This window comes from Lepidothrix coronata, unplaced genomic scaffold, assembly GCF_001604755.1.
Source record: "Lepidothrix coronata isolate B3197 unplaced genomic scaffold, Lepidothrix_coronata-1.0 Scaffold8, whole genome shotgun sequence".
In the NCBI taxonomy this organism is placed as follows: Eukaryota; Metazoa; Chordata; class Aves; order Passeriformes; family Pipridae; genus Lepidothrix; species Lepidothrix coronata.
Window position 1 is genome coordinate 6271350 of NW_016690188.1, and position 70444 is coordinate 6341793.

The 70444-nt window shown below is 54.6% G+C and overlaps 2 protein-coding genes across 7 annotated transcripts in view; both read right to left on the minus strand.

Annotated features, from left to right (window-relative positions):
* Positions 1–1327: 1327 nt before the first annotated feature.
* Positions 1328–46653, minus strand: KCNIP2 (potassium voltage-gated channel interacting protein 2). 4 transcript variants are annotated; one of them, XM_017804157.1, is made up of 9 exons: positions 46534–46653; positions 7116–7211; positions 5862–5986; positions 5378–5447; positions 5213–5283; positions 4580–4687; positions 4088–4192; positions 3793–3855; positions 1328–3461 (listed from the first exon to the last, which is right to left on the minus strand). In XM_017804157.1, exons 1-9 carry the CDS (start codon positions 46604–46606, stop codon positions 3414–3416), a joined length of 759 nt encoding a protein of 252 aa, XP_017659646.1. In that variant the 5' UTR covers positions 46607–46653; the 3' UTR covers positions 1328–3413. The 4 variants fall into 4 exon arrangements, with proteins under 4 accessions (XP_017659646.1, XP_017659645.1, XP_017659649.1 ...); XM_017804156.1 differs by lacking the exon at positions 46534–46653 and adding an exon at positions 22092–22276; XM_017804160.1 differs by lacking the exon at positions 7116–7211.
* Positions 46654–54834: 8181 nt separating this feature from the next.
* Positions 54835–70444, minus strand: part of CUNH10orf76 (chromosome unknown C10orf76 homolog) — a 127134-nt gene continuing 111524 nt past the window's right edge. For all 3 annotated transcript variants that reach the window (XM_017804118.1, XM_017804119.1, XM_017804121.1), the window contains exons 25-26: positions 63107–63223; positions 54835–57174 (exon numbers count right to left, since the gene is read on the minus strand). In XM_017804118.1, the coding sequence (XP_017659607.1) occupies positions 57082–57174; positions 63107–63223 (210 nt within the window). In that variant the 3' untranslated portion in view covers positions 54835–57081. The remainder of the gene's footprint in view (positions 57175–63106; positions 63224–70444) is intronic.

Consider the following 70444-nt stretch of genomic DNA (forward strand, 5'->3'; position numbering starts at 1 on the left):
ATGCCAAACTGATCTTGCAGTAACAGTTCTCCCAGTGTTGGGATTTCATCCTTTTACAAAATGCCTGTGTTTCTAGGCAGTATTCAGGATGCTGGAGTGAATCACTGTGCCGGGCTGCATCAGCTGCCTCATCCAGTTGCTCAGCTGTTTTCCCACACAGATGCTATTAATTTTTTCCTCTGAAATCTGGGAAAAAGATGGCTGGAAACAACACAAGGCTGCCCTTTTCCAAGGACTCATCAGCTCTTATCTCTGTTCTTATCATAAACCCACTGATTTTGCTGTTACCCTTAAATGCCGCCTCCTCCTGACAAGGGACTTCCAAGCCCTGGCTCAGCCCTGGTCACCTCAGCCCCTTTTCTGCCCTTCACCCTGGGGAGAGGGACCCAAGGGATCCCATCAGTGGCTCACAGCATCCCTGTGCCATGAGAGGGCACACCCTTGGATATCATTGCCCAAAATAGCAACCAGCCAAACAGAGCTCAGGGGAGAGGATATACTGGGAAAAGTGGGTTAGAGGAGAAGATGCGCCCAGGCCCATTCATACTGCCATACACAGACCTGGGTGATGGGCAGCAACTCAGAAAGAGCCCTGGAGAGTGAGAGGCTTTAGAAAGAGCGGACTTGTCACTTTCCCAGTGCCACAGTGGTAATTCCCCCCATAGCCAGAGCCCATCCTTCTAAGATGTTTTGGTCTCCAGACAGCTCTTTGCATTGAGTTTCCAGTTCCTGGACCACAGACTGTATAAAAGCTGGAGCGTTTTGCTGTCCCACATCAGGTCCAGACCTTGTTGTTCTGCTGGTTTCTTTCTTCCATGTTTGTTTTTGCTTTGCTTTGCTTCATTTTTTCCCAGTTCTCAAGGCTGCACTTTTCCAATGACCAGTGATTGCCCATGAGTTCATGTCCCTAAGGTAAAGCCCTCCCCAGTCCATACCTACCTCTTCAAGGTGGTAGGTGACCATCTTCCTGTTAGCTCAGCCTTAAATGCCACATCCTAACAAGGGCCACCTGGTCCCAAGCTCAGGTTCACCCAACAGCATCTCACATACCTTACAGCTTCATTCCTGGGACCTGACATACTTGATGTAAGAGCTTTTTAGCCTAAATCCCTACGGCCTCTTAGCAGAGGAAAGTCTGTATTTACAGGACCATCAATGGCATGGCCAGGCTCAGTGCACACCTTGTCCCCTGTGCAACCTCTGCAGAGCACCCTGCAGCCACAGCACCCCAAAAAGGCTGCCACCCTCTGCAGAGACTCTCAGTCCTGCATTTCCCCTTCACCCCCACCCCAGACAGCTGACAGATGCAAAAACATAACAGTGGTGTGCATAGCGACTGTGGTTAGATTTTATTGGTTTGTTTGTTTGTTTGTTTGGGGTTTTTTTACCCATATAATTGTTATAATACAAAATATACAGACTGGAGATGCCAAGCGGGTTGTGGGTCACCATGCCCCGGGGCAGGGGGTCACTCCATGCGACCTACAGCGTGAGGGAGAAGGCGGCATCTGCTCCGTGTGGGAGGGGGATTGTGGGCACCCCAGAGAGCCTGGGAGGAGGGAGAACAGGGAGAAAGGGACGCAAGGGGTAAGGTTTGGGATACCTGCCCTCCCACCCTTGAGAGAATCCAAGTGGGAGCTCAGCCCCACAACAAACCTGGGAACAGGTCTGCAAGATGAAGGGTGTGTTGAATGAACCTAAAACCCCACGTCATTTCTGCGAGGTGAATAATGTGTTGAATGAACCTAAAAAACACATCATATCTACAAGGGATGGGATAAGGATGGTCCCACTGGGGAGTGGCCCCATAGCTTTGGCTCAGAGCCCCAGGGGGGAATTCTAATGTCTCCAACACCAGGGGCTCAGCCTGGGTCTGGGGCCCAGCCTGACGTGGGTGCTGGCCTTGCACTCCTTCCCAGTTGATACCAGACACTGCAGTTTAGGCCAACCCAAATCACCCTTGGCTGCTAAGGATGCAGATGCTAGAGCCGCAGTCAGGGACTGCCAAGGCTCTGTACATTCCCTATGCCTGTGGAGGGCCTCTGGCATTGGCATGGGATCATTAGCACATGGGCATCACTCAGCTACAACTTGAAGTGGTATGTGGGCAGGACAGGCTTGCCTGCACACACCCAGCTCCAAGGGGCTGATGGTGACAAGGATGTGGGGAGCACCAGGGTCCCCACGCAGGCTCTCACCTGGCCATGCTGGGAGATGGGGATGAGCCCCCCTGCCCCAAGGTGACCCTCCAGCCTGCCAGCAGCATGGCAATGACTTCTGGCTGTCCCCAGCCTCAGCTATCTCTCCCAGGAGCTGCCAGCTCAACCACATCCTCAGCACAGGGCTATACCTGTGGGGACACCTCTCTGTCCCATTGCTCATTCCCCAGCCCCTGGGCAGCAGGTGGGCCGGGGTGAGCCTGGGCCTGGGAGAAACAAACAATGCCAAGAGCATAGCTGTGAGTTCTAAGGGCCAGGACAGCCACTAGAGCCCAGCACATCTCCTTCTTTTATGTGTCCTCATACCCTGGCTTCCATGTCCTCAAGAAGGGTTGGAAAGGGTATCTCTTGATTGGAGCCTCAAAGTGGTTCCCTGAGGTCCATGTGTGCCAGCACCCTGAACTCAAGGGACAGGGGCTGAGGTTGCAGCCCTTCCAGCCTCGCATCCTTCATTCTGGGGGACCTGTGCCACAAGAAGTCACCTCGGGGTTCCTTTAGTCTCTCCTCTCCCCTTGTCAGGATGAGCCTCCTAGGTCTAACCAGGACCCTTGGGATCAGGGGATGCTCCCCACAGTTCATGCAGCAATGAGCCCCAGGTGCCCACGCGGCTGCCTTCTCCAGGCATGGTCCCTCTACCCACCCACTGGCCCAGTGTCTGGACAGGGAGGGTGGCTGGCACGCTGGACATGCTCCCCATGGCAGGACATGGCCAGGGCAGGGGAGGAAGCCAAGGCACTGGGGCCCTTTGCAAGACTTTAGTGGTTTCTAGACAGCATCACTGGAGGGTTTGGGCTGGAGCCAGGACTGGGGGCTCCTGGGGCTGGGGAGGATCAGGATTAGGGGAGCTGCACGGGGTGGTGTGCATGGGGAAAATCCTCTATTGCAGCCCAAGGCTGCAGCTTCTGCACCAGGAATGGGTGCAGGGAGGTCCATCCAGGTGAAATGCTCATTCTGTGCCAGCCATGCCCATGCTCCGATGTCTGGGAGCACCTGCTTGGGATCCCCCGAGGAAAGCAGAGCCGGCTCAGGGGAAAGGGAAGATCTCAGCGCTGACTGCATCTCCGGAAAGGGAGGTCCCTTCCTGCGGGGGTGTCTGTGCAGCCAGTGGAGGGGAGGCTCGAAGGAAAAGTCAAGAGAGAGAAGCAGGTTCTGGGCCCAGTGTCAGGAGTGCTGAGCTGGAGGCAGGTCCGGGAGCTAAATCACACTGTCGAAGAGCTGCATGGACCGCATGATGTTCTCGTCCTGTCGGGAGCAGGTGGGAAGTGGGCAAGTTGGGCACAGAACAGGAATCTGAGCAGCTCCCCCAAACTTTGCTTTACCCTTATGGCAACTCTGGCACATGAGTCAAGAGCCCCAGGGATTACAGGCAGTTTCCAAGCCCTGCTGGGATGCATGGCTCTTGTCATCCGTACAGGGATGACAGTATGGGTACACTTCCAAAAGCAGAGCTCCAGCCTTGCCCCTGGGAGCCCTGGCGTCATCCCCTCTCTGCCAGGAGGGAAGTGTGGGGGACAAAGGTCTCCAACAGACAGGGTGGTGACCCAGCCCAGAGAAGAGCTGCTGGTGGCTTTACCTTCTGGCAGGATTCCAGGAACTCCTCAATTGTCACCACACCGTCCTTGTTCCGGTCCATTTTCTGCAGACAAGCACATCACAGGGGTAATAGCAGGGACAGCCCCAGCCCAGGGAGAGCCCAGTACCCCCTGCCCAGGGTGGACACAGCACACCTCTGTGGCAGCCATCCCCAAGCACCCAGCAGGACCAGCAGAGCTCTGCTTCATCCCCAGTGTGGGGTGTTTTCTGCTGCACCCGCTGCAGTCACTGGCTCAGTGCTGGAGCTCTGCTTCCCCAGGATATGCTCAGCTCACCTGGAAGAAGTTCTCCACATGCTCCCGGGGCGCTTCCTCCCGCATGGCCGGGTAGGTATATTTGCCCATCATGTCGTAGATGGACTTCATGATGTCCAGCATTTCCTGATGGGAAGGGAAGCAGGGTTGCAGGGTCAACACAGGGCTCTGTCTCTACCCAGTCCCCAACCCACATCTTTTTCATGATGCTTCCAAAAGACCTGTGGGGTGCTCAGATGTGTTTCTGCTGGTTCTGTGCACAGTGTGGGCCATGTGTGTGCCTGCATGTGTGATAGAGCCCCAGAGCAGCACACCCCTCATCTACCCTCCATCCCAGAGACACACCAGTGCCAAGGAGCCAGGAGGGACATGTTTGCAGAGCTAAGCTCAGTTAAATATTGACCCTCTGAGCTCTCCTCCAGGGCTCAGCCAACACTCTTGAGTCCTGCCCTTGTCCCTGACAGGTGCAAACCTGTGCTGGTCCTGGGGACCTGTCTGGACCCCCCATCCCACCTCTTTGGTGATGCAGCCATCTTTGTTCAGGTCATAGAGGTTGAAGGCCCAGTTCAGGCGATCGTCAATGGTGCCTCGCAGGATGGTGGACAGCCCAGACACAAAGTCCTGCAAGGATAGATAAGGCAAGCAAATGGGAGTTACAGCCACAAAGGGCCTCACAGACACAAAGGGTACTGCCCTGCTTGTCCCTCCAGCAGAGGGGAACTCAGCCCAGATGTGGCCTCGGGCTGGGCTGAGAAGGGAAATATTGGTATCAAATAGAGCCTGGGGAGAAACAATTGCTTGGCCCCGTATATGTCCCACGCTAGTCTCTTGAGTCACAGCACCCAAGAGGACACTGTGCATCAGGACCTGCTGTTCAGCCAAAGCCTGAACAAGACCCAGCCATGGTTGTTTCTGCCAGTCTAGATATCATACAAGACACTAGCCAGAAAATACAGAAAGCCATTTTTTGTTGCTTTTCACTGTTTTTCTACTGCCTCTGGGAATTTAATAAACTCCACCAGCTCCTGCAAAGCTCTTCATCTATCTGCAACAGCAATGCTGCTGACCCCAGCCCGCAGTACCTGAAGAGATGCACTCTTCCTGCCCCACTGCCATCCCCTCACCCCCTCCTTGGCCACAGCTCACCTCAAAGCTGACAGACCCATCGTGGTCGGTGTCAAAGGCATTGAAGAGGAAGCTGGCGTACGTGCTGGAGTCTGCAGGGAGAAGGGCAGTATGAGGGACTGTTGTGTGACCCCCTGCCTCACAGAGGCACCCATGCAGGGCATGGGGACGGGGATGGGCACTCACCTCCCTGAGGGAAGAACTGTGAATAGATCTGCTTGAAGTTTTCTTCATTGACAATGCCGCTCGGGCACTCCTGCCAGGGCCAAGCCACAGCGTCACTTCCACATTGCAGGAGGGGAGTGAGCACCACCCTAAATCCCTGTGACTCCCTTGCTTTGCCTTGCTCCCTGCCCTCCACACCTGGTGGGGTGGCTGGTAAGGCTGCTTGGAGCATCTCCCTGATTTTGTGGGCTGCACACCTCGCTGTAGGGGCTCTGCATCCCAGGCACCCAGGAAGGGGGCTATCTGCATCCAAGGAAATGGAGCACAGGATCAGGTCTCCCCACTGAGCTCACTGGAGGCAGGATTAGGCTGTAGCCTTATATAAACATCAACCTCAAGGTCCCAACAGCCTTCACAAACACTGGGCACTGCCAGGTGCAAAACAACACTGAGGTGGACATGGCAGCAGAGGTGGGGCTATCAAAGCTGGTCAAGGGGTACTCACATTTTTGAAGCCTCGGTACAGGACCTGCAGCTCTTTTCGGGTGAACTTGGTCTGCTCCTGAAGCTGATCCAGCCCCTCGGGGCGGTGGCAGACGGTGGAGAGCTCAAACTCATCCTCAACACTGTCTGCAAGGAACCCAGGGGAAGAGAGGGCAGCTGAGGCCAGCACTGTCCTACTCTACCCTGTCATGCCAGAGGGCAGGAGAGCACATCCCATGCTCTCACACCTGCCCAGGGTGACATACTTTTGGGGTGCTCTGCTCAGCCAGAGTTATGTCTATGCCAGCAGGGGACACTCAGAGAGACCCTAGGGGCAGACCAGGGATGGACACTGGGCAACAGCCCCCCCAGCCTCCAGTACAGCCCAGGCTGAGCAGAAAGGGGGTGTGAAACCCCTCCAGTGCTGAAACCCTCCCTGCCTGCCCTTCTCCTCCCACCAGCACAAGTGTCTGCCCTGTGGAGCTGAGGCCCTTGATGTCCTGCAGGTCTGTGCTGCACCAGGGTTCATGTTCAGCAGGAGAGTTGCCCCTCCAGAACTCCCAGCCCCAAATGCCCCCCCAGCCTTTCAAGATTCCATCCTGCCCACTGTGCCCCCACCTTCATCAATGGCTTCTCCCCACCCATCTGTCAAGCTGCACAACCCCTGCCTGCAGCAGCCAGCACCCCCAGACCCCACTTCAGCCAAGAGGAGCTGTGGTCCCATAGCAAGTACCCCCTCTCCGTGGGATGGTTCAGCCCCTGCCCCTCCATACTCACCTTTTCCCAGGGGCGATTGGCTTGCACCGGTGGGCAGAAAGAGACCCTGAGCAGGGGCTGGGACTCACCGAGGAGCCAAGCACACCCAGTGCAGGGGGTTAAGTGGCTCTGCGCTCACTCCCTGCTCAGCCTTTTTCATCCCCCCCATCACACCTCCATCTCCAAACCGGCATTGAACTTTGAGCAACAACCCCCCACCCCTTAAACCAGCGCCAGGAGAGTCCGGCTGCCCTGAGCCGGCTCCCAAGCTGGTCTTGCCGCTGGGAGCTGCTCCGGGGAGCCGGAGAGAAAAAAAACCAGCCCGTCGGCAGGTGAGGACAGAGGATGGTGCAGAGCCCACGGGATCGGACCCCTCCAAGGCAGGATTGATCCTGATAGCCCCAAACCCAGAGCAGGGGAGAGGCAGAGGCGTCCCCTTCCCGCAGGCAGGGCCAGGGCGGAGAGCAGGCAGCAGCACCGCCGGGGACACACACACACAAAGGCAAGAAGAAGCACTTGCTTTCGCTGAGCGAGGGGATGGATTTGGGCCGGCAGCAGGGCAGCAGTTTGAGGAATCGCTGCTTCAGCGCTTTTTTAGTTTGGACTGGCGGATTGCCTGGAAAGAAGAAGAGTTAACAGAGCATCGGCCCCGGTCCCGGCGGGCAGCAGGGTTGGGGCACCCGGCGCGGGGTGAGTGGGGCCAGAGGCAGCACATGCAGCATGAGGCTGGAGGAGCAGGAAGGCAAAGCCCAGCCGAGGCTCTGCTCAGCCTTCCTGCTTCATCCCAGGACAAACCCGGCACGCAAATTTCCCTCCTTGGGAAGGATGGGGGTGGCAAAGGGGCAACCCTGCTGAGCTACCCACACTCAGCACCTCTGCACCCCCACATCGGAGCATGTCAGGGAGCACTGGAGACACTCAGGCACCCAGAAACCCAGGAGATGGCAGAGCTGGACTCTGCCCTTTAGCCTTGAGGACAAATATCTGCTCCCTGGGGACCCTCCCCATAGGGCTGTGCAGGGAGACAGGGTAGGATGAAGGCCAAGAAATAGCCTTTGGCTGAGCCCGGGCATTGCATCCTCCCCGAGCTCAGGCTGGGTTTGATCCTGTTGGCACCTGAAGGCTGAAGGCAAAGCATGCACTGAACCCCGCCATGCAGTCCAGACTGCAGCATGCACCCCCACCCCAGCACAACACTGGGACTCGAGTCCAGGGACCTGCTTGAGACAGCCAGAAGGGGAACAAGGCTCAGGGCTTTGCCTTGGCCAGGCTATGGGGCAGGGTGAGGGGCTCCCCACACCAGCCTGGCCCATGGCCATCACATTCAAGTGGCCCTGCATAAATAGTAGGTCCCCTCACTGCACTGACCCACCTGCCACACCCTATTCCCCCATTTGGACCCCAATGACTTTGCTAAGCCCTATCTTTCCCACTTGGTATTCCCTCATGGCTGCAGACCCGCTCCCTCCCTTCCCGCAGTGCCTCAAGCCAGCAAACTCAGCACAGGACTAATGCTGCAGGTGGGGAAGGGAGGAAGAGGAGGGGATGAAGGCCATGCTGGGCTCCAGCCCCCAAAGGGAGGCAGACAGCAGCATGGGGCACAAATGATGCGAAAGGTGCAAAGTCCCTTTGGGGCTCTGGTGAAACTGCGTTTGGTCCAAGCATCCTGGACATCTACAAGCAGCAGGTCACAATGCCTGCGCATCCCAAACCCTGGTTTTGGAGTTGTTTCTCTAGGGGGCCAGCAGATGGGGCTTCTCTAGCAGCTTTCTTAGCCTTGGGGGGCTAGGATGAGCCCCAGATGACAGAGAAACGGTGTTGCATGGTACCCAGCACACGAGGTATGTGGGTAGGGATAGGGATGTGGGTCTGCATCCAGCAGCTGCAGCTAGGCAGGTAGGCTTCTGAGTGCCCACAGGCAGGACCTGGGACCCTTTGAGATTACACCAATGCAGCAGGCTGGGATAGGGAGATCCGTCATTCTGGGGGATGGAGAACAGCTCCAGGAGGTCTTTGTCCTAGCAGGACATCACACAAAGCCACTCAGACAGGGAAAACTCTCCCCAGGGAAGTGGCATCCACAGCAGGGTGCCAGGGATGTGCAAACACATAGGAATGAACAAATGCACCCCCTGGCATTCGTCAGGGGATGACAGGCAAGAGTGAGGACCAGGATCGTGGCACTGGCATAAAAGCACAACCTGGCTCCTGTCTGCCCCAGGGTTTGCAGGCAGGAGAGGAAAGAGGATTTTTCCTTCCTAGAAGTGGGCATCAGCTATACATAAACCATGATTTTGTCCCAGATATGTTTCCAGGGCCTTATTTTGCAGAGGGAAAGGGAAATTGCACCTTTCAGCTTTCCAAAGATGCTTTGCTGCCAGGTCCCTCCAACAGAGTGGAGCTGTGGGAACAGACCTGGTAGGCAGGAATGTCCTCTTTGCCCAGGAGAAGGAGAAGGGACAGGATGGGCAGAGCAACACCCAATGCCAGGGTCATGGACTGGGGAGGGAGCAGGGCAGGAGGGAAACCACACAGCAAGAGAGATGCAACAGAGAGTAAACTGTGGTTGGACTCACAGGGGCAGCAGGTATAGGCACGTGCAGTAGGTCAGGTCGGGTGCAAGTTACACTTTAGTTTGTTATAAAGAAGGAAAAAGAAAAAAAAAATAAAGAACATAGGCATTTGCTTAAGGAGGAAACCAAAGGGGGCCCAATGCCTGGGTCCCCAGGACAGGGGAGGGAACATGTTCAGCACATGCAGCTTAAAAATAGGAGAGGGGTGACCCAGGCTGGGGCTTTGCTGTCCTGGCTTTGGTGTATCCAAGGGCTCTGCTGGGTAGGACACACCATCCCCTTTCTGTCCTCAGCATCCAAACCACAAGCAAATCTCGTGGTTCCCCCTTGCTGGGAAACAGCTCTGCCCAAAGACCAGGAGTGGAGCACAACCATGAGCTGCCACTGGGCACAAGGGACATCTGCAGCACCAAGTCCTGTCCATGTCAGGAACAGCTCCTTTTGCAGATACTGCTCTGCTCTCCACCCATCTGCAAGGGCCATCCAGCAGCTGGCACAGAACACGCCAATGGAAAGGGCTGGCAGTGTTTTATCTGCGGTGGGAGGTCTGCCAGGTTAAGTGCCTTGTCACTTCCCATGCATCACTCCACAGCCTGGCAACTTCAAAATACATACACACACAAACTGAGCCTCCATCCTTGGGCAGCACAACAAGGGGAAGGAATTTCCCATTCCCACCTCCACATGCTGTTGAAATGAATCCCAGAGGCTGCTGCACACTGGCTCTGAAGTAACCTATAACAGTGGATCCCTGGTCCCAGCAGTGATCACCAGCAGGACAGCCATGGACCACTTTGTACTGAGCCATCAACAGCTGACATGTCCTTGGGGGCTGGATCCAGCCAATGCCACCATGCTGGGGGGTTACACAGTGCTGTACATGGCTGACACCCCTTTCTCAGAGAGAACTCAAGCTTGGGCTCCTCCGTAGTCTCTCCAGATGAAAAGCAGGAGCCAGGGTCAGCCTGACACATAATGATGTCCCTGTCCTCTCAGAGCCACAGCCACCAGTGCCCTCCGAGGGACAGCTGGCTGAGAAGACTAACAGCAGATCCCTTCCACAGTATCCTCCTGCTAGAAAAGACCCTACAATAACAAACCAACAGGCAGTGCCAAAACTCCCCCATCACTCTCAGTAACCTGCCAATAAATGCATCGCCATGATGGGTGGAAAATGTGCATCCCACAGCACCAAGACCCCCTGCAGTGTCCCCAGCTCAGCTCCCAGGCATGCACCATTCCAGGAGGGGAGCAGAGCACCAGCAGCCCACCAGTCATGTAGCTCTCACAAACCCTGCTTGGCTCCACGGGGCAACACCGGGTCAAGTCAGCAGATCAGGAGGAGCTGGTACCCCAAGGCTGATCTGTCACAGCACTCTGCCCTAGGAGCAGTGCTGGGGCGGCACAAGCTGCTGGGCGAGAGGACCCTCTGCCTTTTCAGACAGCCTGGCAGCATAGAGAAGAGGTCAACAGTTCCCAGAATACATTCTTTTCTGTAAAAGAGCCTCTATCCCCTTCCAGAGCATCGCCTTTTCCTTGGAGGCCAGAGGCAAGTCCCCAGGCTCCCCCTGCCAGGCCATGGCACTGGGTCCATCTAGGCAGCAATGTTGAACATAGCTGCCCCTAAAATCTGTAGCTGATGATCATCCCTGTGCAAGGCTCAGCTCCAAGCAGGATACCTCAGCCCCCAGCTCTGCCCACCCCTGGCAGCACCCAGCCTCAGGCAGTGCCACCAACCACAGCTCTCTGGGGTCTGCAATGAAGGCTGGCAGAAGAAAGAGAGAGTGAGTTCCCCCAGCCACCCCGGAGGATGTCAAGATGGGTCCCACCAGCAGCAGCTCTGCAAATGACCCTCATCAGTCAGCAATGACAGAGCCAAGTGTAACTGAGGTGCCTTGCAGCAGCCACTGTGGCTGACATCAGTGGAATGACATCAGAGCTGGCGGGGGCCAGACAGAGAGTCCTTGTCTGGGGGTGGGACAGGGGCAGCCTCAGCCTGGACACCCAGAGCTGGGAGGAGTAAAGCTGCCAAGTTAAACCTATGGTTTGTGGGACAGCAGAGGCTCAGGGGCAGATATTCTCCAGTGCTAGAGGGAGGAGCAGCTGCATGACCCTTGTGCTGAGCAGATCCCAAAAGGAGAAAATGGGCTATGGGCCAGAAGGGGCTGCAGAGCAGAGCAGGGCTCACAGCAGTGCCATCCCCATTCCCACCCCCAGCCCGTGACAGTGCTCCCAGACAGCCTGGATGTACCCAAAGGAGATGTTGGCAGAATAATAATTTCTTCAGGCCACACCATGTACAAAATTTTGTGAGCAGGGAATGGGTCAGGATAGAGGTGCCAAGGGACTGTGGAGCACAGACATTCTCCAAATGGAGCAGGTAAGGCTGCAGGACTGGAACATCACCCTGCTGCAAAACCCACACACAAGGACACATCCTGCCCCCATCCCATCACAGGAACCTCTCTAGCAGCAGGAATTGGTGGCACATCCAGAGTGCCAGAGGAGCTACCCAAAAAAATGCCCCAGCAGAGCAGTAGCTCCTCTTGGCTGCACACACCATATTTCATAAGAGAACTGGTGCTCTGCATACCCATTACACAGATGCCATCCATACCTTCCCCAGTAAGGCACAGGCACAAAACCTGGACATGCCCAGCCACAGCCCAGCCAGATCCCAGGCAGCTCAGGGACATCCTCCATGACAAGGGCTGCAAAGCACCTCATGGGCAAAGTGCCTTCCTCTCCTCCTGTCCCTCTGCTCAGCCTCTGATCACTCCTATCCACGCATCCTCCTATCACAGCTCCCATTACAAGATCTGACTACCCAAGGGGATAGGATCTGCAGTCCATTCACCTCACAGCATCCCCAGCGCCAGCAAGGAGGCAGAGGGGATGGAGGCAAAGAAACCCCAAATCACACTCACACAAAGTCTGTTTGCAGCCCTTGTCTGAGCCTGGATTGTCTGTGGCACAGTTGAAGAAGACAGCCAAAGGAAACAAGGCAGCAGCACCGTGTAGCTCCCTGCACTCCCACCCTCACCCGGCACGACCAACAGATCTTGTATCCATTGCTCTAACATATTTTGGGTCCTCTTCTTTGGCCACATCCAGCCTGTCCTCAACACCCACCTGGCAATCCAGGAAGCTCAACACCCACAGCAGCCTCTTCCCTCTGCAGTCCTAGCACAGCCCCACAGGGAGGGCAAAGGGGCTCTAGCTTCTTTTACCGTGTTCCCCCCATAGCCACTAATTCCTGCAGCAGTGGGAAAGCTTTGCCCTACATGGTGCTGCATCCCACATCCATTGCTCCTTTCTCCCAGCTCCCACTCATCTCCCCAGTTACCTGCAGACCTTTTTCGCATCATCTGACAGAGACCAGCCCTCTGCAACCCATTGCCCCCAGACTCCAATAGTCCAAACAGTCCCCATCCCCCAGCAGCCCACACATCACTCCATCACAGTGCCTCCAGACCCAGAATTCCCCCACCCTATCTTTCCCCAGACATCCTAACTTTCTAGAATCCTGCACCGAACACCACACATTCCAGTGTCCCCAAATATTCCCACCCAACATCCTAACACTAATGCTGCCAGACACCTTAGACACCCTAATGCCCCCTCAAATGCCCCAAACCACACTAATCCTTCCAAACCTCCCCCAAGCACCCTGCAGCCCTTGGGACAGGAGGAGCACCTCCATCACAATATCCCCATCTCATCAGAACCCCATCCCCATCCCTGTCCCCATCCCATCTTCCCTGGTCAGGTCAGTGATGCCCAAGGCATGGAGTAGCTTGAGGCTGGAGCAGAGCAGCAGGATGATGCCCACCGTTTGTAGCCCCTGCAGGTCCCAGGGAGCCTCAGCAGCCAGCATCGCCCCAACGCAAAGCCCCAGCAGGCAGCTGGTCTGGCAGCAACAGACCCAGCAAGGGAAGAGAGGGGAGGGCAGGGGAGGAGAGACCTGCCTTGGCCCTCCCTCCTTTTGGCCCAGCACCCTCTGAAGTCCCTTGGGGCACCCAGGCTGCAGGGGAGGAGAGAGCCCATGGAACTGCCCAAGAGACTGAGAAGTCAGCTCTCACCCTAGGCATCCCTGCACTACACAGCGTGGCACAGGCACCCCACAGCACAGGAACCCACAAAGAGGTGCAGAACTGGCACAAATGGCTATGTGTAGGAGGCTCAGGTGCACTTGACTCCCACCCTAACAGCAGCTTCTGGTGGCACTGAAGTGTTCCAGCGACCCTCAAGCTCATCACTCACTCCTGGGATAGTGCTGCCACCCAGCCCAGGGACCAGCCCTGCCTACAACAACCCCTCTGCCCCATTGCAAACCACCAAACCTTCACCCCAACAGTACCCCTTTCATGGACCCACAGCATGACACGAGTTCTGTGCCATGGAGCTCAGCCTTGGCTGCTGATAACCTTCATGGACACCTGCCACCCTCATCTCTTCCCTTATCATGTTCTGGGGGGAACACCTGCATCTGGGCACCAGCAAGTCAGTCACAGCCACAGCTGGGGGCTGCCAGCCCTGGATATCTTGCTTGCTGCTGGAAGGAAACATGCCCCACAGGGTGCTGCCTGGAGGGAGGGAAGCAGGTCAGGCAGACAGCCAGGATGGGGGGTCCCTGCAGCCCACCCAAAACCCTGCCTTGTGGGCAGCAGGACAGAGACCCCAGCCTGGCAACAAGGGTAATTAGAAAGTCCTTTTTAGCTGGATGTCTATGTATCTCTCCCAAAAAGCTGCTTCTGATCTGTCCACAGCCTGCCCTAGCAATACATGCCCCAGGGCAGGCATCCATGGGGAATGAGACATTATCCTGCATCCCTGGGAGGCGATGCTGCAGCCAAGCATGGATGGCACATCAGACCTCCTGCTACCTGCACTCCAGGGACCATAACTTCATACATCCCAGTCCACTGCACCTCTATTCCCACCTGTGCCCCATTTGGGGGTCTAGTCTTGCCCTTCACAGATAAGAGGTGAAGGAGACCCCATTGAGCTCCCACAACACTCAATACAACCCTGTGCTAGAGAGCCCCAGCCTCTCTCATTAGACTTCGAGGTTTCACCCTTCACCAACAAGCAGGGCTCCAGATAAGGGTTGTCCCAATAGACTCCTTTGCTCTCTAGATTTATTGCTTCTTCTCCAGCCTGTGATTTTCTCACCTCCCTGTGGCTGAGTGATCTCCTTACCCCTCTGTCTGCTGGCTCAGAGCCGTCTCTGAGGCAGGACACAGGAGAGTGGGGGCCCTGCTCTGTGTCCAGCTGGGTCCCCTTGCTCCCCTCTCCAGGCACATCAGCAACAGCAAGAGCAAGCCAGGCCAGAGGGAATTCAGAGGGAAGCAATGTGAAAAGTGATTAACACAAGGCCGGAGGGAGAAGAGATTCAACAAGCTAATTAGGTCTGGCTGGGCTGAGCAGGACGTGTCACCATGCAGCAGCAGAGGCACAGAGTGCACCGTGGGTACTTGGGGACCTTGGGGAGCTCAGGGCTGGGAGAGCTGCCCTGCCCTGGCAGTCACAGCCAAGGAGACCTAGGCTGTCTCACCCCCCTCTAGGTAGGGTGAGACAGTGCATCCCATCCTGTGTTCACAGGGATGACCAGATATGATGTCCCTCGGTGTGGAGCATGTGGAAGAGGCTCCACAGAGGGGAGATCTTCTTCTCCAGGATCCCATTGCTGGCAGGATGCAGCCCAGCTACAGCCTGACTCAGAGTGTAAGGCTATGCTGGGATCCAAGCTCAGGGCCTGATCACAGGTACCATACATCCCTGCTGCTTCCCCTCCTTTGCAAGCCCTCACCATGAGCCAGCTCTATCCTGATGCAGCCACCAGACCCTGCCCAGCCCAGGTGAAAAGCCTGTTAGCCCTTGGAAAAGGAAAAGCAAGGGTTAAATCCACTGCACATGGGGAAATCTCTGGTGCACCCTCGGGAACCCAGAACTTCCACCCGGAGCACCTGCAGCTGTCCCAGGCTAGATTTCAAAGATCTATGGCTCTGCAGCCAGCCTGTCTTGACCTCTGGGGTCTGTCAAACTGACCAGGCTGGATGATGCCCTGAGCCCAGGGACCCCAGCATCACATCCCTAAAGGCCAGTCCCTCCTTCAGCCAAGACGCAACACTCCTATTCAGGGTTCCTGGAAAGCAGGAGGAAAGCAGGGCTTGGCACAGGGCTTTGCTCTCACCAGCACCTCAGGGATGCTCACTTTCTCCCCTCTGGAGGAACCCTCACCCTGAGCCAGCCATCAGGAGGTGTCCATACTGCTCACTGCCACCACCCTCCTGCCTGGTATCTTTTGGGGTGCTGGTGGCACCCAGGCAGGCTGCCACTCCCTCCAGTTTCTCCCCAGACTCTAGAGGAGTTTGGCACCATCCCCAGTCCTGCTTCCCTCTCCGGATCCTCAGCTCTGGGACAGCAGCAGCACCCCACCAAAGGAAGGCAGAGGCCAGCACAACCCGTGTTGGGGGCTCTCCAAGACACCCCCAATCCTGCCTCCCCCTGCACAGACCCTGACCAGCTGAGGCAGAAACAGCCCTGGGCAGGCACCAATTATCCTGCCAACAGCAATCTGCAGCTTCATCTAATATTAATCTGAGGCTGGGTGGCTCTCCCGCCTTTTCCCTCCCGCCATCCCCCCTCCCAACCAGGACCAATTACTCTGCTCTGAATTATTGATGCTGCACTTCAGAAGCCCAGACTGATAGTGTTTCTCTCCCCCTCCTCTCTCTGTCCCATCCCAAGTGCTTGGCCAAAGCAGGCTCTTGGCAGGGGGCTGAGACCCCCCTGCATGGCTCTGCCAGGAGATGCTTGGGGCTGGGGACAGGCACAGTGGCACAGGGCAGAGATGGAGTGACACAGTCCATCATTGATTATCCAGCTGGTAAACAACATCAGTTCCAGCATCGATAGCCCTGGAGATCCTGGAGCACAGTGCACTCAGGGGAGATGCTCCATTGCTGCTGCCAGAAATGGCTGTGCCTGTGCCACCAAGGCTGTGCAGGGTCCAAGAGGACAGAGTGCCAAGCAGACAGGGCAAGGGGGTGCAGACAGTCAGTGCTTCTGTCCAAGCCCTTGTTCAGAGAAGAGCCAGCTCCAAATGGAGGACAGTCTGCTCAGGGCCTCATCCAGCTGAGTTTGGGAACCCACTAACCCTGAAGTTCCCCCAAGGGCAGACAGAGTCTGTCTGCAAGATGCTCCCACTTAACCCATCTCCAGGGCTTGGGTATTTTTCCAGTCCCATCTGGAGGTGCTCCATTCCCAGCCCATCACTGTGGTGGCAGGATGCCTCCCAGCACAATCTGTCCACGGGACAAAACCAGCACAACCTGGGCAGAGAGACAACCGCAGGCAGAGGACCAGCCAGAGCAGGGGAAGCGCAGCAGGCAGCATCAATGGCTCCAGAGCAGGTGGTGGAGCCCTGTGTCCATTAGCAGACCTGACCATTAGTGTTTGGTTTCAGGCTCTTTGTGGTCTCTGGGCTGTCACTGTCGACCGAGCCATGGCTTGTAAACAATCCCTGAAGTGGACACAGCATTTCTCAGCCCCAAACACTGCCTAGGACCTTCCACAGAGAGCAAAATCTCCTACCTCCTGCCTCTCAAGTCGACGGGGGGAAGTGACTCATGCAACAGGATCTCACCTGCATGCCCAAACACTGCCATTCACACACAGAACTCCTCGTAGAGTGCCCAAGGCTCAGCTCGACCTCAGCCAATTTTTACCCCTCGAGCAATAGGCTTCCCTCTCCTCTGGACACCTTTAGGCAATGGGAGCAGCTGCTGGCAATCCAGGGCACCTGGGTCCCATTCTCACTGCCACAGCTGGGGTGCATCTCAAGCTGCAGCTCCCCACCATGGGAATGTAGGTGATTTGGGACAGGCATGCCACTGCCCCCCTGGAGGGGTGACAGCTGATGGGGACAAGGCTGGACACAGGGCACCCCATCGCCATTCTCCTGCCCTGTCCCAGGCCAGCGAAAAGTCACTTGCAGGTGGATGAGAAGTGCGCCCCAGGGAACAGAGGAGCCACACCAGCCAAGGAGTGGCCCCTGCCTTGTCCTGAGCCCCTCAGCAGAGTTGCTGCAGAAGATGGGAGGCTCTCTGTCTCCGTGCTTTCCATCATACCTGAGAGATGCAGAACAGCTGCAGTCAATGCCAACTTTAGTCCAAAGCTTCGAGCAGCTACACGGGGAAACAAAAGCACTGGGAAGGGGGAAACCAGGGTCTGGGGAAGGCAGCCCCCAAATCACCAGAAGAGCTGGGGAGGGGGGTCCAAGCTGGGAACAATCAGCATGCCCTCTGCTGGGGTTCACAAGGCAGGATGCTTGCCAGGTCAGCTCCTGCCGCAGTTTCCTTCCTGGTATGATCCACCTAGGAGTACTGCTGCTGGAGATCAGGGACATAGCAAGCAGTTAAGCAGTAATGAAAACTTTCACTCACCAAGCTTTCCTGTCCTGCAAGCAGGTTTGCAAGATCAGAAGAAGACCCCCCATTTGCTCCTTCACACCCCACCCCCAGGCACAGCCAACCCACAAGTACAGCCCAAGAGTGCTGCCGGGGAGTACCCTGGCACTATTTGTGGAGGGGAGCCAGCATTCACCACTACACCCAGCCCGTGTGAGAGTTAGCACTGGAGAACCAGAGCAGAGCATTCCAGGGTACCAGTGGACCAGGGAAACTGTCTGTCATGCCCTCACCCAGTGCATGCCCTGATGCCAGGGGCTGGGCAGGCTGCAGCATCCTTCAGGTGGGTGTGTGCTGGCATGGGCAGAGGCTGGGCAGGGCTGGGGGGACCCTTCACACAAACATCACCCTGGGAACCCAGGGAGCACCTAGCCAAACAGTCCTGACCTCCCTCCCACCATGCATAGAATCCCCCGAGCGGATCCAGATTCCAACAAGTGCGTCCTGTGCACACTGCTCAGCACCTTGTACTGCCCATTCCCAGCTGGACAGCCCCCTCTGTGTCCCTCCATCCTGCCCAAGGGCCACAGGGGGCCCTGGGGAGAGCCAGGAGCAGGGAGCCCAGCAGACACCCCCAATCCTTCCTGAGCCCGGCTGCTCTGCAAGCTGGTGCTAAGTCTGACACCTCACCTGCAGAGTGAGGTGACCATGGTCTCTGATAACATCTGGGTCCTGTAGAGGTGCTGGAAAAAACCCTGGTGCCCACATGCACACTTACACACAGTCCCAGCCCACAACACCCCAGCACACATCAAAGTCACCACCATACAGCAGACACCCTGCCAGCCCTGTCCCCTCCCCACATCCTCAGCCACTGGGACAGGCAGGACACCCCACTCCTTGCATCCTATGCCTCTACAAGCAGCAGACGAGCACCATGTCGCAGGACTCTCACTCTCTCATGGATGCAGCACTCTTGGAGCATCCTTAGAGGCAGCTCTGGACACCCACTGCCTGCCCCTCATGTTCCTGGAGGCACCAGCACCACCCACACCCATTACCTTCCAAGGACACAGGCTCGAAGAGGCCAAATTGCTCCAGCACCTTGACGAAGAGGACCAAGACCACCAGCACCGCGATCATCTCAAGGCCTTCCAGGTTCATGGTGGGGGTGTCTCATGGCCCCCCACTCCCCCACCCCTCCCCACCACAGTCCTGGAGCCCCGTCACCCCAGCACCACAGCCTCCAGGCCACACATCCCCAGGGACACCTGCCCCTGTCCCTGGTAGGGGATCGGCTGTCACCCCTCTACTCTGGGGCACCCGCCATCAGCTGTGGGCAAGCAGGGGGTCAGCCTGAGGCTGTGGCGGGCGGCTCAAGGAGCCACGGCCGAGAGCCCAGGCAAAGCAGGGTTGTGCCTGTGAGTAAGGGTGGAGAGAGGCCAAGTGGAGGGAGGCGTGCGGGGGGGTGGCAAGGATAGGGGGGTTGAGGGGGGAAGGAGGCATGCCCTCCCATTCCAATGACACCACCTCCATCGATTTGCTTAATGCAGTTGCTAAGGAAACGGGCCACAGATATTAAAAGGCACTTGGTTCCCAGGGGGGGACATGGGGAGGGGCAGGACAATGGGCACTGGCTAAACATCCAGGATGGGAATGACTCAGATTTGTCCTCTGTGCCCCAGACACGTGTGCCCCATGGGGACCAACACGGCTGAGCATCACGGGAGGATGTGGGGCAACAACTCCCTCTGCCCCATTTCCAAGCAGGCAGATGGGTCCAGCTGTTTTGCTGGGAGCACCAAGGGGAGATGGGAAGCAGGGCTGTGAGAACGAGTGGGAGCAGAGGCTGTGATGCGGGATGCCCAAGACACTGCCAGACCCACAGGCAGTGCAGCAATGAGCAGAAGAGGAGAAGATTCAAGAGCTGGGGATGCAGTGGGACTAAGGGACCCAGCCAAGGTCACAGAGCAGCTAGAAACAGAGGGTGAACCCAGACATCAGTGTGCCTCGAGCACACATTCACACACAGCCAAGAGGGCTAAATTTAGTTCCTCTGCTTTTTTTTTAAACACAATTCCAGCTCTTGCCTGGCTGCTCAATTACAAGCCACAGGGACCACTGGGGAACCAGGTGTCCGCTGGTCCCTGCCTATCACCAGGGCTCAGAACCCTCGGGGTGCACAGCTTCCCCCAGGGACACCACTGGCACTACCCATCTCCAGGTGGACAATTCCCACATGGCACACAAAACAAGATCAATTTTAACTCCAGCACCAGTGTGGCAGGCAGGGAGCAGAGCTGCCCCCATGCTACCACTGCTCCCCACCCTGCACCGTTCCCCCCAGGTACAAGGCCGGCTGCCCCAGGCAGAGGTGGGGTGGCCTTGCCCAGGCTATGGGGCACACCCCCTGCCCAGCTCTAAGGCCCTACTGCCTCCACAAAGGGCCCTGCAAACAGGACTGCGGCAGAAATCCCCTTTTCTCCCTGTTGTCTTTGTGCTGGGTGGGAAATATGTCACCAGGGGAAGAAACGTCACCCTGGGACACCGGCGGGGAGAAGGGGATGGCAGAGGTGTTGGCTGTTACTGACAAGAGCTCCCAGCAGGGCTGTCCCACACCAATCCCCCAAGAACCCCATTTCCAGCCCAGAAGGCTGCAGACTTGTCCCTTGGCATGGGACAGAGAGGGCTGGTGCAGTCCCAGGTCACGGCACGGCCAGGCTCCATGCCATGAGGCTCAGCATCTCCTGCCCACGTGGGATGTGCTCCCAAGGCTCTAATGCCAGCAGAAGATGCCAGTGATGCATCAGAGGCATCTTGAGAAGAAAGCTGAAAGTTTTCCCTGGGGAAACATCCCTCAGGCTGGAATTTTTCAGACCTGACATTTCCTTTTCTTGGAAAGAGGCAAGTTTCCAGGCACTGAGCCTGAATTTCATGTGGCTGCCTCCCAGTTTTGCCCCGAGTCAGTCCCTCCAGGCCAGGGTGGCACAGACCTGTTGCACTCTCAGAGGAAGTTTCACACTGATGCCAACTGCATTTTTAAAGCCATTTTTCTTGCTAAACCCCAGTTACAACCCATTATCTCCTCAAACCTCCAGCTGCTCCCAGTGCCAATGCCTGTCCCGCACACTGTGGGTCTATTTTTGCAACCTAGTTTAGGCCAGACACAGAGTAAGAGGAGCCCTTCCAGCCTGAGACAGGGCTTGTCCCAGCAAAGAGGGTTTGGGGCAGTTCCTCTGTAAAGCAAACCTGCTGAGCCCCTGAATGGACCGTCATTGGTAACAGGGAACAGCTTCCCCTCCTGCCCTTGTGCCTGTCCCATGCAAGCCATCCTCCACAGCAGAGCAGTGATAAGTCTCCGACTCACCACGTCAGGATTCCACATTTCCATGCTGGAACCATTGATAAAAACCCTCCACTCTTTGCTGCCAGCATGACTGCAAGATCCCACCAGGACTGGCACAGGCACCTGCTGCTGGTCCCATGTTCCAGTGCCACACACCACGCCAGAGCCCAGCTCCCAACACCCCCAAACTCCCCAGGGTTTCTTGCCCAGAACACATTCCCTCCCACTGAGGGCAGATCTAGATGGGCTGGGTTCCCAGGGATGCTACTCTGTCTGGAGCTGCCCCCAGCATGGAGGAGACACATGGGACAACATGTAGGACTTCACCAATGGAGCCAGACCCTCAGCTGCCTGCAAAGGGATGTTTGAAAGTATACACACCCCACCAGAAGTGGGACAGGGATTTTCCCCCCATCCCACCAAGAGGCATCACTCCCAGGGTTTCCTCGTCCCTGCAGCCAGCCAGCATTTGGCCGTGCCATAGGAAGAGCCTTAAGGCCATGGCTGAGTTTTGCAGAGAGAGGTCACACGGATGGATGGAGCAATGCACACCCCAGGCAGGAGAGGCTCTGCACGTCCTCAGACACGTGATGCCAGTGCCACCCCTCCTGCCCTGCTCCTAGCCCTGGGGTCTCACCTTGCAAAATCTCTGGCATTCACATCCTACTTGCAGCAGGGCTTGGAGAGACCCTTCACAGGAAAACTGGGACCCCTGCCACATCCCAGAGCTCCCAAACACACCAGCTAAGGACCAAAGATGTAGGTCATCCCCGAAGGGACCCAGAGCCCCAAAATGCAGGTTGAGGCCCCGGCATCAGCACTGGGCACCCTACAAGAGCAGGAGGCTCCAGAGAGTCCATCTGTGTCCCCATCTTGCAGTGAGGGGTAGCAGTACCTGGACACCGGCAGCATGGTGGACCCTGAAACAGCCCTGGATACTGCCATGGCTCAGCCTGGTGGCTGCCACCAGTGGAGCAGGACCAGGACCAGGAGGAACAAATTAAGAGACTGAGGAGGAGATGGAGGTGCCCCAGAGAGGCAGAGAGAGGGTCCCCAATCCACCTCTCCCACACCAAGCATCTGGCTTACCTCACTACTTGGTTTGTGGAAGCAGATGGGATGGGCCAGCATCACCCTGTCCCCCAAAGTCCCCAACCCCGTACCTTCAATGCCGCTGATGATTTTGAAGCAGCGAGTGGTGAACCAATAGGAGATGAGGAGGAGGATGGCAATCAGGGAGGCATAGAGCAGGCTGTCGTTGTGCAGGGATGTCTTCTCCATGGCTCCATCCCCTGTGCCCACTTGTGCCCCTCACCCAGCCCCGCTGTGCTATCTGGGGCAGCCCTGTCCCGACAGTCCCCCTGCCAGAGGAACCGGCCACGGCGGGCAGGGAGGCGGGGGGCTGCACGGGCAGGCAGGCAGGTAATTGGGAGCGTTGTGTGAGAGCCAGGCTCCCAAACCAATTACCTTAATTGTGCTCAGGCAGCACATGGCAAACAGTTAAAAATAACCCTCCTGGCCCGGGGGGAGAGTGGCACCATCAGCCAGGAGAAGGAAGCAGGGGGCAGAGAACAGACGGGGCTCATTACCCATGTGGGTGCAAGTCAGTGCCACAGGGCCAGCAAGGCATCACCACAGCTCAAGAGCTGCTCCAAGTTCCCTGCTGACCTTGGGATCCTCAGGGCTCGACCCCTTGTTGCCACCCCACAGGAGGAGCTGGGAGTCCTGGAAACGGGGCTCCCTAGGGAATGATGCTGCAGCCTAGGATCAGTGAACACCAGCATCTCTGCTGAGATGCTTGTGTCCGCCCTTGCTCCAGACATGGGGCCTTGAAGGAAGGTGTCTCTGCAGTTCTGTCATCCCAGAGAGCTGGGTCTGGCAGAGAGGATTTGGTATCTTGTCCCCTGTGTACCAGCACAGCACCTCCCCAGGGATGTCTGGGATCATCGTCTGCTTTTCTCAGTCTGGAGTCAGAGCCAACTAGCCTGTTTCCCACTCTGTGATGCTGGGTGCACTTGGACAGTGCCACCACGGGCCTGGGCACACTCACAGATCCAAACCCATGTGGGATTAACTGTACCCATGCCTGAGACACCATATCCACCCTACAGCTACAGCCAAGGGATGTGGCCACCCAGGTGTGGGATCAGGAGTACAGAAATGCTCCAGCTGTGCCCGTTTCAGAGAGCAGAATCCAAGCATCCAGATCCGCCACTCTCTCCCTTCTTTCTCCCCTGAGACCAACTGCTCTGAGCATCCACAGGTGACAGTGGACAGGCTGGCAAAGTGGTTCTGGCATATGCCCATGGTTCAGCCCTGGGGAGGGCGGCAGGCCCTGTAACACTGCCCCAGGCACAGCTATCCCAGGACAGGCAGCACAGGCTGGCACCAAGTGCCGCCTGTCCCACTTTGGGCTGTAATAATAACAGCCATGAAGCATCTCCCCTCCAGCCACCCCCATCCTGGCTGTCTGGCATTGCTGGCACTGCAGGTCTGGCACCCAGCTAAATTTAACCACCCTACCAGCCACCCTCTGTGTGTAGACAGAAGTGCCTGGGAGCGGGGTTTCTTGCCTAGAAAGCAGCTCCACGCACACAGCGTGTCACAAGCACACATGGAGCAACACCCAGAGCCATCAGGTAGCCAGGTGGCTGGTCCCCATCTCCATCCTCCCAGCACCACCAGCAGCGGGGAATAGGGAACTGTGCCTTGCTGCAGAATGGGAGCAGATGGGGGACAGAACAGAGGAATCATCCATCGTCAAGGGACCTGTCTCTTCAGGAGGGGACCATGCACCTTGACCATGGCCAGGCTCTGCCCTGCTTGAGAGCCATGCCTGTGATTACCCCTAAAGTGCTCTTCACCCAGTGCTGCAGGGTGTTAGGGCACTACCTCCACAAAATGTGTCATAGGACTTGCTGGACCAGAGTGAGGTGATGGTCCCCAGGCACAACTGGGCAGCAGCTGCTCAGGTACCTTGAGTGATGCTGACCCACTGGGGGGCCAGTCTGATGGATAGGAGTTTCTCCTTTTTTTTGTTCTCGGGGCCATCATCCATTAGGGAGAGTTAAATTTAGGTTAAAGCCGATCCCTTATTACCTTGCTGCTAATCAGAGCACGAGCAGATTATTAATAAGCACATTAAAATATTGGTGAAATGCTATTTTTGGGAGGTGAAGTCACAGTTTTAATCTGGTTAATTGATTGAGTCATTTCTCTTTCTCCTCTCTGGTGACCTGTCCTTCGTTAGCTCCCTAGGGCACCCAGCTGGGGGCCCCCCACCTCGGGGCACGTCTGGTCAGGCATCCAGTGCCTTCTGTATTGAGCTCCGTGGGACCTCCCTCACCTATGCAGGGAGAACAGAGGGGCTCATTGCCTCCCAAAAGGGGACCATAGTGTAAGATAGCAGTTGGACAGGGGGCAGCATCCTGGTCACCCATGGACCAGAGCAGCGGCTGGGGAAGAGTGGATGCTGTGGAGTGGAGAAGGTTCTGCAAGCCCCGTATCCCACTCCCAACCCTGAGTTAGAGGGACATAGAGCTGCCTGGCTTTGGGTTTCACCCAACCTTGGCTTGTCCGAGAATTTGGGAGGACATTGAGAAGAGGGTTCGCAGTGCCAGTCAGTGTCCCACGGCCAGCCATGCCGTCTGTGCCCATCCCAGCCCCGTGCACACCCAGCAGGGCTGTAGGGACAGCCCTTGGTGCTGCTCAGTACCATGCATGCCCAGTCCAGAGACCCAGTTGTGGGGGACACCTGCTACAGCCCCAGTGCCATAGTGCCCAGCTGGAAAGCCCAGGACACTGGGATAAAGATCTGCAGGATGTCCTTGCAGGTGGTGGGGGTGGAAACACAGAAGTCCCATCCCCACTTTGCTTCATCACCTGCAGCTCAGCCCCTCATGCCCAGGGCCGGACTCAGCTGACTCATCCTCTTCCCCCTTCACTCCGGACTAGTTGGCTGGTGCCCGGTGGAGCCAACAAGCGGGGATGGACCTGGCACTGCCTGCGGCACACCCAGCCTCCAGAGCCTGGCACACTGCTGGGCCTGGGGGACTGTCCCCTAACGCAGGGGGACCCTCCATCCCAGGGCTCAGGTCCCTGTGGGCAGGAAGGTAGCATGCCAGCTGGGCATGGCTCACAGGGTGGATACTGCTCCCATGTCCCAACCCCCAGTGCTGTGCCAAATGCATCTCCATGCTATCCCCGCCTTTCCCTGGCCCCAGGGATGGGCAAAGGCTGGGGAGACACAGGGGTTTCCCCGGGCAAGGAGGGGCCAGAACTTGCAAGGGGTTTTCAGGCAGGCTGGGTCCTGGCAAAGGCACTGCCAATAAGGCCTTCCCCGCACTCATGGGAGGAAGTGCATCCCCCCCCAGCACTGTTGTTGCTCAGAGGGGTAGCCCAGTGGTCCTCAGCAGGGCAAGGCCATGGGGGTGGCAGCTTGCCCCCTGCACAGGGGCACAGGGACAGGGGCAGGAGTGGCACAACGGGAGTCCCAGCACACACAGGCACATGATGACCTGCCCAAAATGTGCCCATTGGGTTTAGAGGGTGGTTCTGGGCTCACACTCAAAAGAGAGGGTCCTGGCCAACTGGCTGGTCTGTGCAGGGGCTGACATGGGGATGAGGGTCCTGCCACGGCTGTGACAGCAAACCAGGAGCACACAGCATGCAGCTCTGTCCCCAGGACCAAGCATCCCAGGACACAAACAGATGCAGGCATCAGGGTGTGTCCCTGCCTTGACTTGTGGGGCACACCCAGGGCTTTCCTGGCCAGATGGATGGAGGGCACAGCTGTGGCCCCAGAGGAGTCATATTCCTTGATATGGCAGGGAAGAGCCCGACCAGCTGCCATTTACGTGTACAGCAGTTTTTTCACGCTCCACTCTGCACCAGTCCCCTCCCCACATAAAACATTCCCATTACCCCAAGTCCACAGGGGGCCTTTAGGGGCTCTCATTGCCTCCTGGAACGATCTTCAGCTTTGCTCCACACAGAGCTCAGTGCAACCCCTCTGCCAGGAGCTGAAGCGTTCAGCACCTGAACAGGATTTCCCCCCTCCCCAAATAACCTCGCAGAACTCATCAGACAGAGACCACTCCCTCAGAACAGAGACCCCGTGTCCTCCAGGGCGGCACCTACCTTGGGAGAGAGTGCCGGTGACAAACTGATAGAAGAAGCGGATCACCCGGCCCAGCTGCCTCTTGCAGCGCTGCTGGCAGTGGCTCATGGCTCCAGCTCCCAGCGCTGGGGAGGGACCCAGCCGCACCCCTTCCCGGCCTCCAAACAGCCCCCCTGCTCCTCCGAGCAGCGGGCGATGCCCGGGGGAGGACAAAGCCTTCCTGCCCGGAGCGAGCCCGCGGGCATGGGCGGCCGGTGCAGCCCGGCGGGGCGGGCAGCGACAGCGCCCGGCAGCGCGGCAGCCGCCGGCCCCGAAACCCGGCGGCGGGCAGCGGCAACTTTTGCGCGGGGATGCTCTGGTTCAGGGGGACGGCGGGACAGAGGGGCTGGCGGCGATGCCCCTCCTGGGGCTCAGGTTCACGAAAGCTGACTGCCGAGAGGGAGTGAGGTGCCCGGGCGGGTTCCCCCGTACTGTGCCCGCCGCCGGCCCCCTCCGTGCCGCGAAGTTGCGGGGAGAGGTGGGGAGCAGAGTCAGGGTGATGCGGGGAGCCGGGGAGCACGGCAGTGCCAGACAGCTCTCCGGCAGAGGCAGATGGACGCTTCCCTGGTTGGCAGAGCCTCGGGTTGCCCCTGGCTCCCGGTCCGCCCCTTGGCACCAGACCGACCCGGCACTTCACGCCCCGGCTGGCTGGGAACCAGAGGCAGGTTGGTATGGCAACCGGCAGACTCCACAGGTCCCGCTGACCAATGAGGCCCTGCTGCATCCCAGAGCCGCCTCTCTCCAAGGGATGCTCCTTCCGGAGGGGAGCCGGCACCGAGAGGATCCTGCATCCTTGAGCATCAGCCATCCGTTCCCACTAAGTGCTGTGAGCATCCTGTATCCTCTGACATCAACTATCTTCTCCAGCCAGCTGGTTTTGCAAGTATCCTGCATCCCCCCATATCAACCATCCTGTGCTGCAAGTGTCCTGCATCCCTGTTGCCACAGCAATCCAGCACTGCAAGCATCCTGCATCCCTGGGCATCAGCCCCCCAGCACTGCAAGTGTCCTGCATCTCCAGGCATCCACTTCTGCTCTCTCCACACAGGGGAGGAGACAAGGATGGGTGCAAGAATGGGAGGAAAAAAGTCAAACTCCAAGACCATCCAGGCTAAGAGCTGCTCGCTCCAAAGCTCAGGCTGGCAGTGAGTTGCTACCTTGCACAGTACGTCAGAGCCAGAAAGGAGTCTGACATGTGGTGGCAATGGGATTTCCCTGCTCCCAGAGCCAGCCTGAGATGCTCTGTGCAGACTTAAGACAACATCTTTTCCCCAAGTTCCTTTTTCCCAGCTGTAGTTCCATCTCTACACTGCATTCACACCCCACACGAGCAATATCTATCAGTTCTGAATCCATCCAGGTTCTATTATCTCATAAGCTTCATCTCTTATTAATAGGGAAGGAAGTGAACAAAAAGGGACCTGATGGAAATTACAGCTTCTTCTCCCTCAGGGATGGAAAAGGAGGTGGAGCCATGATCCAGCAAGGAACAGCCCAGTCCCTACTAATACCTCAAGAAGGAACCCCAAGGGAAAGTGCAGAAGTACCACCACCTCCCACCAATCCTATACTAGGGTTGGTATAGGGTAACCTCACCTCCTGCTCCCCAAAAGAAAGGCATCCCCTTCAAACCAAGCTCTCCACACCATGGCAGGACACTGTCCCAGGGTGGGGGGACCTGGACCAGGGGATGCTACACTGGTCACTGCATAGCTGAGCCAAGTTTGGGGAGATCCTAAAAAGGCACAACACACAGCACAGCAGGGACTGGCAACCCTACAATAGTACATCCACAAATCCCTGGGCTGGGGAAGAGCTGCAAGGGACATCGACCTCACAAGGGGAAGGGGACAGCCAAGGCAGAGTGGGCAGCTCAGCAGACAGACACATCTGTAGGGAGAGTCTGTGAATGCAAAGCCCTGACTGAGTCTACCTCCATGAACCACCCTCCCCCACCTGAAAGCTCAGAAATTTGGGCTGCCAGCAGTGCCCAGTCCCCTTCTGCCACATTCTGGGGACAGATCTGGGGTTTAGGTCCCTCATTCTTATCTACAGTATACAGGAGCCCTGTTTCTGGCTTAACCCCACAACACAAATACACTGGGACAGTTTCTTGCAACAATCAGATCCCCTGAGCTGTGTGATACAAGGCCAGATCCTGACAATGCACAGCTCCCCCCACTCTGAGGGAGAGGGGCAGCTCCCAGGACCACCGTGGGGACCAGCCAGCACAACTCAGACCAAGGCAGCTGCAGCATCCCAAAAGCCCACGGGATACAAGAGAGGTGGCAGAACAGCCACAGGAGGGTGCCAGAGCCCACAGGACGTAACAGCAAACAAAGTTTGCAGATCGATCCCAAAAACCACCATCTGGCTCCTTGGAAGCCAGTTTCCATTTGACAGAGAAAGTTGCTCCATCTCAGCATGTCCTGGGCAAGTGAGAGATGCAAGTGCCATCCTGCACACCCTGGTCGTGATGGCCATGTGGAACAGGGGACCTCTTGTCCCCCCCCAGGGCAGCAGATATAGACCACCCCACACCAGCCTGCAGGGACATGGCAGCAAAGAAGAGCCCAGCACCAATGTCACCCATTCCACCTCCAGGCTTGGCTGCCCACCAGCATCTCCAGGTGCTACAACCAGTCCAGAAGTGTAAAGTGATTTCCAAAGGACCATCACCCCTCTGGGCTGGCCCTTGGCTCTCCAGAAAGGCCCTTATGGACTGACACTGAGACAGAAGTTCATGGGAACCACATGAGCTGAGCCAGGGGACTGTCCTCTCCCTCTGCACCCAGCAACCCACAGCAGGCAGTTTGCAAGGATGGTACATTGCAGACATGAGCCAGCTTGCTCCCATCCCAGGGCTCTCTTTGAGCACACACTCTCCAGGCTGGCACCAGGGACTGTGTGTCTTGCCCTTGCAGAAAGGCAGCAAAGCCACTTGGTCACTGACCCTGCTCCTCCCTGACAAGATGAGCAGGCATTTAGCGCAAATCAAAAGCAAGACACGAGGCAGGGCAGGCAACCCACCTTTACAGACTCTTTCTTGCTGAAGACATCACCTGGGACACAGCCACCAAGGGTGTCACTGCAGGGTGCATCCTGCCTGCTCTTGCCTTGTAACCCAGCCTGTGGTTCTCCCAGACCTGCTCCCCCCATCAGGAGGCCAGTTGCTCCTCAGCCCTTGCCCCAGCCCCAGGGGAACTCCATTCCCCAGAGTGCCTCACAGGGCAAAGGACATAATTCCCAAAAAGACATTTAAAGCCAGCCCCTGTCCCCAGAGCATCTGCTGGGCTCCCAGAGAGGACATGTCATTGCTGGAGCTGCAGCAATAGGAAGGAGGAAGACTATGGCTGCAGGCTTTGTACACTTCTGCTCCCCCACATGCTTTGGCTCTGACAAGGGGAGACACTGCCTTGAATCTTCCAGTGCCGAGCCTGCATTGGGAACCAGCCCAGCTCCCCGCTGTAGGGGATAAAGGGTAAATTCAGGGAGACTGGAGACCAACATTGTCTCCCGCTTCCCTGCCCCAGTCCCCATGCCTGCCTGAGGACTGTACCGGGACACCTCGAGCTTGGAAACACAGAAGCCCGGGGCAGGACATACAGGCCATGGGGCGCCCCTGCGGTGTCACGGGTGCCTGCCCACTCTCCATGCCCCCGCTTCGTGCCCCCCGCTCTGTGCCCCCGCCCCGTGCCCCATTCTCTGTGCCGCCGCGGTGTCACTGCCGCCGCCTGACGCTGAGAGGAGCCCCGGTACAGCGCAGCGGAGCGGCAGGGCGGCAGGAGGTGAGCCGGGGACACGGCTCGTTTAGACGGCTGTGGCGGCTGATGGCACACGGGGGACAGGAGGGGACACGTGCTGTTGTGTCGGAGCGTGGCCCTGCACGCGTGTGAGAGGGGGCAAGGGAGCCGTGAAGGCCATCCCTGCACGGACACGTGGCCACCACGGTCCGCTGGCAGTTCCTTGCAGGTTGAAAGGGCAGTGACAGCACCGCCGGGGATGGGGACACCCAGAGCCATTGCGTCCTTCCCTACTCAAGCCCCCTCCTCCCGAGATGGCTTCTTAGCAGACCCATGCTTCCTAAGTCACCGACATCTGGATTGGTACCTGTCGCAGGAGTGCGGGGAGCTGCCGGGGGAATTCGCTCTGGTTCCTGGCCATGAAATATTCATTAGCACAACCGCCGAGAGAAGGGGGGAAATAAAAGACAAACAGAACAGGGGAAGCAGACAGAATGCTTGCAGGCAGCTCAGCATGGCACAGACAAGCCCATGGGGTGGCTAAATCAAGGTCTTCATATGAGTCATCACACTAGTATGTGGGTCCCCTGGTGTCCATGCAAAGCTTGTTTCACTGTCACGGGTGTTGTGGGCACATGACCATCCCTAGAAAATGCAACCAGGAGATAGTGGTCCTTGCAGGACATACAGCATGGATAGGGATGCCCTGGGACATGAACATCACCAAGGGGCACCATGAGATGGTGCCCAGGGGCCATTCTTGCCAGCCCTGGATGGTGCCTGGGCTTCAAAGTGTTTCAGCTTGGGCTACACACCCCAGGGACAGTACCGGATCAGTGCTCCAGCCCAGGGCCACCTTGGCCAGGACATCTATGGGCTCTCTGGAGTCATCCCATGGCTGGCAGATACCTGTGACATCATCTGCCAACCTTTCTCTGAAGAAGGAAGAGCAGTCAGGGTGGGAGGCACATTTCCAGTAATGAGGAAGGGCAATCAGGATGAGAAGGAGGCAAATTTCCATTACCAAGGAAGGGCAGTCAGGGTGGAAGGAGTGCAGGACACTCTGCAGCCCTGTGCCAAGCCTCAAGACACCATTCAGGCCCACAGAGACTGGGCAAATGCTCTGTTCTCTCTCTACCTAAATCCAGCACTCACCTTTTTTGGGGATGGAGGGCATATGCATCCGAGCAATGCCAGACCCACAGCTGCTTGGCAGGGACAGAGCAGTTCCTGGCCAGAGAGAGAGCTCAGCAAGACTCATCCCAGAGCCAGGATATGATGAAGGAGGAGAAGGAGGTGGACATCCCGGCAGAAGGGATTCCAGACCCACGGCATCGGGGTGGGTGGCTCTGTGGGATCCCAACACCACTGCCACCAGCAGAAGAAAGCTTAGCCAAGCCAGCCCTGTGTGCTGCTGCTCTGCTCCTGCCTCCTCCCAGCCCGGGGAAACCACAGCCTCTGGGACTGGGGGAAGTGCTGAAAACGTGATGCCAGAGAAAATAAATAAGGCAACTAATGAGGTAATTTGCATAGCTATTAGCAGGCAGGATTTGCAACGGGTCTGACATGGGATGTGCTGTCACAGCGAAGCACAGCCCGCGGGCTTTGCTGGTGCTTGCAGAGGGAAACACAGCACAGCCGTGCTGCATGGCCACACTGCAGGCACCCACCGGTGGCACCCGCCACCCCACGCCCGGAGAGGCAAGAGGGGCAGAAGCAAACCCAGGAAGGAGGTGGGAGGAAGGCTCAGAGAGGACAGACAGTCTGGGAGGGGCTGAGTGCTCTAAGGTGAGCTCATACTGCCCTTGGCCACACACCCCAGGGCTTGGCCCTGTGATGTACAGAACATGGGGCAGCACACAGCTCGTACCTTGCCAAGGCACAGAGAGCATCCTTGAAAGGACGAGCTTGGAAAGGCCAAGGGAAAGCTGCCAGCGGCCCAGCCTGCCTTGCGGGGCAGCCCTGCCATGTCAGAGCCAGCTGGCTCCACGTGCTTTCCCATCCGGAGCTGGCTGCAGCTCTCTGCATCCCTTACCTCTGCTTGCTCCCTTGTGAACTGAGCCTAAAACACAACCAGGACAAGCACAAACCCTTTCCTACCCCAATCTGTGCTGCCAGCAAACCCAGCTCCCCCTGACTCCCAGCAGAAGGTGAAATTTTGGAATGTAGGACTGTGCATGAAGCCTGACGGCAGCACCACCTTTGTATCATGGCTGCCCCCATCCTTAGATGTTTGGGTCAGGAATCATTGCTCCACAGCAGGAAGGAGGGCACTGGCCATCCTGGTGCCTTCAGGGATGCAGGGCAACACACCTGCAACCTGTGACACGGCTGGATCCCCAACCTGCTCTGCCCTGTAAATCAGCCTGTGATAGAGAGGAGTGGCACACAAGGCCATCCTTCCCCGGGCTGCCAGGGCATGTCTGGCTTTGATCACAAACGTGCGACGACAGCTCAGCTCGTTCTCAGCTGGTGGATCCTGTTAAAAAATGCATGTGACGTGATCTGTCTGCTCAGGAAGGCACTGCCAGGGAAAGAGCCCAGCCCAACACCATGCACCGGTCCTGCAGCACCAACCTGTCAGCAGCTGGCACACAGCGGGTGGTGGGGCAGGAGCCTGGCTCTCTGACACCAGGGACCAAGACATGCCAAAGCACCCCGACAATGCAGGGAAAGGATGGGGGCACCCCCACCATCTGATAACAGAGACAAGCAGAAAGACCTAACGGATGCATGGTTGGACAGACAAAGAGACATAAACTCCACGAGCAACTTGGGTGGTGGGTGACAGGCCAAGATCAGGGTCAGAGCCCCACAGGTACCACCCTGGTGTGTCCATCCCCCCCAGCACCTCCATGACAGCCCATCACCATCCAGGTTACACTGAGGCACTGACTGCTCCCAAGCTGAATTTTTTTTTTTTGTCCATTCTGCTAAATATTTTAGGGATTTACACAGAAAAGCTCTCTGTGCTCGGTGGCATGCAGGCTCCACTGGCATCATGCAGGCAGTCACAGACACACCCCTGCCTGCCAGGCCATGAATAATTCATTGCCCCCATGAACAGGGTACAAGCAGCAGGAAGAAGGTGACAAAACTAGGGGAACAGGTTTCATCACCCCCTACCCAGGTTCCTGGGGTGCACCCCAAGACTCTCCATATCTTGCAACGGGAGGGCAAAGAACTGCACCAACAGCTGCAGGGAAACAGAGGCAAAGGGAAGGGAAAAGAGCCAGAACCTGAACCCAGCCCTGGTTATAGGGCTGACACATCAAGGCTGCAGCAGTAAGCAAGGACACCACAGCCTACCTGGACCATCTGGGGCCATTTCAGAGCATGCTGGGCTTGCAAAGCACAGCAATGTTGGGGGTACCCAGGTTACATCAGGCAATGAGGCAGCACAGCCCCCAAGACCTCCAAAGAGCATGGCCTTCACAAGTAGGCACATCACTGGATGGGGGTGCATGGCTCACACTGGGGCACAACACAGCCACAGAATCTCCTTGTCCTGAACTGGCATCATTTTGCCCCTCAGATGCCCACCTTGCTCCATGCACGTGGCATCTGACGAGGACCAGCAGGGGTTTCCATCCCCAGCCCTACCCCCACTCCCACTCTAAGCCTCAGCAGGGTCTCCTGAACTGTGAGGCTGGGAAAAATCTCAGCCTGGCCACAAGTGATGCCAGCCCTGCTCCCAAATCTGCTCCAGGGGAGGACACAGCCCTCAGCATCCCTCCAGACTCTCCACCCTCACCACCACACAACAAGCCACGGTGATGGTGACAAATTAACGAGTTCCATGCAGTCACACACAGGTTGGGCTCCAATAAATGGGAGATGGCACCAGGCTCATTTCCTTGCAATCAGCGCTTTGCTTGGCCGCCGACAGATCCAGCTCGGTGGGGTGATGGTGACAGTCAGGAGGAAGTGCAGTGGGGACAGGCTAGGACACGACCTCGGTTTCCACGTGTGCAGGCAGCCTGGGGCTGCCTGTGGGCCAGGCAGCAGGACACCCTCCATCACCCAGGCAGATGCTGCTGGGCTGAGTGACACAGGCTATTAGCACCACCGCTTATCCAGGGCCTCTGGCACACGCTGGCTGCACAGCTGGGAGAGGGAGATAAGATGCCAGAGGGATCCCAGGGAGGGGAAGCATATTTCAAATGGCAGGAATCTCCCCCAAAATGGACTTGTCTTGAAGGCACTGAGAGTGTTCGCTGCTATTAATAACTCCAGAGCTGCAACAAGGCATGTGCCCTCTCTCAGGGAGACAGCAACAAGGCAGGTAGAGAGAGCAAAACGGTGCTGGAGATGGGGCTGAGATCCTGACCCATTGCTTCTCACCTATCCCCATGCCAACAGCACCCCAGCACTGGTCTGGGACCTCTGGATATGTGGCTGGGTAGACCTGGGTGTCTATGGGCAGGGGAGACACACAAGTACTATCCTTCTGACAGCCCACAGCTCACCTGCACTTTTCTCCAGCCTCAAGCCAAGACACTGCACAGCCCTATGGCTGGGCTGATGGCCCCCGACACCAGCACTCTCCCTCTCCCCATCTCTACACTGAGAGATGGCTCAGCCCTCCAGCCTCTTGCACTCTCTGCCCCACGGGGCAGCAGGGCCACCCACTTGGCATCTCCAGGGCACCCGCTCAGCCCACTGCCAGCCCAGGGGGGCCCCCAGAGACTGCCTTTTAAAAACTGACATTTTGGGGACAGGAAAGCTATTTTCAGTTGTTTCAGAGACAGTGTTTCCGTCACAGTTTTCCTGGAGGGAGGGAGGGATGCTCCCCCTGGGGGTGCCATGGCAGGCAGCTTTGTGATGGGCTGCTCAGCACCAGCTCCATGCCACCCCCTCATCTGTCTATCCAGTTCCTGGAGCCACTGTGCCCAGGAGCAGGTGGGAAAAGACATCCCTGGTTTCCCACCTGGTCATGAGGGTCAGGAGCACCCCATCTGAGAGAGAAGCTAGTGGGAAGCACAGAGCCTGGGAGCTTTGCTCCTGCCCAAGACCTTGCCAGCATCAGCAAGTTATCTTCCACACACCTTGATGAGACAACCCCAAAAATGAGCACACAGAGCAGAAGAAGCCCCCCTCCCTCAGGAGCCCCCCAGCACTCTTGATATGAATAAATGTGCCTAGAAGTGATGGGGTGGGGGGGAATACAGCCTCCCAGTGCAAGATGTGCTGAGAGGCTCAGAAATAAATATGTTAATAATCAAATATCCATCCTGTGCTTGAGCTCATGGGAGGACTTTCAAGTCTAATTAGCAGAAGATTTGTACCATTGCTGCCAGGGCTCGAGGGACAATTCACCGTGGTTCCCACGAAGCAAGAGGTTCTGCTATAATTAGTCAGCAGCATCCCATCTGCAAGGATTACCTCCAAACCTCCCCTGCTTTCGGGGCTTGGGGCAGGCAGGACCCAGGTAAGCCAAGATGAGAGATGGCCCCAGGCTTTGATCTGTGCAAATTGACTCTGGAACTGCAAATCCAGGGCAGATGGGAGGACAGGCAGCAAGGAAGGCAACACACTAGGAGGAGAGGTACCCTGAGCCTGCAGGTAACCCCATACTCCCCTGCCTGTACACAACCCCTACACAGCTCCTCTTCCCACAACATCTTGCCACAAAGACCCAGAATACTCCCAAAACCTCTCCGTACCCCAACTGATCATTTTCAAGCCGGGCCCCTGACACCAAGGGCTGTCCACACTTAGTGGGGGGCATTTCCCAGACTACCCCCATCACACATGTTGTACATCTCATCACCAACGCAAAGACCTTTCCCCACTCCATCACAGGGGGCCAGGCAGTGCCCAGGGGAGCACTCCTACCACCCCTGCCCATGTGTTTTTAAAGAGGGCCACATTCTGTTCCTGAGGATGCCATAACAGACACTGTTCCCACTGCTACAGCACCTTGTGGGGTGGCTGCGATGGGGAGAAATGGGCACCCAGAGGAGCAAGACACGGGGGCAGCTCCTGGAGCTGCACTACTGGCAGTGCCCAAACTGGGACCAGCTTCCTGGCAAAGGTACAAAGGCAGACAGAGCAGAGGGAGCCATGTATGCATTGATGACCAACTGCACAAGTGAGGATGCCCTGCTGAGCAAGAAGTGGGACCCATGCATCTGGTCCCACAGGGAGAGAGCCTGGCAGACACTCAACCAGAGCTCACTGACCCAGCAGCAGCTGCCAGGGATACTCATTAGCACCAATTAATTGCGGGCAGAGGTGGCTGGCCTGGTAGCAGACACCCTGCCCACACACTGTCCCCAGCCTGGCAGCAGGCAAGGCTCCAAGCTGAGGGGAGAATTACAGACAGGGTGACAGTGGTCACATTCAGGGCACTTTCTGAGGATTGGCCTGGAAACATTTGTGCCAGACATGCTGTACACATGAACAAAAAAGTCAGCACCTCATCCCTCTCAAGGGCATGGAGGTACCCCATGTTCAGCTATGTTTCCCAGGCCAGGGCACAGCCATCCCTGTCCAAATCCTGTGCCATCTCCAAGAGACCTCCCCAGCACCACTGGGTTGTTCATGCTGGCAAACAAGGGGTTACTAGCCCCTCACTTCCCCACAGTTATTTAATTAAGCAGCGATAAAAGGAAAGACCTATTATCTGGAGAGTGGCAGCAGGTTGTAATTACAGCAGGGCAGGCTGAGAAAACAAACAGTGCTGAGGGAGGCACAAGGTGGTGCACCGCACAGGGGAGACACTGCATCCCCTGGGGACTCGTGCTCCTGTCCTGGAAATGTAGTCCAGGGCAGAGGTGGGACCCTTGAGTCTGCGAGCAACAGAGGAGGGAAAAGGTTCCTTTGCTGTGACGGATGTGGTCCCAAAAGAACCTCCCTCTGCAGTTCACACTGGGCTGGGGTGTGATCCTGGCCTCTTTCCGGGGATGCTGGGCCTGGACCAGCCCCAGGGAACAGCAGGTTTTCAGTGAGTCACTTTGAAATATTAAACACCATCTCCTTTCTCCAGTTACTGCCTCAGGGCAGCCCTCTGCACCGAGGGGACGCGCTGCCCAGCTGAGAAGAAGGGACAAAGTCGCTGTTGGGACGTGGCACCCCAGAGAGGCTCTGCCTGCCCCTCTCTGAGCTGGGCAGGATGCCCTTCTGCTGGGTTACCCTGGGCTGGAGTTTAAAATTCTGCCTCATGTCCCAGGCACAGCAAGGGGCAGAGGTGGAACATGGGGCATGGCCATGCTGCAGGCAAGCAGTTTACAGACCCCTCCTTGCCCAGCCACCCAGCAGTGGTGTTCTCCCTGAGGAGGGGGAAAGCTTCACCCCCATGTTCCCTTCAAGGGATTGGAGGGTACCACTGGGTAACATCACAGTTGCAGTTGGGACACATCGGTGTGGCTTGGGCTTGAGGAGTGAACAGCCACCTCCTGCCCATCCTGCACCATCGGATGCCATTGTTCCCTGTACAGCTCCCAGCCACTTCCCTTCCCTTCCTTAAATCCTCTTGCCCTCAGCCCAATCCTCTTATGCTCTCCCTCTCCCATTACAGCATCTTTAAATTAATGCCTGGCCAAGTGAGGGATAGAAGGAAATTAACCCTGGGCAGTGGGGCAGCCTCCACAATGACTCTTATCTCCTCAAGCACTATTCCCTGCCCTTCTCCCCCTCGACATGCCGGGGAAGAGACTGGATCTGCCATAACCGCAGCGAGTATCACTCAAACATGGGATCTCAGCACCCACAGTCCTTAGCTGAGGTGACAAGTATCCCCTCCAGCTAGCCCCCTGCTTGGGAGGCTGCAAGGTCCCTGGGAGAGACCCCCAGCCATGCTTGGGTTTTCACCAGCAACAGCTGGCTGGAAACTCACTGGGAACAGTTCCGGAGCTGCCTGCAGCCCTGCTGGGGCACCTCTAGGTCGCCAGCTCTGAAGCAAGAAGCTGGGAGGTATTTGGCTGCTGGTGGGAAGCATTTGTGACTCCATGGCTTGGGGAGCTCATAGGAGCTGGAATGGGTGGGAGGCAGGGACATGGCCAGGACAAAGGGTGCCTCAACACACACACCCTGATCAATGCAGGGGACACTTCTTGCCCATGTCACGGTGGGGCAGTCAGAACATGCCCCTGTCAGAGGATCTCTGCGAGGGTGAGCAGACACTAAGGCCCCAACAAACAGGTCCATCCTGCTCAGCTGGGGTCCAGGCAGGACTTGATGGTTTTTGGAAAAATGCCTCAGGAAGCCGACACCATTGCTGGGAGCATGATGCAGCTGTGGGACCAGCAAGACCTGGAATGCTCCCATCAAGCTGCCCTCTCCCCGGGTGGTGGTGGCCAGGGCCAGGAATCACTTGCCGGAGCAGCGCTCCCACTGATCCTCTCCGTTATGCAACAAATTATTCCACTCGCATTAATGACTTTGCGGCAAAGGGGGAAATGACATGAATGATTCCCGGTGCCTGGGAGTGACTCACTTCGTACGATGGAGGGGAGGCGAGCAGGGAGGGCGGGCTCCAGAGGAAATTTGTTTGGGTCAGCATGGGCAGCACAGGACTGGGGCTGGGCTCGGAAGATGTGGCTTCTAGAAGCAGAATAAGGGGGAAAGAAAGGTACTTAAGGGCAGATTCCACCACCCAGGAGAGGGCTGAGATGTCTCCAAGGGATGCTGGCATCAGTCATAACCACAGCATATTATAGCAACCCTCACTGTGCTGCCCAAGCCCCACACCCATTTGCCAACCTTTTCTGCGACCCCAAAACCTCCCACTAGCTGCTGTCCCTCCCTGCTCTGGGGTCACACAAGACCCCATGCAAGTACAACCAGAGCTGGGGGTGCTGTGCCCCACCACTCAACACCCCAACTCCAACATGCCCCTAGGAGTGCAGCAGGATGGGCTGGTGGTAGCTGCCCACCATGGCCCTCAGGACAGCAGTGGGGGACAAAGGGAATCTGCCAAACGTACTGCAGCACAGAGCCTGGCATCTGACCTGCTGTCTTCTCCATCACCTCTAGAGGCTTTGCTAAATCACACCATTAAAAATTAATGCGTATTCCCTCTTGGAATAAATCAAGAACTGTCAAGGGCCAACCCTGTCAGCCACCTCCTGGGGACACCAGAGACACATGGAGACACACTGGGGACTTCAACAACCCACTGCCAAGTAGCCCCAGGGGGACCCTTGCAGTGATGGAGGGCTGGGTGGATTATTGCCTTTAAACCCATTCAGGGGCTTTCTGTAAGCAATGCAATTTAAAAAAATTCAATCTAGGAAGAAGCGATTAACCAAAGAGGCCAGGAGCAATGGCTTGCCTGTATAATCTCGTTAGTGAGCAGGCCAGCACTCATTTCACCCCAACACAGCTGGATGGGCTGCAGAAACCGATGAAAGCAACTGCATGGCTCTTCCCTGGCTCCTGACCCATGGCTGTGCAAGTTTTCCAGTGCCTCCCTGCATCCCACAGCTTCCCCAGCTGGGCCAAGGGAAAAAAAAAACAGAACCCCCTCTTCCCTGTGACTCAAATCCTGGCCAGACCATCATCAAGGCTCCATCCCTAAAAAGCACTTTTTTTGGTGTCCAAATGCGTTGTTGGTGATGGGAAGAGGGCAGGTAAGGGAGCTGGAGCATCCCAGCTCTGCTGCTCAGGTCAGTGCCTGAAGCCAGGAGCAAAGTCCCACTTTCTGCCCCACAGAGGCTCAGTGACAGGGTCCTGTCAGTCTCTCACAGTAGTATCTTGCCAAGAAAACTTCCTCTGCTTAAGATGGTCTAGCCCCTTCCCTGCAGGAATGTCACTGCCATGGGACAGGACATGTCTCACAGGCACAGCATGACAGCCCAGGGATGGTTCTATCTTACTCAGTCAGTTCCTAAGCCTTTGCATCAGAGCTGTGGCAGCAGATTTGTACCTCCACCCCACCTGCTGAGTTAGTCTCTCCATCATTGTCCCCGATCTGCTCTGTGGAGAGGGGCCAGAGGTGAAGTCATCCATCTCCACTGCCATCCCGGCACCATCCCTCAGGCCTCTGAGTATCCCCTGTCTACCTACAGGCACCGCTGCTACTGCAGTGTGGTCCTTGACAGACCTCTACACAGATGTCACAAGACAAAGCCACCTGCTTGTCCCAGGTACAGCCCAGGGCTCTCTAAGAGGAGCACGGATCAGGTTTGTCTACATACAGGGGTATGCAGTATCCTTGCCTTGAGCAGGGCACAGCCTCCCAAACACTCACTGCAGATGGAGCTGGTGCAGGAATCGGATGAGCACCAGTGCTTGGAGCTGGGGCACCTGCTTGTATGTCCTGCAGACCTCAGCATCCCCAGTCCCCACGTCCCCAGGTGGAGTAGGCAGGAGCAGCACGGATGGGACACTGACCCTCTTGCCGCACCCAGAGTCCCCAGCAGCAATGCCAACACTGGCCCAGGGTTGGGAGGGGTGCCAGCTGCCTGAACGGGAGGGGACCCCAACCCAGCAGGTTCAAAAGCAGAGCGCCTCCTGCCAAAATGGGGCTGGAATCACCTAGAACCAGAAGGAGCTGAGCCTTAGGGGCAGGAGAGGCATGTGAGGCGTGGACACATACATGCATGCCAACAGCACCCCTGCCCGTAAGTTTCTGTAGGTGACTTGCCCTGTCTGGACCAGAGGGGAAACGTTCAAGAAAGCCCAGATTCAGAAGCACTGAAGGTGACACCCTCCTGCATCCCACATCCCCGTCAGCTCCTGTTGAAGGCAGCAATATCCTGCCCCCAGCTCCCCTCCCGCAGGGTTCCCTCTCCAAACAAGCTAATTACTCTCACTGCTCCCCGGGGACTGCACCACCCGTTTTCATTTGAAGCGGAAGACAAATTTACTTAAAAGCCAGAAGCAGCCGGAGCCATAGCAGCTTGGGGACCCCAATAAGAGCCTCCCACCCAGCACAGCCCAACTGCCACATACCATTTGCAAAGCACTCAGTGGGGTATCGCTGGGAGCGGGGACATTCTTCCTCCGTATCCTGCCACTCACCACTATGGCATGGTACCCACCCAGCCCCGGCATTCTGGCATGGATGGTGGGTTGAACAGGACCCCTGCACCCACCCACAGCCCCTGCCCCATGGAAAGGGGCTCCTCTCCCCCTTTGCTCCCAGGGAAGCCACTTGCAACAGCCCCAGAATTTCACTTGCTCAGCAATAACCACCTTCAGGGCTCTGCAACCTTAGTGAATTCTTTTGATTCTCTACCCCAAGCCAGAGCTCCTCACCATGGCATCAGCCCACCCAGTTCAGCCTCCCTGGCAAGGGACAGCAGGGAGATTTGTTTCACTAGAGGCTCATTCATCTGCAGCATGATTAAAGCCTAGGGCTGGGATCCATTCCGGCAGCAGGAGAGTGATTTGCCAGCAGATGGATTTATCATCTCCCAAGCACAGCAATTTGGCTTAAACAAAACCAAACCACTTCTCCTAATGAAAACATCACTAATGAGTAGAGCCAGAAAGCAAGGTGGGGGCAGCTCCACTAATGGGGTCTCTCCTGTCCTTCAGGACTGAGGTGACCCACTGATGCCCTGGTGGTGAGGAGTGCAGCTCAGCTCCAGCTGGGACATATAGACCCAATATAGTCCAGAGGGAAACAGAGTTTGCTCCAGAGACCAAACCTCCTCCTGTCTGGGCTCCCAAAGCTCTAGGGGCAACTGGTTCCAGCACAGCACACAGTACAAGAGCAGCACCACTGAGTCCAGGCACCTCCAGCCGCAACACGGCCAACGGTGGGGAAAAACTCTGCCTGTGATGAAAGAGCCCATGCATGGCCAGCCCCATGCAGCAGGAGCTGTACCCCTTGGACAAAATTGCAACAGCCTGTGAATTATGCTTCAGCATCTGCAGAAATCAGTTGTATAACTGCCCCACCCAAACCCACAAACTTCTTGTCAATTAATCCCGTGCCACCAATTCCCTGTGGACTCTGACCTGCCTTTGCTTGCAGGGATGCAGCAGTGGCTGCCAAAACCTCAACTCCAGCCTTTCCAACTGCAAAATCCAACCTGTCCATGGGCAGTGGTACCCAGCAGTATGACCCACATGCTCCTTGCCCCATGTGAGGCTTTTCCCTGGCACAGGTTTGGAGTAGCATCCCCTCCATCTCAGCCTCTGGTCAGGGAGGGCCACAACACCCTGTCAGAGGGAATTCATCAGCATCAAAGAGCTGCAGACAAGCCAGGACAGCAAAGAGGGAAGAGGGTACAGATGCCAGAAGGCGGAAGACAGCAGACAGAGATGAGGAAGAGTTAGGCAACAGTCCCATCACCCCAGGAAGGTGCAGCAGTCAATGAGGGCAAGGCGCTTTGGCATGAAGAGGACCCATGGGAGCCCTCTGCCCTGGCACACGAGTGGAAGATCCTAACCCCACAGTACCCCACTCTGACAGAGGACTTCCTGGGAGCTTGGGGACCTGGCTTGAGGGTCAGCCCAGCTTCCAGCCCAGCCTCACCATCAGGCTGCAGGAGCAGAAGTGGCAAGTGGAAAGGGGGTCGTGTGGGGCAACAGCGGCAGTGCAGAGGAGGCAGATTAACAGGGGAGCAGGGGTATGGGCAACACTCTCAGTTCCCATGGGCTGGAACCCCAGGGGAAGGACACCAGTGTGTGCCACCCCTCCTGGGGGCTGCTTCTAGGAGGAGAGGACAACCGATGCCTGACACAGAGCAGAGGGATGCAGGCAGCTGTCTCCGATAGACCCATGAGGGTAGGGCTGTGCAGCCAGTGGTGTTCCTGTGCTTCTCCAGGAAGCAACTGGGCAAGAGAAGGAGCTTTATTCTGGGCATGGGTGAAGTTGTCTTGGGCACAGTCCTCATTCCAGTCCCTCTCCCTGGGATCCACCCCAGCACACAGGCACACCGTACAACCTGCCATGCACACTTGAAGATGGGCTCCTGGCCAGCCCCTGCCTGCCTTATGCCCTTGCTCCCACCCAATGGCCTTGTCACTCCATCCTCCAGTTGCAGATCCCAGTGTTTCCCCCTACACACACTATTATTTGGGACAGGCTAGCACTGACACCTCCTCCACACCCTGGGAAATAAATTATCCCCCTCACAGATGGAAGTCCTACGCTATGGCAAGCTGGTGGAGATGTTCCCCCCACCCAGCTGATCACAGGCTGTGAGCAGCCACGATGGAGCTGCTGGGTTTGCCGGCAGCAGAACAAGTCCCTGGCGCAGCCCTAGATCTGCCCATCACCTGGGACCTGCCTGCGGCAGATGCGTTGCCAGGGCGCGGCTCCCCGGCTTTATCCCGTGGCAAGGACCAGAACTCTACTCCCACTGTGCTTCCAACAACCCGACTGGCCCATCCTCCCTTTGGTGTGTCTATGGGAGACAGCTCAGCCCCATCTCTCCTTTCTTACTGCCATGGGGAGAAATGCCTCTGAAACACTCTCCCTCCAGGTAGGGAGGAGAGCTCAGTCAGATGCTGTGCTGCCACTACACTGGTACCTAAGGCTTTCATCTCCCAGAGCGGGTTGCTAAAAGTGCTAAGAGGTGGGGAGTCCCCATCCATCAGCCGTGCTTCCAGAAACAGGAGGATCCCAAAGCTCTGCAGATGATCACTATAGCAATTGCTCAACCTTGCAAATGCTGCGGCTGCCTTTGAGGTGGAGCAAAGTGGTTGTTCAAGTCCCCACATCATGACAACAGAAGGGAGAAAGCAGGGGGGAGAAAGCAGGGGTGAAAAGAGATCCTGCTAACCCTTTTCTGGGAACCCAACAGCCCTGGAGGTGAATCCCTTATCTTTCTGAAAGGCAGTTAGGGGGTTTGCCCCAGCCCAAAGAGCCCAGGTATTGACCCCATGCTGACATATGCTGTCCCACTCACAGGACACAGCACGACTGGGATGAGCTTGTCTTGTGGGGTATGATGGGGTCCCAGGGCATCCACCCCTGCTCCCCATCTATGGCTGGGGCAGCCTTGCTGTCCGCACATCCCTGTAGTGTCAGGCAGGAGCAAAACCCTTCTCCAAGCCCACTCACCTCTCACATTGCCAGCATTTGGGGCCAGGGATGTGGTACCCATGCTTCTTGGGACAAAGCGGCACTGGACTCCCATTTCTTCTGCACGGAGGGCCATGGCCAGAGCAGTCCTGAGACACTGGCTCTGGGCTCTGCTTGCACACTAATCACTTATGTCATTAGAGGCTGAAGGAATAATGTAATTTATGGATGGCTTTTATTTCTCACTAGCGTCATCTAAATATCCCAGAAATGGACCAGTTTAATTTCCTAGTGGCGTAACCTAAACATTTCTCTCCTTAATACCCAGGTGGGAGCCCAGTCACAGACTCAGCAGCCAGGCATGGCTGCTGCCTGCCTTTGCCCCACACCGCCACACCTGGGCCAGCACAGGCAAGGCCCTTTCTAGCTCACCCCAGCGCAGCCAGCCCGTGTTCCCCTGGCACAGGAAGCAGTGCTGTTCTCCCTGCTGGTCACACACAGGCAGTTCTCATTCACTCGGGCCTCTCACACACACATCCACGTGCCCGCACAGCCGGGGCAGCTGGGCACTGCTGGAGATGCCGCAGGGAGGGGAGGCTGTCACTGTACCCTCATTTTCAACAGTTTTTTAAATTTAAAAATGAGTGTGCTGTTGGGTTCAGTGTGGAGGGTTTCTCTCCTGAGTGTGGCTGGGGGTCCTGCTTCCCATTAGCCCCTCTCCTTCTTTTCAAAGCAAGTGTTGCAAGCCCTACTACGCACTGGGCATGCACAGATGGGAATCACATTGCCTTCACTCCTGTTTTTGGGCAGTGATGGGAGGGAGCAGGACTGACTGCTGTCCCTATGCACAGCAGCAATTGCTGGAACTGCTGTGGGGCTGTCACATCACCTGACACCAAATCATCTCTCGGTTAACAGCTCTTGTATGGAAGATGTTCTCTAGACCCAGACACACCCTGATGGATGGGGGTCTCCAAAGCTGCAGAAACGCACCAAACTGCTTATACTTGTCCCCAAGCAGAGCTGTGCTACCAAACAGCAGGTGCCAGCAGGGACACTCCCATTTGCAGGGAGAGACTAAGCCCACACCGGCACTGCCAGTTTCAAGTCAGGGTTTCACTATGGTCCCATGGTGGTCCAGACTCCTCATTGCATCCACAGGGTACCAGGAGAGCCTAGGCCAGATAGAAGGCAGGGGCTCAAGCTAGTAAACCCTCCCTCTCCTGCCTGTATCACTTCCACACTTTCTGTGAGAAAGATAACTTTCTCTCCACTGGGAAGAATGGCTTCAGCACATTCAGCCAATGCAGAGGAAATCAGTGCCACTGGGACCAGCTCCCTCTCCTCCCTGGTGTTACTGTAGGCTCTGCCCTGGCAGGTCATGACCTGACAGCAATGGCAAATGAGTGACATGCCCTGTTGGGGCCTGTTTCCCACTCCGGGAAATGGGGCAAATATTTCCAGCCTTGTTCCCCAGAGACTTCCCTGCAGCCCCATTCCTGTGGACAGGGGCTTGTGCAGTGGCACAGCTCCCCTCCACCCAGGCTCCTGCTGCACAACTGGTTCAGAGGTAAGTCCAGGTATAAAAGGTCTCAGTCTCTCTGAGACTGGAATTTATTTTTAACTTTGATTTAATTTAAATCCATATGGACATTTAAAGTTACTGGAGAAACCAAAAGTTGTGTGTGGGTTCCAATTTCCTACACAGCTCAAAAATATCCTCTTTGAAGCACGTTTGGGCAGACAGTAAGCAGTGTTTTCCATGTGTGGGGCTGCTCCACCTATTCGAAATTCCAGAGCAAAGCCTGAAATTCACTCCAGACTGTGGCAGGAAAAGCATCACCAGGAGTCAGAGGAGCTGCCTGTGCACACATCACAGTGCCTGCGGAATGAGGGCACCCAACCCCACTGGTTATGGACAGGTTCAGCTCCATGATGGGTCCTGGGAGGCAGGTGGGAACTGCTGCCCCACTGCACAGCTGCTGCAACAGGGGCCCTGACTGGGGACCGGATTTGGCCTGATCCATGGAGAGCACATGGGGAAGGAGGGATGTTGCCAGCTCCAGCCCAGCTGCTTCACTATCAGACAGTGGGGGATAAAGTGTGATGGGTGGACAGATGTGTGGGATGTGGGATGCCCAGCAACTCTATGGGACAGAGGATAGAGGGGAATGCAATAGCATCACAGACAGGTCATCTTTGTCCTCCCCATCCTGCAGCCAACCCCATCCAGGGCTGGAATATCTCTGGAGATACTCTAGGGAACACTAGGTGATGGGTGAGGACACCAGGCTCTGTGGTGCTGCTGGGGTTTTCTGAGCAGAGTGAGTCTCTCCAATCTTGGGGAACCTACTGCTGGGGTGCTGCTGTGCCACCTCAGGGAGGGTGGCCCAAGACATGGCGGAGAGAGCCAAACGCCAGACACTGGTGTCCCGAGGGGCTTGGGAGTAACAGTGATACTGAGGGAGCATGAGCTTGGGGGCAGCCAAAAGCGATCCAGGCATCCTACCCCCCGGCCGGGGCCTTTTCCTTGCCTCGGGACAACCGCTGACCGGCTGGGACCAACCCTACCGCCCCCGGAGCACCCCCCTCCGAGGCCGGGACTGTCACCCTGCTCCAGCGCGGGGTCGCGGCCATTCCCCTTCTCCCCGAGCAAGGCGTGAGGCGAAGCGGAGCGGGCAGGGACCGGGGCTCAGCGGGGCTGGAAGCAGGTGCCCGGGGCCGCCCCGCGCCGTGGTCCCAGTGGCTGCTGCACCTTCCCCGGCGGCGGCACTCACCCGTCAGCTGGTCGTAGGAGCCGTCCAGGTCGCGAGAGTCGGACAGGCTCTCCTTCCTGCCCTTGCTCCGCATCTTCCCGCCCCGCCGAGCGGCGGGGGGAACGGCGACGGGGCGCACGGGCTGCGCCGGCGGGCAGGGGCTGCCCGCGGCCGCCGCCTCCCCCCGCCCCGCCGCCCGCGCCGCTCAGCGCGGCCGCGGCAAGGGGCCGGCGGTGCCGGGGAGCTCGGCGCGGCTCGGCACGGCTCGGCACGGCAGCAGGAGCGCGCAGCCGCCCCGGTCCCCGCCGCCGCCGGGGCTGGGCACGGCCGCCCCCTCCCTCCCGTCCTTCCCCGCCTCCTCCCGGGAGCCGTCAGCCCGGCACTGCCGCCTCGGGGAAACTGAGGCACGGACGGGGGGCGGAGAGCGGGAGCGCTCCCGTGAGGAGGCAGGGAGAGAGCTGCTCCGGGCTGCACCGAGGTGCGGGCTCCGGCGGTTCGGGAGAGCCCCGGGAGTCAGGGACCGCGCAGGGACAGAAAAGGAGATAGAGATGAAGAAGGCGTGGGGCAGGAGGGGCGCAGACCCCCACAGCCCACTGCGGGGGATTAAGGGACCCCTGAGCCTTGTGTGTCGGTGTCCATGTACCACGGCTGCGCCCTGGGACCCACAGGAAGGGGAGATCCCAGTCCCACCCAGCTGCTGCATCCCCGCCTCGGGGGAGAAGATGAATGTAAAATCAGTCCGAGACGGAGGGAATGGGAAGGGGTCAAGAGATGCAGAAGAGGCTTGAGGAGGGCGGCCAGGTCCCACTCCCTGCAGCCAAGTGCAGAAGCAGGTCCCACTGCCGCCCCCCACGCCGAGCACGGCTTTCCAGCGGGTTGGAGTCTTTAGCAGGATTTTACCCCATCTCCTGCAGCCCCAGGGAAAGGGTGAAGCAGCAACACGCTTGAAGAGGCTTCCAGAGGCACGGTGCTGCCAAGAGAGGAGCTCACAGCCCACCGGTACATCTGGCACTGGGAACTTGATGTCCCGCTGCTGCCCCTGGTTATTTGTTGCCATCTGTGCAGGATGCCATCCCGGGGGATGCAGACTGTGCTGGAGAGTCCCTGCCATGGACAAAGCCAGGGGCTTTTGTTATGCCACTGCCCGAGCACTGACTGCACCATGACATTGGTCCTGGGCACATTTCAGGGGCTGCCCAGCTCCCAGCGCTTCCCAGCACTTCCTCCCTTCATTCTTTGATCCATGCAGAGAGACGGGGGGAACAGGAGCTGCGGGAGGAGGCAAAGCATCCCGTCCCGATCCCTGCGCCCAGCCCAGCCCACAGGAGCTGCAGGGCAGAAGGGAATCCGGAGCAGCAAGGAGGGAGGGCCATGCTCACGAGGCAGCGTGTTGTCAGCGTGCTTTGGTGTCAAGCCATGAAAGAAGCCGCCTTAGCAAGGCAGCGATGCTTAGCAACTGCCTGGATCTAAAAATAAGAGCCATTTAGCGAGGAAAACGCAGCGGAGAAATGCTTGGAGAACTAAACACATTCCCCCAGCCCTCCCTGTGGCCCGGCCATTGCACAGAGCCTGCATGCACTGACTGGCTGAAGAAAAACTCCTGGGATAGCTCTAGCGGTGCCTGCTCTGCTTAGCCTGACAAGCAAAGCTGGAGCCTGACCAGCCCTCGATTCACCTGTGCTTCTGGGCTTGTCCATCCTGCTGCTCCTTGGCCTCCTCACCCTCCTTCCTTCAGCCTCTCCACCACATCCTCAGCCACATCGTGGTGGCTCTTGGGGACCAGAAGTGTCCCAGGGAAGTAGCGTGGGGGGCAAAGGGAGGGTGGGCTGTGTGATCCATGCCCAAGCTCATCCACCCTGTCTTCTGCTTTCTGCAGGTCCATCCTGCTGTGGACGTGGCAAACCCAGCAGAGCTGCACGGGGAAGTTTTCACCTTCTGCCATCCCTGGTCCATTGGGAGGCAAACATGGCTATTTTTATCCCAGCTAAGTGCTCCTGTTCCTGCAGGCAAGCAAAAGATGCTTTGCCAGGCTGGGGAGAGGGGGAAAGTTGGGCAGTTTGGTGGGTACCACAGGGTAGGATGGGGCAGCCCCAGGGCCAGGCTGACACAGACTTCCTCCCCACAGTGTAGAAAAAGGGGGACACAACTCACTTGCTCACTGATTACGGCTCCTTTCCTTAGCAAACACAAGAGCTGGGCATTCTGCCAGGATTCATAGCTTTTGAGCCTTTCTCTTCTTGGGGAAAAACACAACATCCTCCTCTAAATGTTCCTCTGGGCACTGGAAGCTAGGGGTCTGCAGGATGCCAGGGTAGAAGAAGCCCTTTCTGATGCAGGAATGGGTCTGGTCTCTACCCTCTCGTCCAGACCCAGACAGGGGTCCTGCTGTGGGTGCACTGTGTGAAGAGACACCTTGGTAAACATGTCTGGCCAGGGATGGGCACGGCAACAAAGTCACCCCGGAGTGCTGAGCATCTTTTGCAGCACATCTCACTGTGACATGCAGCAGATACAAAAAGGCTGGGCCAGGCTGAGGGAAATCACCTAAGTAGCATCCAAGGCTTTAATCAAAGTGTGCCTTGCACAGTCCTGCTGCTGCTGGCCTCATCCACCACAAAAGCAATCAGCAGGTCCAGGGCAGGCAGGAGCCATCTGAAGGCAGGGCTGGTGGTCTGCACTGCTGCAGATGACACTGGATTAACTGTTTTCAGAGGATGGGAAGAGCTCTGCTGGCTCCTGAGAGCCCAGATCCCAGTTACAAGGGGTAACCAGGAGGGAGGGCCATGCCCTAGACGGCCAAGACACGGCACAGGTTCACAGGCACAGCTAACCATGAAACCCACATTCTGACGCCCAGGGCAGGGAAGTGTGGAGGGCTGGCAGGTGGATGGATCCAGCCTGCTGGGACAGACAGGGGTCCTGTAGAAACACCCTGGCCTCAAACTCACCTCTGGGACAGCAGCAGAGAGACATGAGAGAAACAGGGCCATGTAAACCATCCCCAGAGCTTGGCATGGCCAGCAGTGGGGTGCAGTGGGGATGGAGAACAGGGAGACAGGTGGGAAATGCAAGGAGGGAGGCAAGGTAGGGGCACAAATGGTGGTGCCCCCTGAGGTGCACCTCAGGCTATCTGTCTCTCAGAGGCAGGGTGTCACCAGGACTGTCCATGCACCCTCATCATGATGGAATTCACCCATTTGCTGGGGCATGAGGCATGTTTCCTAAGTGGCCTATCTGTCACCCTGTTCGCAGCAGTGCTTTGGTAAGGGACATCTGCATGGGATTAATGCTGCTCGCTGGGCAGCAGAGCTGCAGCTAGGAATGGCTCTGAGTCAGGGAGAGAGGGGCAGGGCAATTCTGTCCGGGGGCCTTGCTTGTCCTCATCTAAGTGTGCGGCCAGTGCAGCCTTGTCACAAGTAGCTGGGGAAGGGGACAGGTTTGGGGATGCTCCAGTGTTGTCTGGGGCACTGGATGCAGAGCCTGGCTGCAGGCAGAGCAGTGCCAGCCTGCCACCAGCTTCGTCCAGACCCAGGCTGGACTGAGCTGAGCCCACTCACAAACACCCCTGCTCAAGGACACTCACCTGCAATTACGGGGCTGATCCCTTCAGCTCATCCATGCCTCCAGCTCCCTGCTGGGATTCCCTGGCTTTGGGGACACATGCCCCCACACACCCTGCAGAGCCCTGCTGAAAACGCCAGGCTCAACACAAAACCCAAGGCAGTCCCAAACTACTTCCATCCACAGAAGCACGACCCTGGAGAGGAAGCAGGAGTGCTGGGGTCCGCACCCCACCGGGCTGGGGTACAGGAATGTAGGGACCTCTCCCCCAAGCCCTCTGCTCTTTGCAAATAGCCTGCTGCTGGTGTTATAGAGGGACAGGGAGAAGGAAAGGCATAATTTAACACTTCATTAGGTAACCACAAGGCATTGATCTGCCCTACCAGCCCGTGCGTTCTCTAATTGCATATCTCCATTCTTATTAGTTCTATCGGAAAAGCAGAGAGCAGGACTCGGGAGTCTGATCCTATCTTTAGGAAATTTCAAACAGAGATGTAATTGCTGAGTGCTTTAAATCATGGTGCTTTATCCACTGTTAACAGTATTTTAAAGCCACGGTCATCAATAGCAGTCCTCGGGATGTGCTCCCAGCAGATGCCATTAATCCTATTTTGGCTGCGGTCACCTGGTGCCTCTGGGCTCAGATTTACACTCGGAGGCAAGGGACAGCTCTGCTTCCCCAGCAGAGAGAGCTCCCAGGCAGCTTCTGGGCTGGGACATGGGGCTCAGCACCCAGGCACTGGTTCTAGGGGCAGAGGGCAGAAACAGGAGCCCCTTAAACCAGCTCCACCCCTTGCAAACATGCTAGCAAACAGCCACCTTAGATGGAGATGAGCAACTTGACACCAGGGGCTATTCCCCTGCCAGGGCCCACGCAGCCCCCCCAGTCTGGAGCAGGGATATTCATGGCCACACAAGTGTCTGAGGAGGGCTCCAGGCAGGGCAAATAGCCTCACTCAGGAATAAACCACAATATTTACTACATCTGCAAAGGAAATGGATCTGGGTGGCACGAGACCAAGACAAGCCCCTTGGCCTCTGCAGAGAGACAAGTCTGGGGTCTCTGGTGTCCTGGGGACTGGGGGAGCAGCTACGGCAGAGCAGCAGGTCCTGGGGAGGTGATGCCTGAGGGAGACATCACCCAGGACATACACAGGGCAAAGCTGCTCCCATCTCCATTAACTCACCCTGCAGAGATACAAGAGCAGATGGGACCCACTGTGAGATTCAAACCTGTGGGGAATTTCAGGTGCTGGAAATCTTGTGAGGCCAGAGGAGGAACAGATTATGCTGCAAGCTGCTGGGAGAGCCTTGCAAGCAGGAATGCTGCAGGAGGAGGAAGGGAACCTCCTCTGTCAAATGCAAACCAGCAGGTGCGAGAAATCTGGCTGTGCAGGAGGGAGAAAAAACTTTGCATCGCACTCTGTATCCTCGAAAGCCAGTCACCTGCCTCTGCCAATGCCTCCAGCAAGGAGGGATTCCCCAGCACAGCCCCACTGCTGGGTGGGCAGTGTGGGGCTCTGTGCCCACCCAGAATGTTTCTTTGCCACTTCTACATAACAGATGCAAAATCTGTGTGAAGAAAAACCTTGGTTTAGGGAGCTGAGACTGAATTGGAGCATTCCTCGGCTCAGGATGTACCTCTAGTCTCATGAGCCCTCTCAGCATTACAAAACATGTCATGTTTGTGTGCTCAGTGCCTGTGGGCTCAGCTTTAATTTAAAGAGGAACCAGATACTATTTCCAACCTTCACTTGTGCCGTGCTGGATGCCACACCAGGGGCTCTTTCAGCATCTCAGGTCTGCTATGAAAACAGGTGTGCATCTCTGTCATGAGCCCACACTGCGGACACACGTCCTGCTCTGCCAGGGCCCTGGGCCCAAGCTCGCCTCCATGTGAGGGGATGTCCCTGCTGTGACTGTGGTCTCAGCACTCTGCTGCCCATCCCATTCCATTCCATCCTATCCCATCCCACCAGCCTGGCAATGGTCGCAGCAGAGGGGTCAAAAGCGGGGCATGGGGCCAGGGTGCCACAGATGGATTCTGCTGGAGCATCACTTGCTGTAGGGCTGGGAGAACAACCAGATCGGAGCTGCTGAACAGCCACAGGTCATAAAAGCATCCTTGCCCCTGGATACTGCCAGGAGGGCCCAGGTTGAACTCTGGAGCAGGGGAGCTCCAGCTAATTAGTCATTAGTTGCTTCAGAGGGGAAACGAGCCAACCCAACCTCTGTATGTAGTGACCTGTGGGCCTTGGGACACAGCCAGGCTGCACATCACTGAGAAATGACTGAGGGTTCATCTCCCACAGCAGAGCTGTAGAAGCAGCCCAGCACAGCGGGTGTCCACCTCCCCAGCCCCTTCCTGCCCCCACGGGACTCCTGGGAGCTCCCAGCCTCTGGCAGTAGCCTGGCAAGCCTCTGAGCTGCCCTGCAGTGAGCAGCAAGCCCGACTCATTTAATCTATTCAATTGGATTCAATTTCCAGCCACATGATTCAATTAGCCCTGGAGGGACAGCACGGAGAGCAGAAGCTGCAGAGCATGGCCCAGCCTGTGCTCCAGCAGCTACCGAGCTGGGAAAGGGCAGCACAGTGTGGAGTCACAGCAACAGGACCTTGTACTTGTCCTGGCCCTCTGGGGTGTGCTGAGGTGATGGGGGCTGCAGGGAAACCCTCTTCTGTCCAGGAGAGGCAGGGGCTCATCTGGGCACAAGCTGGTCCTGAGTGATGTGTGAGCAGCTGCAGGGCAGAGTCTGGTGGAGCCCTGTCCTGAGCATTTACCTTTGCAGTCAGTCAAAACCCAGAGAGGTGACAGCCACTCTGGATCAGATCTGAGGTCTGCATCCCTGAGCACCTGGCAGGGTGGCCTAAAGAAGCTTTAGAAAGACAACAGGAGCATTCAGTGATGCTCCCCTGAGGGTGCTGCCTGTCAGATATATTTGGGATCACCCCTCTGCTTGATCAGTGTTGCACTGAGCTCAACCACACTGTACTCTGATGGGGGAGAACCAGGTCTCTGACCAGCAGAAGGACTCTCAGCAGCCCCAGGGCCCTCCAGGTCCCACAGACCTTGCAACAGCCCTTCTCCAGACTCCTGGTCTAGACTTCCATTCATCACTTACTTCTCTGTCTGCCCTCCTCCTGAAAGCATCAGCAAAGGCATGGGTAAGTTCCCACTAAGGGAAAAACACATCTTATCCCGGTCCCTTCGGATTTCTACCCCTCCCAAAGCTGGGCTTTACTTCTTTCCTTTCAGGTTACTGCAATAGCTCATCTCCCAAAAAAATCCATCACCTCCATGGGGACACACTCCCATCCAGCACAACTCTGCTAATCCCAACAAGTAACAGAGACCAACATTGGCATTGGTGCTGACACCAAGATGGAGAGCTGCTTTCCAGTGCCAAGAGCCAGCTGTAAATCTTACCACAGACTGCTGGCCACACACCAGTCCCAACACACATGATGGCACTTGTGACTTGGCAGGAACAATAGCAACTCCCCCTGCCTGCCCTGTACTGAGCTGGGAAAGACAGCAGCTCCACCCTGGGAGGGAAGTGTGGGGGAGCAAGTGGAGCACACTGGGGCTGATCCCCTGTGCAAGTGCTGTCTAGGCAATAGCTCTCTCCAGGAATTCTCCTCCTGATACCAACCATGCAACAGTCTGGCAGGACCCCAGAGCAGAGAGCGTCCAATTCTTCAAACAGGGAGAGAAAAGCACCCCAACAGGCACCAGGACTCACACGGAGGGCAGCTCAGTCCTGCAGAGGTATGGTCCCTGTGCCATGCAAAGGAAGACAAAGAGGTTTGCAAACCAAACAGAGCAGGTGGGTGAAGTTGCACCCTACCCTCCAGCTGCTGTACACGATCATGGGTTTGGTACTACCTGCTCCTGGCACTCCCAAGGAGCAGACAAAACATCACATGAAGCCGACAGCCCATTCAGGGAAGACTCAGCTCCTGAGGAGCTGCCTCTCTCAAGTCTGCATGAAAAGTGGGACCTGTAAGAGCAAAGAAAGAAGAGACCAAAAATCACAGTGGCACTTACAAACCAATTTTTAGTAACTCCCTCCAAAATTTAGCTCAAATTCAATTCTTCTCTTCCAGAATTTGGTCATTATTTTGCAGAATATTTGTCTCCCTGCAGCAGCTGCCTAATTTAAAGGCTGCAATCTGATATCTCCCAACACTTCCCAAGCCTCAGACACAGATCTTCCAATAACAGATTGAGTTATGAGTTAGATGTAACAAAATACACTCACCTGCTCAGATCAGATACAGGAAAGTTTGAGGCCATCAGCCACATCCTGATGCTGAATGTTAGAGTTAAATGACTATCTGCTCAGCTCAAGCTGGCCTCAAAACACAAGTAGCAGCAGGGTGTTTAACAAAGCAGGCAAATGTGCAGCAGAATCTGTGAGCAGGAGTTTGCTGACACCAGCAGCAGAGAGCATCACACTGTGCACAGACAGGTCCCTGCGTCCCTCGCTCACAGGCTCTCAGCCTGGCTCATGTTTTCCTTACTGGCAGCCCCAGGTACACATAAGAGGAACAGGGATGCTGACGACTGGCTGGTACCTGCAGCCAGGACCAAGGATGCAGCACAGCCGTGCAGCACCACAACCTCCCCCTGCACAGGCAGGAAGAGCCCAAAGGCAGGTGACAGCCCTGCTGCACCAGTGTGCCACCAAATGGTGACAGGGCCACCCCCACAACCACCCCACTCTCCCCCCTGGGAAGGACAAACATTGCACACTCTGGACAGTCAGGGCTCTGCTATTTATTGAGCTCTAGGTTTGTATGTACATCCATTTACAGTGCTTGGTTTGGTGACAGCATGGCAAGAGGATGTGTGTCACAGTCTTCCCCAGCTTAGAGACTTGGATGAGGGCTGAGCTCAGGAGCAGATCTCAGTCACAGCCTGGGCTTCTATAATCATCCCAACAAGGAAGTGTCCTGAGGGAGACAAGACTTTTAATAGCTGAGCCCAGACTGAGAAGCTAAAAATTCCAGAGGTTGCCCAGGCAAAAGCAGACATCCCAAACTCTCTCAAGCATCTGACTAGGCTCAGCCTAACTGGGATCAGAGAACAGGAGGCATGTAGACAGCTAGATGACTCAATGCTCCGACAGTCGCGATGCTGGGGCTGCACCTCCAGTCCCCTTGAGAAGGAACTCCCACCCTCAGAGGTGAGATCCCCCACACGCAGACAGATAAGCATCATGTGCTGCAAACAACTGTTACTCATTTTTCACTGGAGAAGCTGCCTCCTCTACATGCCCTGGCCTGTTCCCAAGCAGTGATTTTATGGAGCCTGCTTGCTCTCCCAAGCAATGTCCCTCTGACATGTACACATTTCCACACACTCTCATGGCAGAAAGCAAATAAGTGTCTGGCTTAGCTGTTAAAAGCCAGACAATTCCCTGCTGAGGCATAGTATCTTCTGCTGAGAGAAGCCAGTGCTCCCAAGGAAAATATAGGGACTTCATAGGGTGTCATGCCCAGTGGGTGGCCAAGGACACAGCTTTCAGTTACCCGTGCTCATAGCAGGTAAAGATGAAACATTAACACAATTAACGCACATTAGTGTGAATAAGCCTTGCCTAAAAATGGTAGTAAATGAGCATGACATCCATATTACTCACACTAACCTACAAGGCTAAGAGCAGGACTAGGCACTTTTTAAAAAAAACCTGTTTTCTAGAGGGAGAAAAAAAAAAAAAGTGGATCTGGGACGTAAATAACTTCTCTGCTTCAGTCCACCAAGTCAGGCCAGATCCTGACAGCACTGCTGGGAGCAGAAAACACACAAGCAAGGAACGGGTGTATGTGCTGTGTATTCCTGAGCTAGAAGCCTGACACAGCACTCTAAACAGGCTCTGCCAGGCCTAAGCACCTCTGAAACACCGGCTCTGGAGCAGAAAGGTCTGGTGTGCCCCACAGGATCATCCCAGCGCTCTTCCTTAGGAAGTCCTCAGCAGACTGTGGCTGTAAGTCGCTTGGTGAAGACAGGAGGGCAAGTGAGAAAGCGAAGTTACTACTTCTCCAGCTGCATTTTAACTGTGTGCTACACACAAGGGAAAAAATGGGGACTTCTTCGTTCATGAAGGTCACCAGGTACCTGCAAACATGTGCAAGGCAGACGTTCCTGTGAGGGAGAGGAGGATTGTCGCAATGCGGTCTCTGATGGGCAATAAGGTGAGTGGGGAGAAGGAGTCAGCCTGTCCTCTGCCCCATGAAAACCAAGTATCTAAAAATGTCCCTCAACCTTGGAAACAGCAGATGAGCTGGGACTACCGGAAGCAACAGTGACCCCAAGCAGAGCTAGTTCCAGTAACAAAGTGCTCTGTTTGATGACCCATGTTCTTGCATATTGGCTCAGCAAGGACCATGCAAGCCAACAGCCCTGGAGGCAAACTTTCTCCTTTTCCAGTAATCCGATGGCTTGGTTGAAGTGAAGGGCCTGCTCCTTGGGGAAATTTTTATACTCCAAAGCCATTGCCAATGCAATGGCAGCGGATTTGACTTACATTACAGGAGGGCAGTTGATTATATCATTACAGTTGATTCAGGCTGATGGAAAAGAACAGCTCACACCTGGGATCAGAGAGCTTTCCCCATAGAGCAGGTGAGCGATCTCAACCCAGAACAGTTTCACACAGCTAGGCTGGTTTTATTATTTTGGTTGTGAGCTCTCCCCAGCTCTTCCAGTGCATCTTCCCTGAGTCTGTGGAGGGAATCTCCCATTGCTATGTCACAGGAACGGCTCCCCACTCCCATATCACCTTAAAAAATTGCTTCCTCCTCAACATGCCAATCACCACTCCTCAGCCCAAGTTCTGTTGAAACACATTCCATTGGGATCAAACACACAGCAGCAAGGCTTTCTCCTAAAAGAAACACAATCCCTTCTGCAGGCGGAAGGCAGGGGGTGACCGGCTGCAGAGCTGTAGTGTCCCTGCCCACACAGGCCCATCTCTGCCCGGCGCAGCAGCAGCGTCCCCGCCTCAGGAGATTGTAGAGAATTCCTTTAGCAGCAGTTCCTGGCTCAGCGTGTTGAAAGCAAGGTTCTTCCTCACATTGATGCTGATGGACCGAACCTGACAGAAACAAAACAAGATGTTTTAGCCAAGGGACTCCTCCTGGCTCCTCATGAGCCTGGCAGTTTTGATACCAGTGACCTCCATGCTCAGCATGAAACTGTTCTGCACAGTTACAGCTCCACAGAACTTGCTGCAGTAAGCTCTTGCTGAGACTCCAGGTTAGCAAGAAAACACTGAGATTCAGCAGTTTCCTGGAATAATAGGAATGTCTACAGTGACATCCCAGAAAGAAGAGTAAATTCCCAGTGAGACAGGGGTGGGAGAGGATGCTCTGTTTGGATTCATGAGCTATGATGTGTTTCCTGGTCTGGGGCAAGGATGAGGAAAGTAAGCATTTCCACGTTGCAGCTGGAAGATCATATTGGTAATAGTGCCCACTGGAGTGCCAGCCAGCATTTTCCTGGATTAATGCAGTGCCATGGCCTCTTTCCTGCTCCAGAACCCAGAGCCAAAGATACAGACTCAAGGAAAGTTCAGAGGCCATGCCACTAAGCTGAATACACAGATTATCACCCAAGCTGGCAGAAAACCCTGGGTTCAGAGCCAGCTGTGTGTACTCTGAGTGAGTGTCTTACACTTGCAGCTGGCTCACTGACTGTCTCTGAAGAAGAGACACCTTTATCCCTCAATAACACCCAGACTTCTGGTCACCCACAGAGCACAAAGAAGAGCTGGGCAGCCCTGTTGCGCAGCCACTTCCCTTCCCCCTTCGTGCCTGCAGACTCGTTGGCCGAGCACACAGGCCCCAGACTGGGCTCACTCTCAGCTGCACTTGGCAACGAGAAAACAAAGTCAAACATCATCTGTGTCAGCGACTGTGCAGCAGTGACAGAAAACAAAACTGACACAAGCTCATCCAAACAACGGGATTACAGTTCCCAGAGACTCGGAGCCTGTGATAATAAGGTTGTTGCTGACCTGGTTAGTGTTTTGTGCTTTTTAAAAGCACTGGGGGAAGAATTATAGAGAAGCAGAATGAGGAATCCAACACTGGGGACAGAAAACCACATAAATATACATACACACACACACACACACACACACACACACATATATATACTGCTGAGGGTCCCACTTGCTGCCCTGGTGAGAAAAAAAGAAGGGAAGGGCAGAAAGCTCCCCAAAAGGCAAACGTGTAAGACAGGGAAGGAAATCAAAACATGGAAGGTTAACAGGGAAAGCTATAAAATGAATGCCAGTGAGCCCCATTGCATAGATCCTAACAACCTGAGCATGCTAGCAAAGATGTCTATGCTTAAAGACAGAGTATTTAAGTTTCATGTCATCTGCAGAAGCCACAAACTCTTCTTCATCAGGATGCTTGGCACGGACCCCATGTGTTCCTTGGAGCACCCCCTTCTCATCTCTCTTCTCTAGGTGCCTTTTGACTTACTCCATCCTGAAACAGTTTGGAATCATGTCTTTCAAGATTACCACAGGTTACAGCCTATGTTAACCACTGCAAGTGGTCTCCAGAACACTGTTTTGCACTGGGCTGTCTTGCTGCCAGGAGACATATGTCTCACTGACAGGATTTGGTCCCAGTCCTACCAAGTGCTCCCACCTCAGGGATTCAGTCAGTTCTCACCAGAGGGAAAGAACATGGCTAACCAGATTCACAGAGTCCTCTGCCCTGGGGATCATGACTGCCTGCAGAAAAAGGGTAGGTGTTACATGTAGTGTAATCCTTATTCTGACCAGAAGCATTTCTATGGGTCCCAGCAACATAAAGAACAAGCAGGAATGTGACCCTGGCCTCAGGAACTGCTGCCAGGGGCAGGTACCAGCAGCAGAAGATTCCCAGCTTGTATACACATCAAGTTCTCCAAGAAGGATGTGTCTCTGCAAGCCCAGGAAGGGAGGCTGGAGTGGCACGATGAGAACACAGGGCTTAGCAGAAATTGCAGCTATGGAGTGGAGCACAAGAAATTAATTAGCCTGATTAGTTTGCAAAGAGAAGGAGGAATAGAGCAAACACTCTCCAATATGTAAAATGAGGTCAGAAAGAGAACAGTGAGTAATATTTATCTGGCTCCCCGGGGATGGGGCAAGAAATACTTAGCCTAATTTAAGACAAAGAAGATTTACACAGGAAAAGAGGAAATACTTCCAAACCTATAGTTTGTGAAGGAGTGGAATAGCTCACCTGTGGCTACTGTGAAGCTGTTTTCACTTAAAGACAGCTTTGGGTTTCAAGAGGAGTTTTAGACATAGACTTTGGTCAAGACCATTCTAGCTGGACTTAGATCTGCTTTTACACAAGTTGGAAAGAAAACTGGCCATGATAACAACACACAAGACCGATGTTTCTACAAATCTCTGTCCAGCATTTCTTCTGCTGTGAGAAATCAGGCAGCCCTGAGCCAACCCACTTAAATGGTAAGAATAGCTCAGATCAGAGTTAAATCAAGTTATCTCCACCACCAGGACTCAGCACAGGGAGCCAGAGCTCATTTCCCTTTTGGGGTTGGAAGACCAGACAGTGACACAGGGAAATATCAGCCTGTAACAAGGATAAACTTTAGAAGCTTCCTGTAGTCTAGCTGAGCTGTTTCATTCATGAGGCTACACTCCAGGACTCCTCCTAGCCCACTGGTGCAGCAGGCAGTCCAAGCCTGGCTGCCAGACTGGAAGCTACCAGATCTCTCCAGGGTAACTTACACAAGTGCCCCAAAACCACAGAAAGTAAGGTCAGAGCTTTAACATTCATTCTGCAGGGAAGTAAAAGCAGATTACATGTCCTCTCTTGCTTCTGTATGGAGCACTAGGGCCAGAAGAGCTTTTAAAATTGTTTTCTCCCTATTAGCCCACAACCTTTGAAGAAATGGGAAATGCATGAAATGCTGACATCATCTGGAAGATGATGAGGGAATGAAGGAATGGATGAAGCGACGGCATTAACCATGTGAGGAAAACAGGATTCAGTTCTAGTTTTGTGTCATTATAGCTGGATGTGTGCAAAGCTGCACAGACACTCCTACTTTGCAGCAAGTCTCATCAATTAAACCTGTTTCTAATCAACAAGCAGCTCTTAAGATATTTGTACAATGGGAGGAAGGTTTACACTGACTGCTACATCTAATTAAAAGTCAAATTAATGTAATTTCCTCAGCAGAAATCAATCCCTAATCAGACTATACTGAAGTGACAATGAGACTCTACTGAAATCTATCCAACTGCAAAGACAGGGAACTGCAAAGACAGGGAAAGATGCTGAATCTCTTTCCACACATTTCTTCAGCTGCAATGCAAGGGTCCAAAGGCTCACATCCAAACCATTCATTCTATCAAAGCATCACAGACCTCAAATGACATCCCTGAGGCTTCAAAGGAAAAGATATAAAAAGTGTTAGAAAACTTCCTAACTTCCTTCCTTTAGCCCCTCAAAGGCAGCACAACAGGCCATAAAACCCAGTTGATAAAACAATCTGCACATCACCTTCCACCACAATGTGGCTGCAGTATCGCAGCCTTTGAAAGCTTCTTTGTAAAGGGAATGGGAGAAGAAAGCAGATTTTTCTTTGGGATTAGCAAGAAAGAGCAGCACTGAGGCAAAGCCAGAGAAGCGAAGCAGTGCATTAGCAAAGCAGGTCAAAGGAGTGAGAACAAGATTTCTAAGCATAAAGGAGCCCAGAGAATGGCATGGGGAAGCTTCTGCTCACTCACTTAATGGGAGCACAGAGAGATGAAAAGGTGGCTGAAAAGAAAAATGACTCCTGCATGTCATTCCCCACCCAAGAAGGGTTTGCTTTAATGCAATCACATAGATAGTGATAAGAAAACCAGGTAGAATCTGGAAAGAATTATTTGCAAACAGATTCTGTTCAGGAAGACCTGATGGGACAACCATGACCTTGGAAACCATAATGGAAATCTTTAATTCACTATCAGCCCTGCTTATTTATCACAGTCCACAAAGAGAACTGCAGCAACTTCCCTCTGCCCCTCCATGAAATCTCTCAAACCTCAGTAGTTAAACACAAAGCATTGCATAGCAGGGCATTCATTATCCAACATCAGACCAGCTACAGAAGCCAAGGTAAAGACTCCAAAGCTTCACAAAAAGGAAGCAAAGTACCTGGTTTGAAGAGGCTATGGGGAGGACATGGCAAATTAGGACCTTTCTGATGAGTTATTTGAACAATTAATAAAGCAGTCAGTTACTGTGCACCTAGAGAAAAACAGAGCAAGAAGGCCAGGAGGCCAGCTGGGTTTGCTGAAGACAAATCATAACATATCAGGTTGATTTCCCGCTGTGTTGAGGGAATGGCTTAATGGAATGCAGGGGATTTTCTGTAGCTGTGAGTAAAGAACGTTTAATAGGGTCCCAATTCTCAGGGCATCTAGAGATGTGGATTAAACAGATTCACAACTGGGTCAAATCAGCACATTTATACAGTAATTATTCAGGCTTTAATATGCTCTTGAGGAGATGGTCCCAGGGGTACCCGGACGGGCAATTTCAGAAGGGAGTTGACAGGCTGGTTACGCTAAACCTATTCTTAAATGATACAAAATTGGGATTTCAAGAAAAAAAATCAGTCTAGGAACAAAATAATTTTAGCTGAAGTGTTTTGTGGCTGTGATGATCATAGGACTGAGAATGTCATTTTAATCAATTGGCATGATCAGCCTGAGCTTCTGCCAGGCCAAGTGGAAAGTGGGGCATGCAGGAAGCAGAGCAGTCATGTGGCCAAGAGGCTGGGGAAGGAGATGCTGGCTGAGGATGGGAGCCCTTGGGACAGAACAGATGACAACAGAAACAGGAATGTGCCTTATTTCCACAGTACAGTAATAGAGGAAGCCTGTGTCACAATAAGGCTATGGCCAAATTTCTTTGCATGTGTTCCAGAAAAGGTATTAAACAGCAAGCTAGAGAGACAAAAACAGGCACAAAAGAACACAGAAGAATGGCATGGAAGTGATTGCAAGTGGCTTTGCCCATTTACTACCCAATGTCTGGAATGGCCCCAAAAGCATTCCATACAAGGAAACAAAACCAATTCAGGTGCTTGCTCTGGAGCAGAGTAGACAGAGGGATGCACGACATTCCCAAACTAATGCAGACTCGTGATGGAGTGGGCAGGCATCAATTACTCATGAATCAGGAAGGACAGAACTGGGAGAGAGAATCAGCTCTCAAACTGGTGGAGAAAGCTGCCACAGTTAGAGATCTCTCCCTTCGCTGAAGCTGTAATGATTCCAGAGTGAGGAAAAACAGGCTCCCCTCAGATACCAGACATTACAAAAACTTTGCCTCCCTGCTGATGTGGCTCTTGGACAAGAAAAGTTGCATCAGGGCTCTCTGGAGCAGGGGAAGCAAGCCAGCTTGCTAAAGAATACAACTACAAATCCAAATTATTTGGACTCAGTTTTGTATTTGCTCTATTACTTTTGTGGGATTTCCTACCATCAGTGTTCTCCTCTTGCAGAAGGAGACGTTTTTAGGGAGTGCCTTCACTATCTTTGCTTGGGAACCCTATTTTGTGAGTGATGGAGGAAAGCAACAGGTAGGAACATGTTTCACCAGCATCACATACTCTGTTCAGTCCCATACTTTGTGCTCCCCTTAACAACAGCAAAAAAGCGAAGTTGCTCTCTGTGATAAACCCAAAGCGGGAGCAGTCAGCTTCTCCCCATGCAAATTTACCACTACAAAACACAGAGGATCGCCATGGCAAAAGGGACAGACACTGACCAACCAGTGCTGGCCTAAGCAGCCTGGAGGTTCCTCTTCAGCCACACAGGGAGCTCCAGGAAGCTCTCAGATCTGTCGAGACACACAGTGTCTGCCCAGATCCTACTCCTGCCCTGTCTTTTGAGGCAGCCCAATGAAGGCTGCTCAGCTATACCCCAAATGCCACTGCCCAGGCCATAAGCAAAGGGTCTGAAAGAAGGTTGTTGATTCTGCAGAGTCAAGTCAGCTTACCAGTTCCTTGAAGAAGGCAGCCTCTTTATGCTGCTCTGAGTAGCGCTCATACTGGTCCAGTCCGTCCTGCAGTTTCAGGGTCAGCGTGTCGTAGTTGGACCGCACCACTTCCAAAACCTGCCAAAGACAGCCAAATACAACAGAAGAGTCAACATCCACAGATACCTCACCACAGGAGGAGCAAGGCTAACACAGATCACAGCTCTGGCACCTATGTTGTTTTTGCACCATAGATGGCTTTAACAGCCAATATTTGGCTCGTAACTGACAACACAGAGATGAGCACTGAATGTTTCCTAATGCCAGTAAGGAAGAGTCCTCAAATTCATGGAATTTCTTCATTCATGAGAATAGTGCATGGAGCCTATATGTAAGACAGCAGCAGTTTTCTGTCACCAGAAGTAGACATGATCTCAGTAAATTATGCAGCTAATTACCCCATTAACACACAAATACAACACAGTAGGCACTATACACACACGGGTTCGCCTGACCCCATGGTCCTTCCAGGGCTAGTTTTGCCAGCACACCTCCCCCTCCTGGCTTGGGAATCACCATTCACCACCTGCTAAACTACCAGCTTCTACATCTGCTCAGGTCAGCTTCCATACAGAACACTGCACTTCTCTCCTGATGGGAACAAGCTTCTGATAGGCACTAGGAGAAGACCAATCCTGGTACGGACTCTGGTTTAAGAAAGAGATGAAGACACAAATCCAGGTCTTCCTGCCCAGGAGATACTTTACTATCTGCCTTCACTGCAACAAAAGCACTATAGTTTTTATTACTGCCCTACTCTGCTCCCAGCACTAGGCTATACTTGCAATTCATAGCTACACATCTCTGTCCTATTGAACTATTCATTTTCCTAGCTAGGGAACACCAAGAGGGACTCCCACGATGATTTTTAGCTTCAAAGCATTGCATGGACTAACATATTCCATTTGTGAGATGGTTAGTAACAATAATGTTCCTAGAAGGAACCATAGAGCTCAGCACTCCTGGGCAAACATGCTTGAAACAATTTTCTTAAAGACATGAACTTCTTTCTAGGCTGTTACTATTTGCTCTGAGAGCTAAACAGAATATCAGCATCTGAGGCTTGCACTACAGTAGCCCCCACTTATGACAAGGCTCAACCAGCAGGACACATATGATAAGGTGCAAAGGAAAAGGACTCTGCTCCAAGGCATCACAACTCAGAATAGATCCTAAGAAGAGCATTGCAGAGGATTTAAGACAACAGTGACTAGAACAATGAAGAGCCCTTGTGCTTCTTTTGTCCTCTCAACAATGTAAACACTACCCTCAACTGTCCCTTTAGGCAGCTAGCAGCTCCTGCCCCTTTACAGGACTGAATCCCATCCTTACACCCCTTATGCCAGGAAACTTGGTCTTGCTTAGGGTTCCTTCAAAAGCTTGTTTCCTCCAAACTCTGCATGTGGCAGTGGTCCACAGGGACATTCATGCTAGAGCCTAAGGTGATAGAAGCCACAGGGCATCACCTAATCAAGGATTAGGGGCAAAGAAAGGGTCCCAAAAGCGGTTCCCAGGTGAGATGGTCATACAGCAGTCACTTTGCAGCTCAGCTGTCCTCCAGCACTGCACAGACAAAGTGGGGTAGGAATAAGCATTTGGACTCAGTCTCAGAGGTCTTTTCCAACCTAATTGATTTTAATTCTGATTCTAATTCTGCAGTGTTACTTAAGAAACAGCCTGACAGTGTCCTGCTGTTGTGAAAGCACACAGCCTCCTCTCCAGGACTCATTGCCTAATGCTGTTTGTCAGCTCCACTGGCAGAGAGAAAGAACCCTCTGCAATGACAGCCACCTCCAAATTCAGCCTGCCCTTCTTGTCCCTGTGTGCCAAAGCTGCAAGAAGTATCACAGAGCCAAAAGCAGTGATGAAAGAAAGCCACCAGGGCACAGGAATAACTATCCACCAGGGATAGAGCACAGTAGTATAATGCACCTTCTTCTGAGCAATAAAGAATCCAGCATCTTGCTCCTGTCAATTGGAGGAAGCCAAATTGACCAAGATTAATAAGCTGCAGGGGAAAAACCTTGTTTGAAAGGTGAGGAATCAAATAGGCTTCTCCAGCAGTAACTCAGGGTGAAGGCATTTTACTCAGGGCTACCCCACTTCCCAGGAACCTTCCCCTGAGCTCCTCTTCACTCTCCTTGTGTCCCCTTATGCAGAGCCATGCACAATGCCATACAGGTGTGCCCAGACAATGGATGGACATGCTTCTCCACAAAAGAATTAGGATTCCTCCTTGCTAGCTCTGAGCAGAAATCTCTTCAGATATTCAGAGGTATCCTCAACCCATGGTAAAGAGAAATAAACTCTGAGGGCAGCAGTAAGCTCTGTAACCAGTATCCTTTAAATCAGCCCTCCTGCACCTCCTTTGAAAGGCAGCTAAGAACTCAGTTTGATACCTTAACAGGAAAGGAACAAGAGGCCCCGAAGTCTCTACTGTGTTACCCACTACTTATCGTAGTCTCTGCAGTGAACTTGAGATCAGCTTATCCCTTTAGCTACGTATTTCATTGGCTTCCACTCCTTAACTCCTTTAATTATGAGATAGAACTTAAAAAGAAAGAGTAAGTTAAAAATAAACAGCTTCTCCCCACTGCCTGATAATTTCCCTTTCTTGCTGCTGCTGAGAAAAAATGCTACGTGGGATCTGAGATAAACCCACTCACAGATAATTTCACTTCATACTTTGTAATGGATAGAAACTGTTACCGAGATTAGGATCTGCCATCCTTGAGACGATTTCATCTGCTCTTTAAGATGCAGCTGCTAGACAGAGGACAGGTTAAAGAGCAGCAGAAGATACTAAGAGCATCTAACATGAAGGTTTAAAAGCTTTCAACACAGATGACAAGGAACTCAAATTCTCTGTGTAACAGAAGACTGTATGTTAGCATCCTTTGCTCTCCTTACATGCTGCTTTGACTTTTGCTCAGGAAAACTACGCAGGAAGAGCAGCGCATTTCGTTAAACACACGAGATCTTTATCTGCACCTTTCCATCAAACAAAAAGAACTAGAGGAATTTAATTTTGAGATTAAAGCATTTCTCCTTCAAGGTCATGTCCAACCTGTTCTTCCTAGAAGTCTCTAAACCAGAAAACATGAATTCCAAGATAGTGAAGTATGAATGACTTAAAAGAAGGGACTTTCAGTTGGACTCTCTCAAACAGATTTTAAATAGTCATTCAGATTCTTACAATCTCATGGGCATCTGGAAAAACACCAGTTCTAGTGTCAGGCAAGGATAGAGGAATTTGGACTGTACATTATTTCAAAGGAGCTTGATGTGACTCCTCAGATTGCAAGGGTGAACATGCAGGGCAATCTATTTTTCTTTAAAATGTTTTACTGGACCTTTAGAGTGGAAAAAAACCCTAATGGAGTCACAATCTAAAACTCTTTTTGTTGGTTACCTTAGGGGGATTGGAGTCTTAAAAAAGCAATATGACGAAGTGAGCAACTCAGGCAGTCAATACAAGAAGAGTGAAGGCTGCTAAATTCCCTTCCTGCAGTTACCTGTATCAGCCCCAGAGGCTACATTCGCTCATTTACTCCACTGCAACCAACCTGAAGTCAGTGGAGCTGCACCACTGTAATATAAAGATAATTTGCCATCAAATTAACCCCCTGCCCCATCGCTCACTCACTGACTGCTTTCCAGAAATTCCAGGGAAACATTAGCTATTCAGATCCCTGCATTTGTGTCCCCAAACCAACCTTTCAGGAGCTGCTCTCTGAGCAAGTGCTTTCTGTGGCACTCAGATTTCAGCTTCCTCCTGCAGCTACAACTGCCCATGCCCCTGAACTCTCCTTCCCCAGTAACATCGACAACGTGTGAGCAGAGGCATCCCCTGAGCAACACAGTAGGAGGGCTGGCTTCTGACAGAAGGGCTGATGTGGGGCTCAGCTCTCCACAGCATCCCACCCATGCCATGCCCTGTCCTGCCATGCCACTGCACCTAGAGAAACAACATTATTTTGCAGAGTTTTTGCCTCCTTACTGTGCTCCATCCACCACCTTATCGCTACCTTCCAAACTGGACGGACAACCTCCATTGTTTGGGTCAGTGGGCTCTTGAGGACACAAGCTCTTAAACCAGTTCTCCCAGAACCAATTGCCCCTGCCCTGCAATTTTCAGCATTCAAAACAGACCACAATTTTGCTGTAACACTCACTACACACAGGCTCCTTCCTTACTGCACCAGAGCGGTTCCCTCTGACCGATCCTCAACAAGAGCCGACATACTACACTCTCCCAGGAGAGACCGGACCTTCTGGAAGAGCCTGTCCTGGGGAAACACGGGGATTACACATGGCAGTTTCCTATCCCTATCCTACCCAGCACACGGTCACCGTTAGCAGCAAAGCCAGAGAAGAAGCTGAACTGGCAATGAAATCTAACAGGCAACATGCAACACTAGGGCCCATCTGTCTGAAAGACACCATTTGCTTCATTACTTAACTTTTTAACCTGCAGAATCTTTCATCATCTGCAACTGCAGTCTCTCTGCTTTACTGGAACATAAAATTAGAGAGCACCAGCAATTCACAGCTCCCAGCAAAGGACCTGGTGCTGGGTGGATTCTGGGAAGCATGCACAGGTAATGACAGAAAAATAAAAGGAAAAACAGAAGCAAAAAGAAATCAAGGTCTCTACACTGTCTTTTAAATCAGCACGGGAAAGGACAAGAATGCAATCAGTCAGCATCACCAGTACCTCGCTAAAGCCTCTCCATGCCCTTAAGACAGTAATTAGCTACCACGACAGAGCAGTTGGAACAGCACTGATTGAATGATCTCAAATCAAGTAAAAGGCAAAAACCCACCCCAACAACCCCCAGGTTAAAATGCACTTGCCCCACACACCAGCTCCATGGCACTCACATGGCTAGGATGGGGGGAGGCTCTCCAGATCAAGCCTAGCAAGCCCTCACAGGACAGAAAAGTCAGGTGCTCCATCCCAGCTGTCCCATGCCAGAGGATCGAGCAGCCAGTCTATGGGGCATGTAATGCTGACCTCTCATCAGCACTACTACATGGCACAGGGGCAGAGGGCAGCCAGGGACAGACAAACAATCCTCCCTGCAGAGGTATTGGAGTGCCTGTCACTGCCTGTGTATCACACACAGAGGGAATTCTGGCAGTTCCACCTCCCAAACCCAGGCAAAGCCCAAAACACCACAAGCAAACTCAGCAGTCTGTCCCCTCAGTTCAGACCATGGAGGCTGTAGGACATTACGGTTTTCCTATTCCAGTAGAATGCCCAATGTACATTTTACACTGCAGTCCTCAAATTGGCTTGTTTATTCGAGGTTTAGTACAAATGTTCCCCCTTTTCTCCCTCACTAATCTCCACAACTCCTAGTCCCTGAGCATTTCTCTTCATGAATTCAACTGAAGAGCAACATTTCTCATCGTAATGAAAAGGCTGCTGACATCTGGACTACGAAGAGGCTATTGCCTCTCCATAATAATGTGTCAGGTAATTGACATCAATTTTCCAGTACTATCTTCTAATTAATATGGAAAATGATTTTTTTTTTCCAAGTGCCATCACACTTCTCACAGAGCAACTTTAAAGTTGCTGATGCAGGCTGGAGTCTTTGCTGAAATTAATCCCCAGAAGCACCACAGACAAAGAACATAACTAAATAATTAGAAGTTAAATAAAAACACACACATACACAGCTGCCACACTTCCCAAAAGACTCTGCCCAAACCCTGGCTGCATGTGTCTCCTTCTCCCTTTTCTCTTCACAGTCTGCAGGAGCCAAGTTCAGAGACACTAAGGCTGTCAGTGCTACGCACGTGTGCTGGAAGCAGCTGCCATTCATACTGGCTTCCAGGAAAGCACCCAACCCAGGACCAGCAGCAGCACAGAGCTTTTGTCTGACCCAACACTACCTTACCTTTGCAGCTGTTCCAGAGCTAATGCAGTGCTGATGCTTTAACACCATTCCTCACCCCATGGTGATCAAGCCATGACTATTAATTCCACGTTCATGAATGCTAAGAGGAAAAGGAGGAGGATGTCCCTAGGATAGTTTAACAACTCAGATTCTCAAGACATGCTTCATGTACTGCACATATCTACGGATCCAGAGGATGTGTAGTGGGTCTAGTGGGAAAGACAAAGATCTGGGCTGGAGATGCAAATGTAGTCAGGCCACATATGTGTCTTTCAAGACATGCAGCACATTGCCATTCCTCTTCTGGTGCCCCAGATCTCCTGCATCCAGCAGCTTGCACTACATGTAGTGAAGGACCTATGGCTCCCTCTTGGTGTCAGATGAGAGCATGAGGCAGCTCAGACAGCCCCCACCGTCTCACACATCTGTCACTTCCAGAGTAGGAAGCATCATCTTGTCTGCCCTGAGTACAAGAAAAAATCCTGGCAGGAAAGTTTTTTCCCAATAGTAAAAAGTTCATCCAGCCCAAAGGATTAAGCAAAAGTAAACAAGGGCAAATTTCTCCTCTGAGGTATGAAACAGGACACCACTGATGCAGGATGTACCAGCACTGCTGGGCAGCAAGGCACAGGAGGTCTGCAGGTCACTGGGGGGCAGAATGGCCTGCAGAGGTGGGCACAGCTGCCCACGAGCCCCAGGGCGGAATTGGGCCATGAGTACATGCTCCAGTCCTGACTGTGGAGAACCAAAAGCTGATGGGACTCATGGGAGTCTTGTTCAGTGCCTGGAGTTGGACACATGGACAAGGCCGAGCAGCATATAGCAAAGACAAGTTAGCCAGGAGATAGGGAGAGGAGGTGCCCCATCTTGCTTTCCACTGCTAAGATTGGTGCAGGGCCTCCTTGCATAGAGTTCCCATCAGGTTTACTCTGACAGTTGCTAGTTTGTGTTTGCCAATCTCCCTCTGTTCAACTCACTGTGCCTTAGCCAGGACTGGGAGTGAACAGTCTTTGCCCATTAGTTCGTCCTTTGTCCCTGCCAGTCACTCCTGGCAGTCCTGCTGTGCTCAGTGAATTACTCTGTGCCTAGCCAAACATGAGGTAAGTCTAACTCTCCATGTCCCAAATCCTTCCTGAGGACCGCTTTTATATATTTTCATTTGAGTGGTATTGAAATCCAGGCCTTGCCAGTTTTCTACACAAGGCAAAAGGTTTTGATCGTACATGAAAGATTATCATTATTATTATTTTACTTAGCAACATCAAGGAGGGACATTTCACACCCCCTTTTCCTCAGCTCAGCATAGAGCCATTCTGTCAGGCTCAGATGATATACAGGAGCTCAGATGTTTGTTCAATGATCTCACAGGGATCTGTGATCTTTAAAGGAA

Coding starts and splice junctions, on each gene's coding strand:
- KCNIP2 (XM_017804156.1), bottom strand. CDS start 22,209: ATGGAGAAGACATCCCTGCACAACGACAGCCTGCTCTATGCCTCCCTG. Junction 5,987..7,115: donor CATCCCCTCGCTCAGCGAAA/GCAAGTGCTTCT, acceptor GGTTCCTTGCAG/ACAGTGTTGAGGATGAGTTT. Junction 3,462..3,792: donor TCCTGGAATCCTGCCAGAAG/GTAAAGCCACCA, acceptor TGCTCCCGACAG/GACGAGAACATCATGCGGTC.